General features: G+C 34.0%; 2 protein-coding genes and 1 long non-coding RNA gene across 3 annotated transcripts; all 3 read left to right on the top strand.

Moving 5' to 3' along the window:
* Positions 1 to 27,717: 27,717 nt before the first annotated feature.
* LOC118031730 (aromatic aminotransferase ISS1) lies at positions 27,718 to 33,655 on the top strand. The gene is made up of 9 exons (XM_035036228.2): positions 27,718 to 28,066; positions 28,436 to 28,483; positions 29,182 to 29,310; positions 29,690 to 29,749; positions 29,969 to 30,125; positions 31,091 to 31,197; positions 31,313 to 31,371; positions 32,721 to 32,829; positions 33,056 to 33,655. The coding sequence occupies exons 1-9, from the start codon at positions 28,004 to 28,006 to the stop codon at positions 33,506 to 33,508; spliced, it is 1,185 nt and encodes a 394-aa protein (XP_034892119.1). The 5' UTR covers positions 27,718 to 28,003; the 3' UTR covers positions 33,509 to 33,655.
* Positions 33,656 to 38,104: 4,449 nt separating this feature from the next.
* On the top strand, positions 38,105 to 43,851 carry LOC118031740 (katanin p60 ATPase-containing subunit A1). The gene is made up of 7 exons (XM_035036234.2): positions 38,105 to 38,607; positions 38,738 to 39,224; positions 40,606 to 40,800; positions 41,019 to 41,263; positions 41,574 to 41,732; positions 41,880 to 41,967; positions 43,310 to 43,851. The coding sequence occupies exons 1-7, from the start codon at positions 38,447 to 38,449 to the stop codon at positions 43,589 to 43,591; spliced, it is 1,617 nt and encodes a 538-aa protein (XP_034892125.1). The 5' UTR covers positions 38,105 to 38,446; the 3' UTR covers positions 43,592 to 43,851.
* A 769-nt stretch (positions 43,852 to 44,620) lies between these two features.
* Positions 44,621 to 53,086, top strand: LOC140955208 (uncharacterized). Its single transcript, XR_012168990.1, has 6 exons — positions 44,621 to 45,148; positions 45,558 to 45,704; positions 45,998 to 46,081; positions 46,164 to 46,286; positions 51,712 to 51,848; positions 52,166 to 53,086. It is a non-coding gene; the product is annotated as an uncharacterized lncRNA (long non-coding RNA).
* Positions 53,087 to 72,089: the final 19,003 nt, after the last annotated feature.

The raw sequence follows: 72,089 nt of genomic DNA, 5'->3' as shown, positions 1-72,089 counted from the left end.
ATCTTGAATTATTCAACCTTTTATTTTTTAGTTCTCTTCTTGGATTTGTTTTCTTTGTTTTTCATGGTTGTGTTTAGTTTAGCCATGAACAACTTTTTATTTCATGAGTATTTTAAAGAACTCAACATTTTGAAATTTTTAAAGAAATGATCACATTACTCGCTCAAATAGGTAATATTTTATTAGAAGTATTATGTTATACTCTACTTAGTAAACGAAGATATGAAAATCATTAAAAGCGTAATTCACCCTTTTAATCATAGGAATGAGCAAAAAAGTATTATTTATGGGTGCTCTTGATAATGATGTATGACTTAGTTTTTTTCTTTGAACCTAGATTTAAGGGTCTCTAGTCAAGTAGGTAGAGTTACCATCATTATAATCTTTCATCTTTAAAGGTAGACATCCTAGAATTTTTTGTTCAATGTTTGATATTTGAAACACCTAAATCTTTCATATCGAACTTAATAAGTAACATTTTCTTTATAGATTTGATTGTGTATTCAGTTCTACCTAAAATTAACATGTTGTCTATATAGAGAAATACAATGATATAATCATTATTTGTGTGTTATTTTATATAAAACACATTTATCAATCTTGATGATTTTAAACATATTTGACAATATTACCTTGTTAAACTTTTTATGCCAATATTTAGGTGATTGTTTCAAACCATATATAACTCAACAAGATTAAAAATTATCTTTTCTTTCCCTTTAACAATAAACCTCTTGGGTTATTTCATATAGACCTCTTAATCTAGGTTTCCATTTAAGAAAGTTATTTTTGTATTTTGATATAGATAAAGCATGTTAATAGCTATAATGACTATTTATATTTATATGAAATTTATCTTTATACAAGTGAGTGTATGTTAAAATAGTCCATAATTTGTTGTTTTTCAAATTATTTGATAACGAGTCTCCCTTTTTATTTATCAATAGTTTCATTGTAACGCCATACACTTTTATATGTGTTTATAGTTACTTTCTTACAATTTGATTCATAATAATATGAGTAATTTTTTTTCAGTTCTCATATAAAAGTCTACCGAAATTTCCATCAAAATTTCAGCAGAGTCTCCCCTATACAGAAAGGTTCTAAGTTATCGAAATATACCCTGTTAACACTTCTACTATCTTACATCCCATAACTCAATCACGACCCAATCATCCCGGGTCTCAATCCCGCTAACATCGTCATCATCACAGCCACAACATATATAGCATCCATTGAACAACAAATATCATTATAAGGGAATAAATGAGATAAACACGCATACATGAAACCTGATTATATGAATTTTAGAATTAAGTTCATCTATTCAAGTTTAAACATCAATTATACAAATTAAGTTATATAAAAGTTGTAATATTACAAAATACAAGGGTATACTACTTGTAACCTAGACTATAAAAAGTGAACATAAGTTAGGATCTACTCCAGTTGTACATGCGATGGTCCTGAAACAAAATACATATTATTGAAACATGAAAATCATAATAATATAGCAACACAAATATCCAACAATTTAAAAGATAATCATGCATTAATATTTTATTCACTTCTCCCTTCTGGTTTCATTAGAAACTATTTCTCTTCGATTACTAAAAATTGTTTCCTCTTCCATTATCAAACTCCATTCACTATTTCATAAGATCAACCATGATCATTTCCCTTTAAAACATTACTGATACCAATTTCACTCGTATCATCATCACCCCGTAGGAGTAGAATGCATGTTAGCCAATACATGGTTATCCCCTTATCCGAGATCCTAACACACACCAAATGGATGCTAGCCAATACATGCCGATCCCTTTACTCAGGATCTTAATACACACTAATTGGATGCTAGCCTATACATGTTGATCTCCTTATCCGGGATCCTAACATCCACTAAATGTATTATAGTCAATATATGTTAATCCCCTTATCCAAGATCCTAACATATACTAGTTGTATGCTAGTCAATACATGCTAATCCCTTTACCCGGGATCCTAACATACACTAAATGTATGTGATTAATACTTAAAAGTGCAATTTTATCAAGGTTTTGTATCATCATTTTGCACTTGAGGTATAAATAACTCCTTAACTAAAGCATGTTTTATAATAACATATCTAATAATATAAGATACCTTTAATTTATGGTAAATGTTCATCTTAAATACAGACCTATCATATAAATAAAAGGATTGATTAATGAGTTTAAGTACTGAAATTGAAAGGACAAAGAGAGGGCCAAACTTAGAAAAGAGATATTGGTTCAGTCCAAACTAGAACACTATTCGGTAATTGGGTCATATCTGGAGCTGGCCTAAACTTTCATGTGGAGTCCAAGATTTAAAAAGGTTATTTTCAAGTCCAAATTATAGCAACAACATAGAAGTTCGAATATGTTCTGCAGCCCAAACACTATTCAGTGCTCAGCCCATATCTCGAGTTCTAGAAGTTCAGATGACCTTAATTTTTTTTCCTGGAAATCTGAGACAATTTTCTAAAACTTTCATGAGTATAGGTGGTTCAAATTCAGACATTATCATTGATGTTTTGTTCAGACAAGAAGATAAGGATTGTCACCAAGTCAAGATATGACCACCCACTCAACAATTAGTCATCAAATCAATAGTTCTAAATTTTGGCCTATAAAAAAAGGCATTTGTCATGCATTTAGACATCTTGATTGTTCAGATCAAGATCATGCTCTTTATTTCTCTCTTTATATTTTTGTAATGCTTAAGTTTTGCTTTCATTAATATCTTGTTTATGCTTTTCATTTCATTTCATTTACTTAGTTAACTTGTATCTTATTTATATTCTTATCTTGTTTATTTATGTTTCTCTTCTTTATTATGTTTCGCTAAGTTTATTATGTCAACGTGAAAAGGTTACACTAATGGTGTAAGAATAAGTATAATATAAACTCAATATGGACTTCAATGCTTATATCCCAAACAACTTGCTATTAACATGTCTTATTATTTTTATTTTATTAATTCTTAATACCTTGTTTATTAAATGATTAATCTAGATTTGTATTGTATAACACTTGGTACAACAAATGCTTGGCACTTTCATAGCTTAACCGTATTGTATAACCTACACATGTGTTATAAAAGGAACTTAATTTGTTGTTAATATAAGTTAGCATCATGAATTCCTGACAATATTTAAAAGTTTGGTGTTACTTTAATAAGATAATTAATATGATTATGTTAACAATTTATAATGAGCTATTAATGACAAATCATCCTATTGGAACCTCCTTTGTGTGTGGTTTTCAGTTGAATAATAAAAAGAGTTTATACTATACTTGTTTGAAATACCATTAGTGGATCTTCTAACCTTGATATTTGTTTTTATCATTGCTTAATCCTCACATTAATCAAACATCTCAAAGTCCTCTTTAACTTATTATTATTATTATTAATTTATATAGTTAACCTCCATGTGGTTCGACCCTAGCCTTGCCGGGTTATTTATTACTTCGACATTCTTATACTTGGAAGAAGACATCAATCTTTTAGTCGTGTCAGTATGCTAGTCGAAACACATATTACACGTCTTATATTTTCTTTGTTAGTGGTACTCCCATCACTTGGCAATGCACATAAGGGTAGTTCACCTTGAGCACACACATACATTCAAAATACTATCATTACACCAACTTCCATCCTTTCACATAATATCCAACGTTGCAAATTGACATCTCACATTATTAACATAATAAATTATTGAATTTAACTAAAAAGCTTAGGTGAGGATCACCTACCTACAATAAAAGATCTACTTGTGCTCCCTTATTGCTGTTGTTACACCACACTTGTGGTCCCTCCTGCAATCGCATGTTTATCTCATAAGTTTTCCTCACTCAAGGATATGTTTTATAATAATAACCTTATTAACAGCTAATAAGTCTTTCTTTTAGTCATTTCTTCATATTTGAACTGTTACTGTTTAAACCTCAAACTGTTATTGTCCAACTGTTACTATCCAACCTCTTCTCAAATTTTTAACTATATCTAGAGTTATATAACTTCATTTCAAGCGAGATTGATCTCGTTTGAAAGCTAAGACATGAGGCTACAAGTTCTCTGAAGAAAAGAGAACTCAGTTCTACCTCTATAACGATCAAAATTACTCATTAACAAATATTGAATTGTTATTGCCCAACTATTATTGTCTTGATATTGAATTGTTACTGTCCGGCCTCTCCTCAGATTTTTAACTGTATCTAGAGTTATAGAACTCCATTTCAAGTGAGATTGGTCTTATTGGAAAGCTAAAATACGAGGCTACAAGTTCTCTAAAGGAAAGAGAACCCAGTTCTACCTTTAAGACAGTCAAAATTGTTAATCAACAAACATTGGATTGTTACTGTCCGACTATTGCTGTCTTGATATTAAATTGTTATTGTACGATCTCTCCTTAGAATTTTAACTAGATCTAGAGTTATAGAACTCCATTTCAAGCAAGATTAGTCTCTTTGGAAAGCTAAGACAAGGAAATAGAACCCAGTTTTGCCTCTAAGATAGTCAAAATTGCTCATCAACAAACATTGGATTGTTATTGTCCAATTGTTACTATCTTGATATTGAATTGTTATTGTCCGACCTCTTCTCAGATTTTTAAATATATCTAGAGTTATAGAACTCCATTTCAAGCGAGATTGGTCTCATTAGAAGGCTAAGATACAAAGCTACAAGCTCTTTGAAGGAAGAAGAGCCCATTTCTTTTTTTAAGACGGTTAAAATTGCTCATCAACAAATATTGGATTGTTACTGTCCAACTATTACTGTCTTGATATTGAACTGTTACTATCCGACCTTTCCTTAAATTTCTAACTATATCTAGAGTTACAGAACTCTATTTCAAGCGAGATTGATCTCGTTGGAAAGCTAAGACACGAGGCTACAAATTATTTGAAGTAAGGAGAACCCAGTTCTGCCTCTAAGATAATCAAAATTGCTTATTAACAAACCAACCTACTACCCTACAAGGTCTATCATAACCCAATCTCGGTTGGTGACCCATTGCTAGAGTTCTAAAGCTCCAAATTGAGTAAGACTAATTTCCTTAGTTAGTTAACATCCAAAACTACAATTACTATGAAGCAATATGATCATAGTTCCCTCATCCTCCTACTCTAAGTCTCTCTAAAAGTAAGGAGATGAATCTATCCAGATTCATCAACCTTTTCATTTGCACACAACATCCACAATTTAACTTTCTTTCTTTTATCTCAACCTTTAGCCATATCACATACCATAAATAACAAATGAATAATATTCCAAACAAGCCATACGATCAAGTTATAATGCATTATTATAAGTATAACATATCCAAATATCAACTTCATTAAATGGTGAAATTTCCAGAAACATGGGTTTAACCGAATTGACCTCAAACTTGCAGACCTACTGTGCGAGAAGAACAAACTATATACCGAGTGTTTGTTTCTAATCTCCACCGTTCAGAATATAGAAAGTATCAGGAAGAACAACATATCCAAATTATAACCCAATCAAACGATGGCCGGAGGAGAAAACAGTCAGTGACGAAGATTGTCTAAAAGTGTATTTTCCCAGAAATCTTCCTCCCACGATATCTCTCAAACGGGGACTGATATAGAAGATCCCACAAGTGAAAATATACACCACATGAAGGAGAACAACATATATGAATATTGCTCTAATCCAACGGTTGAAGGTGGAGTTATAGCTATTGAATTTTATGCCATCAATATATCTTCTCTCCAGCCTCTCTTTAAACCCTCTCTTGCTCTTGCAAGTCACTCTAAGAGAGAAAATAGAATGATATTTATAATGTTATCATCTTGTTAATTGCACATTTATCCTGTCCTTTTTTATCATTTGTACATCACTCTAACCTTTTGTTATTTGAATATTGACCTCTCTTGGTCTTATGTATTCATTTTGTTCCCACAAATGTTTTTCTTTTCAAAAATTCAGTACTATATTTGCTTTTTATTTCATTAATTTCACTATTTTTATCTTGATTTAGGTTTCTTTAATTTAATTTAACACATTTTACTATTGGTTAAATTTTTCATATTTTAATAACCTAGAAAAATTATAACCAAGTGTTTACATCCATCAACTTCCATATTCTTTTAAAGATCCATTTATGGCCTAATGATTTAGTTCTAGGTGGAAGATCTACTAGTTCCAATGCATTATTTTACATATTAGATTTAATTTTACTATTGAATACCTCATTCTAATAGAAAGCTTCAAGATAAGACATTGTCTATGAATAACTTCAAGGCTTATTTTCTAACAAGTAAATTAGAAAATCATGCCAATTTTGTTTTTGTTATTTTATACCCTCTTGCTATTTCTCGGCTCAATTTCATCATCTTATATTTTATGAGACTACTTAAGCTTTCCTTCCTTTATCTTCTTAAGTGGAAGAATTTCTTATGCTTTTTTAAAACGAAACACATCTTTAAAGAGTAAAACATCATATACTATCTATAATTTTAGGTTTTATTTTGACCTTTTGTTATAAGGCATTGCTACTTTTATAAGAAACCCTCACATTCTAAGTATTTATGAGAATTTTTTTTACTTTTTATCAACTTACATGATGTATGTTCTAACTTTTTGTGAGGTTACTAAGTATATAATTGGTAGTCAGGATTATCTTTAGTTTCGAGGTGCTCTTAAAATTATTATCATAAGCATTCATAGTTTCTTTTAGAATTTGATTCTTATGTTCAATAATACCTTTTTTCAGGTGAATAAAGAGTAGTAGTTTAGTGAAGATTGTCGCACCCGACATCGCGGCGGCCCTAAAAAATAATTCTCTTGAATTAAGGAAAAAAAACAGATTCTGGCATCCGGTTCTTTTAGAAAAAGGTCTTGTTTGAGGAGTCGCCACCTAGTATTATGGTCACTGTCGCACGTGTGCGGCGGCGCGGCGATCGTCCACCCTCAAGGAATAATCGGAATATGTATTCCTGGAAAATAAGGAGAGACAAGGAATTCTTGTCTCTATATGTGAAAATATGGACTGGGAGTCGCCACCTAGTATTCTGGTTACTAGGAACCTTAACTGGTCTTTAGAGATCGGGTACGGAGACTGGTTGCGTAAAGGGAAGGTATTAGCACCCCAACTACGCCCTACCTAGGTAGGCTGCATTGTTTTAATGTCTGATAAAATCTAAAATCGTGTTGTGGTTTTTGAATTGTTGGTTCGTTTACGGTTTAAGAAAAGTCCTCCTCTGTAAGGAGATCCTTATCTTTATCGAGTAAAAAACTAACTATTCAAAGTCGTCAAAAGAAAATATCTTTTTAATATCAAGAATACGATTTACGTATAAATTCATAATCCTTGATACTAAAATCAAACAAAATAAAATATTTTGTTGTTTTTGAAATTTTGGCCAATGTTCTCTTGACTTTAATAAACTGGTTATTAAAGCCAAAATGCATGCTAAAATATTGTTTTTTGACATATGAAAAATACGATATGATATTTTAGATTTGAGATACTTGGCCGTATGCACAAAAACAATTTTTTTTTTAATTGTCATTTTTTTTGTATTTTTGGAAGTTTTTGCCGAAAACCTGGTCTTTTAATACCGGATTTGTATTTTACGACATAAAAATACTGGTCGATATTAATCAAAATGACATAAAAACGACGCGGAAAAATTATGAAACAAATATTTTTGATTTTTTTATGTTGTGTGAACAGTACCGCAGGACGAAAACTAGGTATTTTAATACCGGATTTATATTTTTACGATGTAAAATACAGATCGATATTAAGCAAAATTGATAAAACATGTGCAGAAAACAAAAATGTAAAAATTCTAAAAAAAAAAAAAAAAAAAAAAAGAAATGGGCCGGACCCGGCCCATATCAGTGGGCTGGGCCAACCCGGCCCATTACCAAATGGGCTGGTTACTGTGCCTAAGCACAGTAACCAGCCTCCTTCAACTGCTGCAGAACGTGAATTAATTCACGTTCTGCATGAAAAAAAAAGAAAGGAGCTGCTAAAGGAGAAGGAGACGGGGCAGCGGGAGGTTACCTGCGGTGGCGTCGAGGCGGTGCTGCTGCTGGCGGCGTAGGCACGGTGGCGATGGTGGCGGAGGCACTGTGGCCGGCGGTTTTCCTTCTCTCTCTCTCCTCTGTGTTTTTTTTTCGTTTTCTTCTCTGCTTCTTCTTTTCTCTTCTCTGCCTTCTCTCCTCTCTTCTCTCGGTCTTCTCCCTTCTGTCCCTCTTTTTTTTCTTCTCTTCCTCCCTGTTTTTATAGCCAAAAACAGGGGGGGCCGAATGGTGGGGCGGCCACTGTTGGCCGCCCCTCCACTATCCGTTCAATGGATAAAAAGGAGGCAAGTGGGCGTCGAATAGTAGGCGTCTTATTGCGCCAAACCCGGGAAAGAAGTTCGGCGAAAAGTGGAGAAGAAAAAATTCTTCTCCCCTGTTCTCTGCGTGCGCAGGGAAGAAGATGATGGTGCCGTTTCAAAACGGCACCGTTTTGGGTTTTCCTTTTTTTTTTTTTTTTTTTTTTTTTTAAACAGTGCATGAAACGGCGCCGTTTTGGTCAAAACGCGCCGTTTCATTTAAAAGGAAAAGGCGCCAAAACGCGTGATTCAAAGCAGGCCCTTAAGTTGTGCGCGTATTTCAATTTAGTCCTTGGTCTCGGATTTCTTCAATTAAGTCCCTAATTGGCCATCAAACTTCAATATTTATGCAATTAAGCCCCTGATTTGACCAAATTAACTTCCAAAAATTATAATTTGACCCCAGAATTTCAATTTCTTCCAATTAAAGCCCAAATTAACTCCAAAATCAATTTTTTCTTGCAATTAAAAACTCCATAAATTCAATTAAACCTTCAATAAAATTAAATTGAGTTTATAAACTTCTAATTTTGCATTGTTCTTCCTCAAATTGAATTTTCTTTATCATCGGGGCTCTCATCAGTCAATGATATACTGTCAAAAATTAATTTTTGATTTTTGAACATCCTCAATCAATTTTTGAGCATTTTTAGGGCGCTCTGGCATTTTTTCACTGTTCTATTTTTTGATAATATATTTTTTTGAATTTTTTTTTGTATTTTATTATTTGTTATGTGGGGACCCAGAAATGGGTTACAACAGTTGCCCCCCTCTTTACAATGCTTACGGAGCAAAGATTTGTGCATAGTAAGTGTTGTAAAGATAAAAAAAAATTGGTCTTCCGAAACTGATCGTCTCAAAAAATGATTGACCTAAAACTTCAACCGGACCCAAAGCCCTGTGTGTGGTTGGGCTAAACTGAGATTTCTTTCGCCAATTCCCTTTAACCCGAAACTTAAATATTATGTGTGTGTGGTTAAGATAGACTGAGATTCCTTTCGGCAATCCCCTCTAACCAGAACCAAAATCCTGTGTGTGGTTGGGATAGACTGAGATTCCTTTCGGCAATCCCCTCTAACCAGAACCAAAATCCTGTTTGGTTGGGATAGACTGAGATTCCTTTCGGCAATCCCCTCTAACCAGAACCAAAATCCTCTGTGTGGTTGGGATAGACTGAGATTTCTTTCGGCAATCCCCTCTAACCAGAACCAAAATCCTGTGTGTGGTTGGGATAGACTGAGATTCCTTTCGGCAATCCCCTCTAACCAGAACCAAAATCCTCTTTGCGGTTGGGATAGACTGAGATTGCTTTCGGCAATCCCCTCTAACTAGAACCAAAATCTTGTGTGTGGTTGGGATAGACTGAGATTCCTTTCGGCAATCCCCTCTAACCAGAACCAAAAACCTGTGTGTTCAAACCCTTTGTTTTTGAAGAAAGATGGTATATTTTCACGGGCGAGCTGCCCAACACATACTTAAGGTGGTCTATTTTCAGGGGCGACCAGCCCACACACTTACGCTGACATTGGTCTATTTTCATGGGCGACCTGCCCAAACATAAAAGTAAAGAGTGGTCTCATTGTAATGGGTGACCTACCCAGATGGAAAAAATATGAAGAATTGGATGGCGAGGGCTTAAAGGCACACTCGAAAAGAGGTAGGGTTAGAAAAACGCACTACCAAAGGAGTTGAGGGCTCAAAGGCGCACTCAAAGGGAGGTAGGGTTAGAAAACGCACTACCCAAGGGATAACGGCTCAAAGGCGCACTCAAAATGGAGGTGAGGGCTCAAAGGCACACTCAAACGGAGGTGAGGGCTTAATGGCGCACTCAAACGGAGGTAGGGTTAGAAAACGCACTACCAAAGGGATGAGGGCTCAAAGGCGCGCTCAAAATGAAGGCGAGGGCTCAAAGGCGCACTCAAACGGAGGTAGGGTTAGAAAACGCACTACCAAAGGGATGAGGGCTCAAAGGCGCACTCAAAATGGAGGTGAGGGCTCAAAGGCGCACTCAAACGGAGGTGAGGGCTCAAAGGCACACTCAAACGGAGGTAGGGTTAGAAAACGCACTACCAAAGGGATGAGGGCTCAAAGGCGCACTCAAAATGGAGGTGAGGGCTCAAAGGCGCACTCAAAAGGCGGTGAGGGCTCAAAGGCGCACTCAAAGGGAGGTAAGGTTAGAAAACGCACTACCAAAGGGATGAGGGCTCAAAGGCGCGCTCAAAATGAAGGCGAGGGCTCAAAGGCGCACTCCAAAGGAGGTGAGGGCTCAAAGGCGCACTCAAAAGGAAGTGAGGGCTCAAAGGCGCACTCCAAAGGAGGTGAGGGCTCAAAGGCGCACTCAAAAGGAGGTAGGGTTATAAAACGCACTACCCAAAAGTTGATGTTGAAACACAGATCTGTGAATGTTGTAAGAAAATGCATTATGATTGATATGCATGTATTCTTACCTGAGAAACATAGGCCCCCATTTCTTCATGGTGTCTTTTTTCTCTCAAAAGTTGTAATGTTGGTAGTAAACTTCGATGGCTTTTCCACGTTTGCTTACTCGGGTTACACATTGTGATCTTGACCTCTGGGAAGGGTTTGATGTCATCATACATCTTTGTCCTTCACCCTCTATCTCAAGAGTTACCAATTTTGCCCGACATTTTTCTTAGAACAGGAATCATGGAGTTAGCCCTACCATGTGTTTTTGATTGCCCCCCAGCTTGATCATGCCCCCCAAGTGTTCACTTGGGTTTAGTTTGAGGTGAGGATATGTGAAAGTAAGTTTGGGTTTTTTGTACAATGAAATGTTTTCATGCAAAATTTTTGGAACTTCCAAGTTATTCCAATCATAAAAATGTTTTTTGATATTGGTTCAAAATAAACTTGTTCTCAAAAATTCAAGTGATTCCTATAGACAGGTTTCTTGAAGTGATGAAAGCTTTTTGCTTTTGTTTAAAGATAAAGGTGACATCTGGTTGGTCACAAAAGGTTTAAATGTCAATTTGAGGGTTATTGAGAACCGAATTGAGTCAAAGCATTTATTTTATTTGCATGAATAATGATTTGACTTGCACGAGAAAGCACTGCCTACCTATCCAGATTGCTTGCCTTTGATCGGAAAGGGCTTTATCAGGTATGTAATGTAGGTTTTGGCTATTGGTTACGAAGAAAAGGATATGTTGCAGGCTCAAAAGGTGTTTAAGGGAATTCAAGACTAAGGATCACTTGTGCTTGTTTCCTGACCTTTTGTCTTTTGGATTTGCTGTTTTTTCAAACTGAGTTGTCCTGCCCCCTAGTGTCGGGTTTGGGCTTTTTCTCTTTGTTTTCTTCGTTTTTGTTTCGTTGAGCACAATCATATCAGTTGTTTTTATGAGAAGCTCAAATCTTTTAACCAATCACAGTATTTATCTTCACTGTTTCACAGTAAAAGATGAAACATTACATGATCAATTCCAGCACCCATCTTCACTGCTTTGTCTGGATGATAAAAACAACACTCTCTTATTTTGCCCCCCAGTGTGGGGTGTGATCCTAGTCAAGGTTATTTCCAAAAAAACATTACTAGGCTCAAAATGGGACTGCAAAGGATATATTTTAGCCTTGTGAAAGGTTTATCAAAGATGGCCTTTCTTCATCTCAAATGCACTGCAGTGAGGATCGATAGGTCTTGCTTTCATGTGCGTATGCCAAATGATTTATTCAGTCAAATAAAACTCAGCTTTTTGAGTCACCTCATAGTGTTGTTTATCTTTGTTGTCTTTTTTTTCTTTCAAGTTTTCTAGGTATATGTGTACCTATTTAAGGAATCACCTGAATTTTCAAAATGCATTTGTTTTGGACAAATATCAACATGATTTTTGTTTTTGTACTCACTGTGGATGTCCCAAAAAATATCCTTGAAAACATATGACATTATGTATGGGTTTGGAAGAAAGGAACACCAAAGGGTTCTTCATGTTGTAATGTTATGAGCAAAGTTGCGCTCAAAATGTTATTTACATGTAATAACAACAAAGAAGAGTGTGATGTGAACACAAGAAAACACATGATCTTATTTCACAAGAGATGCTCATTAACAAAAGCATTAACAAAAGGCAATAACAAGGCAGGCTTCATTCCTCTGTTTTGGCGAATTTGTTCATAGGCTACCTCCCTCTCAAAAACTCTACGTAGAGGACTCAAAGACAATGCGGAACAACACCACGGTTAAAAGTTGAGCTATCATGTTGGACCATTGATGCTTTCCAATTCCCCAAACTTTCCATCCTAATATGCTTCAAGCATGATTAGGTAACGGGTTCGTATTCACATTGGGGGCATCTTCCAATTCTATCCACCCAGCCTTGATTAATTGCAGAAGCTTTCTCTTGAAGGCGTTGCAGGTATAGATGCTATGCCCAGTAATACCGGCATGGTATTCACAATTGAGTTCTGGCTTGTACCAATTAGGATAAGGTGGCTGCAGAGGTGTCAGAGGTTCTGGAGCTATTTGCCCGATGCTCAATAGCTTTTGATACATCTCATTCAAGGGTAACGGTAGTGGAGGTAGTTGTTCTTGAACCCTTTGGAAATTTCCAATTTGGCTTTTGGCTTGAAAGTTTTGGGGTTCAGGTTTTTTTATGTTGGCAATTTGGGATGGAGTATGGTAATTTTGGGATGTATTTGTTTTGCCCATGTAGCCATCTTCAACATGGTGAACCTCTTTTCTTTCAATGCCTCTTTTCTTGGTTGGTGCAGCAATTCTACCACTCTTGACACCTTGCTCTATGCGTTCACACACTATCACAGCATCAGTGAATTGTTGGGCTGAACTACCCATCATATGTTCGTAATATGGTGCTTTGAGTGTATTGGCAAATAAAGAGACCATCTCTTTGTCCAGAAGTGGGGGATGTACTTGAGCAGCTAATTCTCGCCATCTTTGAGCATATTCCCTTATGCTTTCTTTATCCTTTTTCTCTATATTGGACAAACTGGTTCTGTCGGGCGCAATGTCCATGTTGTATTTGTATTGCTTGACGAAAGCATCCACAAGATTTTTCCAGTTGCGAATTTTTGTGTTATCCAATCTCATGTACCAACTCAAAGTTGCCCCACTTAAACTGTCTTGGAAAAAGTGCATTAGTAGTTTTTCATCATGTACTACCTCAGCCATTTTATTGCAGTAGGACCTGAGATGAGTCATGGGGCATTGTGTTCCACTGTATTTGATGAATTCAGGAACACGAAATTTCTTTGGGACAACCACATTTGGGACCAAACACATCTCTGCTGCCCGGACCGGGTCATATAAGTCTATCCCTTCAATGGCTTTAAGTCTGGCTTCCAGCGCCTCTATCTTAGCTTGATCAATGCTATCAGATAACTTAACCTTGTGGGACTCATTAGCAGATGCCTTCACGACTGTTGGGGATGGTGCAGGTGTCGTTGACTGCACAAATGTTGGATTTTGCTGAGGTTCTTGACCATGTTCGCTCATTCTTTCCTCAGGCTGAACTGTAGTAGGAGCTGGATCAAAGGTGATCGGTTGATTAGAAGGACCTTCATCAGAGGTATTTCTTAATGTTTGCTTGAGTAAGCTAGTGAGGTGAGCCACACTTATTTTCAGAGACTCCAACTCTTCGTGCAAATAGGCCTCACGTTGAGCACGCTCTTCATCTTCCATGTTTCTTGCTCGAAGTCGGGTGTTGTAGACTTTTTGGGGACCTATATTTCAATCTGTCATGTATGCATGTTAAATGTATGAACATGTAATTTATATGATGCACTTGCCCTTCAAGGGTGACATGGTTTTTTTGTTTTTTTTTTTTTTTTGTATGACATATTATGTAAAGAAAGATAACGCATACAAACTAAAGACAGCGTCTATTCATGCATAGGTTTTCTACCTGGTCTCAAAAGGGTCTCATATCTGCCCAGTGACGTCCTTCGTAAAGGCAGTATGGGGGCGTTGCAAAGAACAGTTAAGACATGTATGCCTACCATTACCAAGCAGGCACTCAGATATGAGTTGGGTGTTTCACGCATCTGAACCCGACCAATAGTCATAAGGCAGATCGTTAATTCCCCACTTAACTTAGAAGCTTGTGTGTGCTTGACAAATATAAAGCATGTGATACATGAGGCAGTTCTATACAATGCATGAACAAATATGTACAAAATTAAAGCGCGTGAGAAATAAATAAAGGAAATGCATATTTAAAAATAAACACGCAAACCACAACAAAAAACACAATAAATCAGACAAAAACAAAGCTTAGTCCACAAGATCCCCACTGGAGTCGCCATTCTGTCGCACGTGTGCGGCGGCGCGGCGATCGTCCACCCTCAAGGAATAATCGGAATATGTATTCCTGGAAAATAAGGAGAGACAAGGAATTCTTGTCTCTATATGTGAAAATATGGACTGGGAGTCGCCACCTAGTATTCTGGTTACTAGGAACCTTAACTGGTCTTTAGAGATCGGGTACGGAGACTGGTTGCGTAAAGGGAAGGTATTAGCACCCCAACTACGCCCTACCTAGGTAGGCTGCATTGTTTTAATGTCTGATAAAATCTAAAATCGTGTTGTGGTTTTTGAATTGTTGGTTCGTTTACGGTTTAAGAAAAGTCCTCCTCTGTAAGGAGATCCTTATCTTTATCGAGTAAAAAACTAACTATTCAAAGTCGTCAAAAGAAAATATCTTTTTAATATCAAGAATACGATTTACGTATAAATTCATAATCCTTGATACTAAAATCAAACAAAATAAAATATTTTGTTGTTTTTGAAATTTTGGCCAATGTTCTCTTGACTTTAATAAACTGGTTATTAAAGCCAAAATGCATGCTAAAATATTGTTTTTTGACATATGAAAAATACGATATGATATTTTAGATTTGAGATACTTGGCCGTATGCACAAAAACAATTTTTTTTTTAATTGTCATTTTTTTGTTATTTTTGGAAGTTTTTGCCGAAAACCTGGTCTTTTAATACCGGATTTGTATTTTACGACATAAAAATACTGGTCGATATTAATCAAAATGACATAAAAACGACGCGGAAAAATTATGAAACAAATATTTTTGATTTTTTTATGTTGTGTGAACAGTACCGCAGGACGAAAACTAGGTATTTTAATACCGGATTTATATTTTTACGATGTAAAATACAGATCGATATTAAGCAAAATTGATAAAACATGTGCAGAAAACAAAAATGTAAAAATTCTAAAAATAAAAAAAAAAAAAAAAAAAAAAAAAGAAATGGGCCGGACCCGGCCCATATCAGTGGGCTGGGCCAACCCGGCCCATTACCAAATGGGCTGGTTACTGTGCCTAAGCACAGTAACCAGCCTCCTTCAACTGCTGCAGAACGTGAATTAATTCACGTTCTGCATGAAAAAAAAAAGAAAGGAGCTGCTAAAGGAGAAGGAGACGGGGCAGCGGGAGGTTACCTGCGGTGGCGTCGAGGCGGTGCTGCTGGCGGCGTAGGCACGGTGGCGATGGTGGCGGAGGCACTGTGGCCGGCGGTTTTCCTTCTCTCTCTCTCCTCTGTGTTTTTTTTTCGTTTTCTTCTCTGCTTCTTCTTTTCTCTTCTCTGCCTTCTCTCCTCTCTTCTCTCGGTCTTCTCCCTTCTGTCCCTCTTTTTTTTCTTCTCTTCCTCCCTGTTTTTATAGCCAAAAACAGGGGGGGGCCGAATGGTGGGGCGGCCACTGTTGGCCGCCCCTCCACTATCCGTTCAATGGATAAAAAGGAGGCAAGTGGGCGTCGAATAGTAGGCGTCTTATTGCGCCAAACCCGGGAAAGAAGTTCGGCGAAAAGTGGAGAAGAAAAAATTCTTCTCCCCTGTTCTCTGCGTGCGCAGGGAAGAAGATGATGGTGCCGTTTCAAAACGGCACCGTTTTGGGTTTTCCTTTTTTTTTTTTTTTTTTTTTTTTAAACAGTGCATGAAACGGCGCCGTTTTGGTCAAAACGCGCCGTTTCATTTAAAAGGAAAAGGCGCCAAAACGCGTGATTCAAAGCAGGCCCTTAAGTTGTGCGCGTATTTCAATTTAGTCCTTGGTCTCGGATTTCTTCAATTAAGTCCCTAATTGGCCATCAAACTTCAATATTTATGCAATTAAGCCCCTGATTTGACCAAATTAACTTCCAAAAATTATAATTTGACCCCAGAATTTCAATTTCTTCCAATTAAAGCCCAAATTAACTCCAAAATCAATTTTTCTTGCAATTAAAAACTCCATAAATTCAATTAAACCTTCAATAAAATTAAATTGAGTTTATAAACTTCTAATTTTGCATTGTTCTTCCTCAAATTGAATTTTCTTTATCATCGGGGCTCTCATCAGTCAATGATATACTGTCAAAAATTAATTTTTGATTTTTGAACATCCTCAATCAATTTTTGAGCATTTTTAGGGCGCTCTGGCATTTTTTCACTGTTCTATTTTTTGATAATATATTTTTTTGAATTTTTTTTTGTATTTTATTATTTGTTATGTGGGGACCCAGAAATGGGTTACAACAGTTGCCCCCCTCTTTACAATGCTTACGGAGCAAAGATTTGTGCATAGTAAGTGTTGTAAAGATAAAAAAAAATTGGTCTTCCGAAACTGATCGTCTCAAAAAAATGATTGACCTAAAACTTCAACCGGACCCAAAGCCCTGTGTGTGGTTGGGCTAAACTGAGATTTCTTTCGCCAATTCCCTTTAACCCGAAACTTAAATATTATGTGTGTGTGGTTAAGATAGACTGAGATTCCTTTCGGCAATCCCCTCTAACCAGAACCAAAATCCTGTGTGTGGTTGGGATAGACTGAGATTCCTTTCGGCAATCCCCTCTAACCAGAACCAAAATCCTGTTTGGTTGGGATAGACTGAGATTCCTTTCGGCAATCCCCTCTAACCAGAACCAAAATCCTCTGTGTGGTTGGGATAGACTGAGATTTCTTTCGGCAATCCCCTCTAACCAGAACCAAAATCCTGTGTGTGGTTGGGATAGACTGAGATTCCTTTCGGCAATCCCCTCTAACCAGAACCAAAATCCTCTTTGCGGTTGGGATAGACTGAGATTGCTTTCGGCAATCCCCTCTAACTAGAAGCAAAATCTTGTGTGTGGTTGGGATAGACTGAGATTCCTTTCGGCAATCCCCTCTAACCAGAACCAAAAACCTGTGTGTTCAAACCCTTTGTTTTTGAAGAAAGATGGTATATTTTCACGGGCGAGCTGCCCAACACATACTTAAGGTGGTCTATTTTCAGGGGCGACCAGCCCACACACTTACGCTGACATTGGTCTATTTTCATGGGCGACCTGCCCAAACATAAAAGTAAAGAGTGGTCTCATTGTAATGGGTGACCTACCCAGATGGAAAAAATATGAAGAATTGGATGGCGAGGGCTTAAAGGCACACTCGAAAAGAGGTAGGGTTAGAAAAACGCACTACCAAAGGAGTTGAGGGCTCAAAGGCGCACTCAAAGGGAGGTAGGGTTAGAAAACGCACTACCCAAGGGATAACGGCTCAAAGGCGCACTCAAAATGGAGGTGAGGGCTCAAAGGCACACTCAAACGGAGGTGAGGGCTCAATGGCGCACTCAAACGGAGGTAGGGTTAGAAAACGCACTACCAAAGGGATGAGGGCTCAAAGGCGCGCTCAAAATGAAGGCGAGGGCTCAAAGGCGCACTCAAACGGAGGTAGGGTTAGAAAACGCACTACCAAAGGGATGAGGGCTCAAAGGCGCACTCAAAATGGAGGTGAGGGCTCAAAGGCGCACTCAAACGGAGGTGAGGGCTCAAAGGCACACTCAAACGGAGGTAGGGTTAGAAAACGCACTACCAAAGGGATGAGGGCTCAAAGGCGCACTCAAAATGGAGGTGAGGGCTCAAAGGCGCACTCAAAAGGCGGTGAGGGCTCAAAGGCGCACTCAAAGGGAGGTAAGGTTAGAAAACGCACTACCAAAGGGATGAGGGCTCAAAGGCGCGCTCAAAATGAAGGCGGGGGCTCAAAGGCGCACTCCAAAGGAGGTGAGGGCTCAAAGGCGCACTCCAAAGGAGGTGAGGGCTCAAAGGCGCACTCAAAAGGAAGTGAGGGCTCAAAGGCGCACTCCAAAGGAGGTGAGGGCTCAAAGGCGCACTCAAAAGGAGGTAGGGTTATAAAACGCACTACCCAAAAGTTGATGTTGAAACACAGATCTGTGAATGTTGTAAGAAAATGCATTATGATTGATATGCATGTATTCTTACCTGAGAAACATAGGCCCCCATTTCTTCATGGTGTCTTTTTTCTCTCAAAAGTTGTAATGTTGGTAGTAAACTTCGATGGCTTTTCCACGTTTGCTTACTCGGGTTACACATTGTGATCTTGACCTCTGGGAAGGGTTTGATGTCATCATACATCTTTGTCCTTCACCCTCTATCTCAAGAGTTACCAATTTTGCCCGACATTTTTCTTAGAACAGGAATCATGGAGTTAGCCCTACCATGTGTTGTTGATTGCCCCCCAGCTTGATCATGCCCCCCAAGTGTTCACTTGGGTTTAGTTTGAGGTGAGGATATGTGAAAGTAAGTTTGGGTTTTTTGTACAATGAAATGTTTTCATGTAAAATTTTTGGAACTTCCAAGTTATTCCAATCATAAAAAATCAGAAATGGGTTACAACAGTCACTAGGAACCCTAACTGGTCAACAGAGATTCTATGGCTTGGGATTGGTTACATAAAAGAGAAGATATTATCACCCCTTAAACGTTCTGCCTAAGGCAGACTGTATTGCTGTTTTTTATCTTAAATTGCTAAATTTTTATTGGTTTACGTTCTGACAATTTATTCACAATATTCCTGACTCTAGCGTCAGTGAATATTTAACTACGGATAATTCCAACTCTGGCGTTGGTAATTATTACGTAGTTAATAAAATAAATTTAGATTAATCTTTTTTATTTATGACTCTAACACTAGTGAATAAACTAGTAAATAAAAAATAAATTTATTTTTTATTACATGCACATATATATTTTTTTGCTAAATAAAAAAGAATAAAATATAACAAATAAAAATAATATAAACTCAAACCAATATTTTATTCCCGACTCTGGCGTTGGTGAATAAACCAGTAAATTCATATTATTTTTATTCATGCATACACATACTTTTCTATTTTTCTATTTCTCCTATTTTTATATATATTTTTATTATTTTTTTCTATTTTTTTATTATTTTTGGGGCTGGGTCCAGCTCAGCCCACATGGGCTAGGCTAGACCCAGCCAGCCCGGCCCAAGCCAGTGGCCCGGCTGGGCTGCAGGCACGCGTGGTTCAGACCACGCGTGCGCTGCATAGGGCGAAGGTAATTAAATTACCTTCGCCCCTGTTCTTTCTCTTTTAATCTAATGTGCATAAACGAAGATAAAAGGAAAGTCTTACCTGGCGATTCGAAGACGCAGGCGACAGCAACAATTCGAGCACTCCCGGAGAATTCTCTCTTCCTCCTCCTCTCAGTCTCTTCCCCTCTGTTCGTCTGCTGTTCCTTTTCTTTTTGTTTTTTCTCGGTTTTCTCAGTCCTCGTGATGAAGAACAAAGGACGTTGTTGGCTTCTCTTTTTGAATTTGGGTCCGGGTTTTTGCTCTGTACGTGGCTTGCGTTTTTTGCTCTGGTTTTCGGTCTGTGTTTCTCTGGTTTTTTTTTGCCGTCTGTGGTTGCTGAGAGATAGACAAAGACGATGATATATGTAGGTGTGGTGGCTGAAAAAAAAACTTCCCCCACCTCTGTTTCGTTCGTTCTACTTGATCTCTCTGTTTTTCCCCTGTGTTTTTTTGTGTGTCCCCTGTTTCTGGGCTCCTCCTCTGGTTTATTTGTATCAGTATCGTTTTTGGTTTTGGTTTCCTCTCTCTCTCTACAACTCTGCAACCAGCCCCTGCTCTTTGGTGCAGCTCGGTTTATATAGAAGTTGGTGGGTTGGTAACAGGTGGTAGGCTGAGGAACGGCTACCATTAAACGCTCATAACTGAGGCCAACGGACGACCATTACTGCTGCAACGTTCGGCCTCCTTTACTGTGGAAAACGGTTGCTGGTTTAAAGAAGAAGATGAACAGCGTAACGACGCCGTTTTGGAGACAACAGTGGCCATTTTTACTTTGACCCTCGAAGTTTCAAAAATTTTGTAATTAAGCCCCTGGTTTAAACGGTAATTAGCCCCCTGCATTTGCGCGCGTTTCAATGTAATCCTTGGATTTTAATTTCGCAATTTGGACCCCAATCGTTAATATTTTTTCAATTAAGTCCCTGATTTCATTAATTTATTTAAATCCAAGTCCAATTAAGTATCAAAACTTATCAATTCTCCAATTAAACCCTTAATTGGATTAATTAAATTAATTCCAAGCTTAATTAAGTCTCAAAACTTATCAATTCTCCAATTAAATCCTTGATTGGATGAATTAAATTAATTTCAAGCTTAATTAAGTCTCAAAACTTATTAATTTTCCAATTAAACCCTTGATTAGATGAATTAAATTAATTCCAAGCTTAATTAAGTCTAAAAATTTATCAATTCTTCAATTAAACCCTTAATTGGATTAAACAAATTAATTCCAAACTTAATTAAATTAATTCCAAAGTTTAATTAAACCCTAAAACTTCCAATCATGTTGCCCTTAACCCAAATTTTAATTCATTCTTTATTTATTTCATTTTACTTGTTTTTTTCATCATCATTATTATTATTTTTTATCATCATTTTTATTGTTTTTTAGTAAATAAAATAATAATAATAATAATTAAAATAAAAATGGTCAAAATTGGGTTATGACAAAGATTACCATTATAGGAACAAAATCCACCTAAAGATGCCTTATATTCTCCACCTTTATTACTTTTTACTACCTTTATCTTTTTATTTTAAGTTGATTTTAAAAGTAATTCTTGTAATGTTTAAACATTTCAAGAATGTCATCTTTTCTTTTTAGCAAATAAGTATAACAATACTTTATGCAATCATCTATAAAACTATTATAATATTTTTCTCACCTCTAGTTCGTATCAATGTTTAATCTCCAATATTATTGTGAATTAAATCTAGATGTTCATTACTTCTTTTAATTGTTCGAAAACAAGTCTTTGTAAATTTCACATCTACACAAACTTCACACTTGTGATTTTTCTCAAAAACCATAATAGATAATAATTCAATATTAAATATTTTTTGTATAAAATTATAATTCACATGTCCCAACCTATCATGCCAAGTATCGCAAGACTCAAGAGAGTTAAAAAAGAAGAAGAAGACATTATTGTTGTTGTTGTTGATAATCTCATTCTTGGTTACAATGATTATTACATTTATTTTGAAGAAGTTATCACATAAATACCTCTTTTGAGTAAACATCACTTTTAGTAAGTATAAATTTATCACTTTCAAATACTAATTTGAAATTATTTTTGTTTAACAATGAGTGAGACACTGATTTTTTTTTCTACTGTTAACAATATAAAGCATATTGTTGAAGGTGAGAAACTTTCAAAAACTCATCTCTTATAGGGATATGCATTGTATGACCTTTCTAATGCACCTTTAAGATAGAAAAATTCTTCATATACAATTATTCACCATATACTTCTTTATAAATGGAGAACATTCTTTTCTTATCACATACATATCTTATAACACCAATATGAACCCATCACTATTTACAATTATTAATCAAGTTGACTTTGAAGATGATTATAGATAAGCTCATTTTTTACACTTCATTTGAGAGGTTATCAACCTAAGTGATATTGGCTTTAACATATATTTCTCTCTTAAGGTTATCTTAAGGCTATTTATTCTTGTTGGCAATTTACCATTAAATGTTTTGGCAGTGTCTTTTTCCTTCACATCAAGCTTATTTATTTTAATTGTTCTTTGCCATTTGTTTAACAATGTTTGCTTTAAGGGCTACAAATAAAGAGTTAGGCTCTCATTTTGAATAACTTACTATCCTCTTCTAACCTTAACTCGAGAATGAGATCTTCAATTCCTATCTTATTTTGCTTAAGTTTAAGATAGTTCTTGAAGTCTTTTCAAAATAATGGTAATTTATCAATAATAATAACCACTGGAAAAGATTCATTCAGAACCATTCCTTCATCATAAATGTCGTGCAATGTGAATTGAAACTTCACTAACTATGAATCGACCATTATAGTTCTTGAGCTTGAATCATTATAGTTCTTGACTCGACCATCTTAAAGTTAAGAACTTCACTAACTATGAACTTTTTCATATCAGCTTTTAAGTTCCAATAGAGCCTTTTACTTTTAATCTAAAGCTTTCCATAGAGCATTTGCATTATTGATTGAATTGTACACATTATATAGTGTGTTATCCAAACCATTCAAAATATAATTCTTGCACACATAATAATTGTACATTTATGCATCTATAACTACAATAATAATGGGATTATATTTATCATATGACTGCTTTGATGCATCTCTAGTAAAAAAACTTTTATTAGAAAGAACAATATTTTATTGTTGGCATTTTCAGTTTAAATCATTGAACATTTTGGGTTTTTCATCATGCACTATAGATGGTGATGATGAAACCTTTTCTATCAAAGTAGTACGTGTAGTAATAATATTTTTTGAAGCAATATTGGTTATAATCATTATTTATTTGGTAAAAGACATTATGATTTTTTTTTCTATAATAATAGCCAAATATAAATTTTGACTTAAAACATGCAAATAAAACAAGTACCAAGATTATACTATAAAATTTATAAATTAAATAAATAATTTATTTTAGTCTTAAGATTGCTAAGAAAATTTACAATAAAACTATGTGGTTCAATTTTTATATGAGCATAATATATTGCATACAAGTTATGATCAAAATCATATTAAAAATATAATAAAATTAATTATTCTAGCATGCTCATACACTAAATATAAAAGAACTAAAATAGGTTGCATAAAATATAATAAAAAAGTAAATATGTTTTTACTTATTTATTGAGACAAAGAAATATAAGTATTGTTGTTAAGAATTCAACCATTTTTCTTTAAAATTAAATTGTGGTGCAAACAATCTTTATATAATTAGTCTCTTAGAATTTCAATCACTTTACTTTAAAAAGTTCCGCTCCTTTCCAAAGTCTACAAGATAACAAAACTAACTTGATTTTCTCTCTACAAAACAAGATCTTATAGCTATAGATATTGAAAGTAAAAAAAGTATATATATATATATATAAAAGAACTAAAAAACACACAACTATAATACAAGAATACACAATTAGAAAGAAAAAAAAACTTGAAAAAATACAAAAAAATACTTATTTGATTCTTATTATCCTAGACAATCTTTATTTATATATGAACTATGGCAACTATGGTTGGTTTTGAATTTAAAGAATCAATTATAGAATTTTAATCAATTAAAAAAATATTTGAGACTTTAATACAAACATTTAGAATTTTACATTGTCAATGAATTAAATAAAAGAAATTGATTGAACATATTCAATGAATCTAAACATGTATTATTTATGGATCCAAAAAACACAATTCTTTTAGACCAAAATATTAAGTTACAATAAACTTCAACACATAATCAAAATAAGCTTATGTCATGTTGAGCGAATGTATATGACTTAAGCTCAAAGTCTACTTAGCCTAAAACTTCTTTCTTCTAAAAGATTTAGTGTATTAGAAGTTTAATTTTAACTTTTCAACTTCTAATTATATAAACCAATGGATGTTAATGTTTTTACTTGAAAGATAATTTTTAACAAACTCTTGACCAAAATCAGGGTACTTTGTTTGGAGAATAATTTTTAATAAAATTATGAGTGTATTTAATCTAGTATAAAAATGCATATTAACAATGTATTAAAACTATTTTTTTAACGATTTTATTATAATATGAAAAACAAATTTAAATAAAAAAAAAATATGCCTTTATAATTTTTATGTGACTATATATATATATATATATATATAAAAGAATAATTAATTTGAAAAAAAAACTATATAAATCATTTTTAATAAAACAAATAGAAAAGGAGATATTTTATTTTTGTTGAATATTCATGATGAATTTTTTAAAACAATTATATATAAGTTATTTTATAATTATTCATAAATTAAATATTCATACTACCATTTATTTGAAAATCCTGGCAGATGATTTTTAAAATGTAATTTTAAAAATTTTGTTTAAAGAGAATTTTATTATAAAATATAAAAAATTAATCAATGAATAAATATATGTAAAGTGCTAAAAGAATCCAGCATAGACACTCTTATTTTTTTTTTTAATTAAACAGATAACATGCCATCTGTTTAATTATGTTAAATGAACGGATGACATGTTATCTACTTTAACATATGATGTGTCTTTTCTTGCAACAAACATCCTACAATAAACTAGTTAAATTAAATTAACCTGCAATTTAGGTCATGGTTCTAGTTAGTTTTATTAACCTAGCTTTTTTAAATTAATTTTCATTTAATTAAATGTTTATAAAAATAAGCACTTGCATGGAAGACAACAAATAAAATTATTGAGGAGAAATGCATTTTTTTTCAATCTAAACTTAATTTTCTTATTAATGCATCTCTTTATTGTTTCAATGAAAGCATGTTTTTTTTTTTAAAAAAAAAAAACTATAAGCATTAGTTAATAAATTAAAACCTATCAGGATCACAAAAGCAAGGTTTTTTTTTTTTAATCAAAATAATATTTTCATATTTTGTATTTTAATAAAGGGGAAAAATTAATAAATATAATAAAATCATGTCAAAAATCTATTAAAATTTAAAGAACATAAATCTTACTTTTATTGAATATCAACAATCAATTTGTTTTTGGCATATTAGGCACATAATAAATGGAAAGAAAATTCTTTACATTCTTATAAAACCTATAATATTATTTTAGAACCATAATAAAATTAAATAATAATGTAAATATCATGTCAAGTTGTTCAATCAAAATCTAAAAACAAATTCTTGGAAAAAAAAACTATAGAAAAGAGCCGGGTGTCAGGGTCAAACAGATAAGGTTTATGTGTTTTGTCCAATAAAAAAAAGGCCTTGCACTTTTAGGCTTGTAAAGTTAGGCCAGTGCACTTGACTTTTTTTTTTGTTTTTTTCTCAAGGTTGAATGACATGTCATCCATTATTTTGTTTTATTTTATAAATAATAAAGTAGACATTGTGTCATGTGTCTACCCATAATAAGAGGTGGCTTGAAAATCGAGCGGAGGTGTTTTGGAATAAAAAAATATTTTTAATCTATTTTCATCTATGAATAATTTTAGAATCTTAATAAACTAATTTCTCAACTTAAAACATCTCTAAATCGGTTCAGAAATACAAAATTAAATAAAAAACTTAATCTTGATTTAATTTTTTCAATAATATAAAAGCTCAAAAACACTTTAAAGACACTCCTCTCGTTAAGAGCAATATATTGACACCAAATTTGCCTTTTTTGCTCACAAAATCTTCCCAACCAATCGCATTTTTTCTCCTCTTTTGTTTTTTAATGACTTTCTCTTTTTCTTCAAACTCAGAGATTGAAATATGAATAAAATGAGATTTTGAACCTAAAGATGAAATTTTCAAACTAAAAGGATAAAAAATAAAAAAAAAAAACTAAAATTTTTGAAGGCCAAGATTTCACCTCCTGAATAGTTTGAAAAAATACCCATCCATTTTTGTCTAGTAGTCAAATTTGGTCCCCTTATTTTAATTTCTTGTAAGAAATAAAACCAAATTCTTTTTTTACAAAATTGAGCACTAACACAACATCAGGATTTGTTTTGACACCACGATAAACCCTTGGTAAGCCAATTGAAACAAATTATCATGCCTAATCTCTAATCAATATAATACTAAATGATGAAATTGAAAGAAAAAAATAACTGAAACATAAAATACTTTGAATACCAAAAAAATCAAATAAAAATTATTACAATTCAGGGTGTTTCCCCTCACAATCTACAATGAAAGACTGATTTTTTAGGGTTTTTTTTTCACAATTTTAATTATGATCAAATGTTTGGTGAAGGAGTTCCTTGTTTTTGTAGCAGTATCCCAAACAATTTTTTTTTGTTTAAAAGAAGTATCAACCATGTATTGGAGTTTTTTTCTCAATATCGTGAGAATCTCATTAAAATCTAGATTAAGCAAATCATGTTGATGAGCTTGTTTGGTAGTGTAATGTGGTTGCTTTTTAAATAACTTTTCATGTCAAAATACATGTCAATGATTTTTTTATTTTTAAAAAATTATTTTTGACATCAGTACATCAAAATAATTTAAAAACACTAAAAATATATTAATTTGAAGTTAATAAAAAAATAAAAAAAATTTAAATTTTTTCAAAAATATTTTTGAAACGCTAAAACAAATAGCCCAATCATAAGCCAAGTGACATGAAAATGATAAAATTAAACTAAAAACAGTATTGTGGATACACAGTAGTTTTTGTTACAGGAATTGTACTATTTTTGTAGTTTCTTTTATATTTAACTAATAAATAAATAAAATAATTAACCATTCATCCAAGCCGAGAGAGAATCTGCTGCTTTTCTTCCCTTCATACAACACAAAATCCAAGAAGTTTCCTTGTCTTTTTGGCAAGGCATAACCATTCACCCAAGCCGAGAAAGAATCTGCTCCTCTTCTTCCCTTCAGACAATACAAAATCCAAGAAAGTTTCCTTGTCTTTTTCGCAAGGCTCTGATTTCATTGCACCCAAAATCTTTCACTCCACTCCACACATTTTTTTATACTTTTTTGTTTCCCTTTTATTCGTAACTCTCCTTCACTTTCTCATTTTTACTCTCTCAAATCAAATACCTGAAATTCAATTCCCAACAAAAAAGAAGAAGAATAGAACATCATCCAAATCCTTCTCTCGTCTCTATTTTTTATTTATCATTAATTCCCTTAATTGTATCCTTTAAATTTGAATTTCTTAAAAAATAAATCTCAGGGAATTATTTTACAGGCACGTTTATAGATCCTCTGTTCTTGTTAATTGTAACCTGGGAAAAAAAATAATTTTTAATGAATTGACAGTTCAGGCGTAGTTGTCCCAGATTCCTGGCTCCACACACACACACACACACACACTAAAATACGAATAACATAGAGATTGTGATAAGTCCAAATCTGGGTATTTTATACTTAAAAGTAGAAAACTTGTTTTTAACGGACCGTAAATGCTGGGTTTTGGCTGGCTGTGGAGTATACTGATTTTTGTCAACGTTTAAAGTGGTAAGAGGAAAAAAAAATTACTTGGCCCAAAAAGCGTTAATGCTTTTTGGCAGTTAGTCGTGGAGTATTATTCTACAAGAGTACAAACTACGAAGACTCGTGTAGTAGAGGTGATGGCGTCTTTTGTGTTAGATAATAGTTGGGGTTGTTGGAGCGTGCCTAACTCATCTTCATAACCCAATCTTTTCTTTTTCTACCTCTTAAAAGCAAAACCCATCTTTCTCCCTTGGCCATTTTATAAGAAAAACGTTGACAAATTTGGGAGTGTTAGAGGGATTTTGGGTTGGTGGTTGTAGGAGAATTGCGCTGAATCAGAGTTCATTTGTGGGATTTTTGTAAGATATTCTTGACTGGTTCTGGTCTGAAAGGGAAAAGGAGAGATGGGTTCCTATGTAAAGCTTGCTAAGAGAGCTGTTGAGACTGAAATGCCTATCATGGTTCAGGTATTGATTTACTACAATCTCTTTTGGATTTCTGGGTTCCTTTGGTTCTTGTCAAAACACAAAGATAATTACCTATGTGATTCTGTCTGGTTATAAGTATGCACACCAGCACATACATGTTGATTTTGCATATGAGTATGTGTTGTTTGTTGGGATTTTATAGCGTGTGCGAGAGAGAGAGCTTCATGGAGAGAGTGGGGATTTATTTATGCTATGGACACAAACGTCGGTTATGTATATATGCGTGCTAATGGTGGTTTGGGTAAATTATTTTGTTGGTGTTATATAGAAAGAAAGAGTGAAAACCTTGATGGTGCAAGTGGGGAGATTATACCTTATGCATAGATTTTCACGTTATATGTTTTGCAGATACAGGAATTGGTCCGAGGAGCGAAAAATGCTGTGTCCTTGGCCCAGGTCTGAGTTTCCCTTTCCTCATGTTTCTCTATGCTGCTTTTTTTACACTGTGTAAAGGTATTGAAATAGGAGAAATGGTCAAATTTTGGTTTTTGATGCTAGATTGCCACATTGTTTTTGTTTCTGTCTCTTAAGTGTTGTATAAATGTAGGTATCGAGAATCGGGTTTCTTCTTCAAGGAAGAGCTTGTTTAGTGCAGATTTTAAGGACTTTTCTGTATTTTAAACAGTAGAGCGAAGATTATGCATAAATTTGTTTGACAATGCATCTAGGAAGACTTTTCTCCTACAAAATATAGGACTAAAAAATCCGATCTCATACTATGAAGTGAAATCATGACTCTTGGAATACCACTTTGTAAAAGTTCTCAATCACATGCAGCATTATTGGATAGTCAAACTCAAAGCCTTTTGATATGCTATGTGCTCTGTATTCTTCATGTGCTCGGCATAGATTGCATAGTCAAATTCTTTTTGCCAAATTGCTTGGAAGGCAGTTTCACATTTAGAAATGTGTATCAATGATGTATATTTAACTTTAATTTAAATCTATATGTTCATCAACTAAATTGTGCTACTTTTACTTGTTTGTGCCTTCATCATTAATAAGGACTAAATATAAATGTTTTTTCTTCCCATCATTGCATTAGATACAGAAAAAGTTTTTGGTGATCAATTCATTTGTTTCATGTGGTACAGGGAGTAGTTTATTGGCAACCACCCAAACAAGCATTGAATAAGGTGAAAGAACTTGTATGGGAGCCTTCAATTAGCCGTTATGGAGCTGATGAAGGTATTCCTGAACTTAGGGAGGCATTGACACAGAAGGTATATAATTCAGAACATTCAGCTTGTTTCCAACTGGATGATTTATGTTATGGTTCTGGTCATTGGCATCTGAAAGGCAGGCAGAGTTCATTTGATTCTCCCAGTGCTGCATTTCAACTGTTTATACTTTCTCTATCACTTTCTCTATTTGATTCATTGTAATTATTAGATATGTAATTGTTTTTGTTATATGGTCATTTTTATCTGTTATCCCTTCTCTATCACTTTTGCAACTTTACTTAATTGACTTTGCAGTGGAATCGTTTTCTTAGTTGGACACTTGTATTTCTGTAGTCATAATAATCTTACCAAAACTTACACGCCCTTCTATTGGAAATTTGTTAACACATTATCCATTCTTTTGCTCTTTGCTTTGCAGTTGCAAAAGGAAAATAAGTTGGTGAAATCTTCAGTCATGGTTACTGCAGGTGCAAATCAGGTGTTTCCAACTATGACATTCTTAAATATACGTTACTCATTCCCAAAAACATTTAGGTTTAGGAGAAGAGGACAAAGTTAAAGATGTCAATAAAACTTTATTTTCTAGTCTACTATTTAATTGACTTGTAGAAAATAGTTGTTCTTTCTGTTCCATGGCAAGCTGTCTCAGTTCACAAATGTTCAAGAATATGAATTATTTTTACCTTCTCAATTGCAGGCATTTGTTAATCTTGTTCTTGCATTATGTGACGCTGGGGATTCTGTGGTTATGTTTGCTCCATACTATTTCAATGCATACATGTCTTTCCAGATGACTGGTGTCACTAATATACTGGTGGGTCCTGGCAACCCAGAGACGCTTCATCCCGATGCAGGTGAAGTTCTGTAAACTCTCATTGCATAGAGCCTGACTTTTTGGGATAGTAACATAGAGCTCTTGTTTTAATGGTGAACTTGGGTATTTTATGTTAGAAATATTTGTCACTCATTGGAAAGGTGCTTCATAGTATCCTGTTACACTTCTGTAATTAAGAAGTAATGTTTATCACTTTTGGAGTTGAGCTTCAAGGAGGTGTGATTTGTTGTGACCGTAGGTACTGATTGATGTCTGCTCTTGAAGTCTATAGCAGTTCCCATCAAGTTTTACAAATGATTTTCCTTGCTTGCGTTTTCATTATGAAAAATTTGAGTTGTGATTATGAAAATTTAAAACCAGCTATTACATTTGTGAAACTTCAGTGTGATGCATGTTTCCTTATCTTTCTAATCCGCGTGAATCATTTCAAGATTCTGGCTATATTACCGTGCCAATACTCAACATTATGACATGAAACCACAAAATTCCACATGGGAGTTATTGAACATTAGTTTGGGTGTAGAAATCTCTCTATCTATACATAGTTTTTTGAGGGTGTGCTTACCCTGTTTTAAAGGGCGTTTTAGAATTTTGAAGTGCGTTAAAGTCCTGTCATTCAGTATTAATGTTTTAGACATATTTCAGTCAGAATGCTAAAGATACATGGATTGTGCACCTCACCTGTTATATATTTCAAACAAAATTTAAGCATGCCTAAGTTTTAAGCTGTGGTAATGTTCAGTTTTTACTCCATTTCATATGTTTCTTGATTGTCATTGTCAAGTAATACATGTCCTAGAGGAAAAGTATGTCAATGGCAGCTGACAATATTAGAGTATTTGAGAAAGAAATATATGAAATTGATGTGCATTTACAGAAAAGTCGTGAGTAAGCACCTCTCTCTCTCTCTCTCTCTCTCTCTCTCACACACACACACACACAGCATGTTGGGTGGTCATTCATCGGCATTTCTTTGAATTTCAGACTGGTTAGAGAAAACATTATCAGAAGCAAAACCTGTTCCAAAGGTTGTCACAGTTGTCAACCCCGGTAACCCAAGTGGGACCTACATTCCAGATCCCCTTCTTAAGGTTCTCTCTCTCTGGAAGATGATCTTGATCATGCGTTGAGAATACTTTTTCTTAATCCTGTTGCTTTTAAATTGTTCAAATTATCGCTAAGTAGGGCCTTTTTTGTTTTGAGTAGAGAATTTCAGATCTATGCAGAGAAGCTGGATCCTGGCTTATTGTAGATAATACATATGAGTAAGTCTTTTCTGTTTTCATCAATGCTTTTTGATTTGATTTAAAGGTGATTTTTGTCAATGTTTTTGTTGTGCTTGAATATATCTGAATGAAAGTTAGTCAGAGGAAGTTTCTGAATTCCTAATTAGTATTGAATTTCTTAGAAACATGATTATTATATTTTCTTTGAGAAATGGTGCGTAATACAGCTTATCGGCACACTTTGTTTGTATGTTTGTTGGTTTCCAACTAGAAGAAAAGTGTAGGAAATAGGAATAGCAATAACCTGGTAATTGACTGATGAAGTTTTCAACATTTCATACTTACTGACTGGAGAATATTGATCTTCTCTGAAATGTTCTTCAGAAGTCCATATTTTCTACTTATTATGCCAGGAAAAAAGCACCGGTGTGCTTTTTAGTCCCTCTCTCATCAATTTAACCTGGCCTGTGTTTAGCATTTGGAAGGATGGACTGGTGTAGAAGAGTGTGTTCCCTTCAACTAGTAAGGAGACTTGTGGAAACTGTATGTTTCGATACTTCCAATTGTAGGAAAAAAAGAAAAAACAAGAGGATGAAAACTTGGTGAGAGGAGGAATACCCAAATGACACTTTAAGTTAAAATGGGGAAGGATGGAAAATCTTGAAAGCAATTAAGACTTTGAATTTTGGGTGACCTCATCAGTGGAAAGAACTAGACATCAAAGATTGCAACTGTAAATTTCATGTCATGCTGCATGCTCTTGCCCAAGGAAATCCATTTTAAATTTCTTCTTTACAGTTGCAATTGGTTCAGTTTTTATTTCCTTATTGATACATTAATTTTTTTGGGAAAATCTATTTTTTCTATTCTTTTTATAGTTTTTTCTTCTGATTTGAAAGGACAATATTACCAGGGTTTTCTAGTTTTTCTTTTTATATATATTTATACAAAGGGTCATAATAGTTTTATGACAAGTGAGACAAAAATGAATAAAATAAAGTATTGTGAAAGTCTACCCATGGTTATGATGTTTGACTCCTAACAAATCCCGTTACCCTCTCCTCTGTCACTATATATAGTTGTCTGCAATGATATATGGTATCCTACTTTTACCTTGCAACCTGCTCAGCTAATGGATCGTGGTGTGGTTTTATAATCTAATGTAGATGTGAAGCATGTAAGCTTGAATTCCTCGTGTATAGGCCTCCACAAAACACTGTCAACTATATTTGTTGGTATCATGTAATCATATAATGTTATACACTGTTTAGAAGCAGTCCAAAATTGATGTGAGATTCTGCACTTCCGAATCGAAGTTATCGTCTTTGTTTACCTGTGCTAAGAAGTTTACGGTACCATTTATGAATGTCGACGGCTTTTCCTTGTAGGTATTTTATGTATGATGGTCTAAAACACTCGTGTATAGAAGGAGATCACGTCGTCAACATCTTTTCCTTCTCGAAAGCATATGGAATGATGGGATGGCGAGTTGGATATGTAAGTAACGCCCAGTATCTCTCGCTGTTATCAATTAGGAATTGTTGTACAATAGTATTATCATTGTATAAAAACTCTGAAAATCTTGTGTTCTTATAAATGAAGTTTTGTTTTTCCTTTCCATGACTCTAGTTTTTGTGAAAATTGGAGTATTACCAGATGCTTTTTTTTTTTTGTCACGAAAAAGACAACGGTGCCAGCTAAATCATGTAATGGCTGCATGCAGATAGCATATCCATCAGGAGTGGAAGGCTTTCAAACTCAACTTCTTAAAATTCAGGACAACATACCAATCTGTGCTTCAATACTGTCACAGCACCTTGCTCTCTATTCCTTAGAAATGGGACCTGAATGGGTGACCGAGCAAGTGAAAGATCTCGTCAAGAACAGGGATGTAATTCTGGAAGCTCTCTCCCCTCTGGGCGAAGGTGCTGTGAAAGGTGGAGAAGGAGCAATTTACCTATGGGCAAAGCTTCCAGAGCAATACGTGGATGATGATAAAGTTGTTCGCTGGCTAGCTACAAGGCATGGTGTCGTTGTGATTCCAGGAGGCGCGTGTGGCTGTCCCGGGCATCTTAGGATCTCATTTGGAGGCTTGACGGAGAATGACTGTAAAGCTGCAGCCGAGAGACTAAGGAGAGGACTGGAAGATTTGGTAAGCAATGGGATTGTGGAGTGACACTCCGCCCCTTTCTTCTCTAAATACATTAAAAAATGATAATTCAATATGAGAATTTTTAATCAAGAATTGAAAAGGTTATGTTATGTTGAATTGAAAACTATATGATAATAAAAAGAGTTCACTACAAAGAGCTGTTTATCTTTATTGCAAGGAGCAAAAATACAACATATGTAAGTATTTTTATCTAATGTCTCGGTCAAAAGGTGCTCTTATGAACTTTTTTTATTTAGTTATATCTCAATAAAAATAGATTTTAAAAGGAAAATAATGCTTTAAATCCCATAAAAAAAATAGTTTAAATTCTCTACTCTTATTAATGCAATTTGTTTTTTGGAAAAAAACATGTGTGTGTGTGTTTTATTGCACAAAAAATGAAGGCAATTAATGTTTTAAAATTAAAAAAAAAAAATGTATCTTTTAATGAAAACTCCTTTCTGTATTTACTCAAAAAACAATTTTTTTTTTTATCTTTTAAACAAAGTCTTACATAAAAAAAACAATTAAATAAGAAACTTTTTGAAAAGTATGGTACTATTGCATCGTGTTCTCAAAAAAATTTAAATTATTTTTTATTAAAAAATTAATTTTTTTTTATTTTCAATTTTTTTAATATATTGATTTTTAAAAATAATTTTTAAAAATTAAAATAAATATTATTTTAATACATTTCAATATAAAAAATATTTTAAAATCAACACAACTACATTCCAAACAGTTTATAAAAAAAAGTTATATATGTGCGGGCTAGAAGAATGGATGTGCATTCTTGACCCATAATTATAAATTCAAGAGCACTTGTAACTTTTTTCAGTCACCAAAAGTTGATGGTAACCAATTTTCAACCCTGAAAACCAAGATTTCAACCATTTTCACCCAAAAACATAAATAGAATCTATGAACCTCTAAAACCCATTTATAATAACAAAACACATTATTAATCAATTTAAAATGTAAAAATCACAGCTTTTTTTTCTTAAAAAAAAAATAAATTAAAAATTTGATCTTTTTTTCCAGTATCATCAAGGAATAAAAAACACCTCCATTAAATTATACTCTAAAAGTTAGATTTTTAGACATCAAAATCAAATTTATTAGTGTCTAAAATTTGACTCCCCATGAGCTTTATCTCTCCTTGAACTTTTCAACAATTTTTTTCTTTTTTTTTTTTCAACTGTTAAAAACTTAAACGTGATAAAAATAAAGTTAATGATCAAAATATGATAACTTCAAAGAATATTGATAAAAAATATAAACTCAAGAGATCAAATATAACTTTTGTGTAAAAAAAGTCATATTTTTTATGTCAATTTTGATTCTTAATTTCTTAATTTTTTTTAAGCTAAAATTTTATTTTCTGAAATTTATCATTAATTTAATACTGAAACATTATACAACACTTTAGGCAAGTGAGAGAAATTAGTTCAAAACAAATTTTTGCACATAAAACCATAAAAATTTAACTTCAAATGATAAAATTAAATAAAAAAAAAGTCTAGTGATTGAATTTTAAATTGTGAAAACTATTCATACCAAAATATAGAAAATTAGCAAAAATAGACACTAAACGAACAATGAATATGAGACTGTGAAAAATGGTTCACACTAAAACCCCAATTTAATTTAGTTAATGACTAGATTATTCACCCGTGCTACATTTTTTGAATTAATATTTTTTAGCAAAATTAAAAGTGTAGCCATTATCAATGTATTTTTTGTATTAGGAATTTTTTTTTATTGTCAGTCAAAATTATTTTTATCTTGATATACAAAACTATTGTGGAGGACTGGAAAAAAAAAAAAAAAGAACAAAATAACATTGACAATGGCTACACTTTATAAAATAAAATTACAAAATTCATGGAAAAAACAAAAGATCAAATAGTTTTTAATCAAACATCAAGAAAAAATGCAGCAATTGAAAAAAATCTTAAGAACAAAATACTCATGAAGAGTTGTACAAAAGAGAGCTCATAATTAAAGGTTATGATTTCATAAAAAAAAAATATTGAAACTTCTATGGTATTAAAAAACAATCAAATTATTTTTTACGTCAATTTATTTGAATTAATCAAAGTGTAAAATGCAAGAAAAAAAAAAGGCATACCAGTATGCTTGCACATTTGACCTATTAAAAAGAGATTTGCCTACCAAATAGGCTTCTTAATTTATTTATTTTTATAATAAAAAAAAGATAAAATGTCACTCACTCTTTATTTATTTTTCAAAATAAATAACTTAGACGATGTGTTATTTACTTGCCAAGTTTTCAGTGAATGGAGAGTTGTCAAGAAATCAAGGCAATGATATTTTATGCATAAAAAATTAATTTTCAACCTATTAATGACCCAAAACATCTAAAAAGTGTTGATAAATCTATTTATGGACTTCAAATAAACCTAAAAATAGTGGTAAAATAATCCAAAATAACAAATAACTTCCTTAGTGAAACTTTTCTTATTGAATGGAACCAGTTGACACAGATGTTTTAATTGGAATCTGATTCTCTCTCTCATTTTTCTTTTAAGTTAAAGAATGAAAAAAAAAAAAAAAAATTTGAACCGAATGTTTTAAAAAAAGGTTTTGGTGATAAAGATCGAAGGTGGAGAAGGAAAGATAAACTGGTGGAATCGTGGCAAAAACTTGGAAGTGATGTTCCAATCCAATAGAAATATTGAAGAAGTAAAGGAAGCATCATGAGGACCGATGATAAGAGATATTTCATGTTCTTCAACTCATTCCTTCGCGTCAAGAAATTGCTTAGTGATTGAATTCAAAGTTGAATTTGAAACATTTGAATGGCTAAAATAACCTTCTTTTTTTTTTTTTTTTTTTTTTAGTAATTTTTAAGGAAGAAAATGCAAAGCAAAAGAGAAGAAAAGCTAGGGGAGGGGAGGGGAAGGTTGCTCATATGATGACCACTAGAGACTTACATGATCGTTAACTTCAGGGCCCGTGAGATTAGTCGAGGTGCGAGCAAGCTGACTTGGACACCTACGTTAAACTTAAAAAAAAAAAAAACCAAACAAATTATTGAAAAATAATGTTAATGACAAACCAACACATCATCCACCTCTATTATTATTTTTTTAATAACGCTGAAGATGTGTCATATTCCCGCAATCATTTTTCATCACCATAGTTTGCTCCAATGATAAAAAAAATATAGAGTTTAAGTTTTTGGACCTCAAAACTCCATTTCTAACCACAAAGCAGATTTCAAGTGAACAAAAAATTCAAAATCAAATAAAATTGAAAATGTTTTTGAGTCTTGATCTACCTTATCTTGAATAATTGTTGGCAAAGATAACCTTTACTAAATTTTCCTTTAAAAGAAGAACTCAACACCAAAATCATGCTATTTTGTGGCCATAATTTGATTACCCGAGAGCTTTCTCTCACCTCTTTTATTTTCATTAACTTTCTTTTTTATTTTTTTTTCATGCCAAAACCCTACTCTCTTTCCCGTCTCTTCTTTTAGCCATAACTTTTTCGACCAAAAGCTTTGGCCAAAAAATAGCTGAAGTGGAAAAGAGTACTGGCAAGAGGAGTTCAAGTTATGTATACAAGTTAAAACTAATATTTATGCAATTGTCAAGAATTTATTTCAAAGTTGAAACTTCTTATTGGATGATTTGTTTAATGATATCCTTAGAGTTATTAGAACTAAGGATTATAATATCTTTATGAATTAATTAACATTGTCAAAATTATATTAGACACTAACATGTCAATTTAATAATATGATTTGTGTTCATTTAGTATTTATTTTATTAAATTATTAGATTTTTTATTGGAATATTTTTTGAATTTTGTTTCTCAACTTCCAATGAAAAGACTAATTTGATTGAGATTGCTTTAACAAGTATTTTTTTTAATTTATTTTTTCTCAACAAATATTTAACAAATAATTAATATGAGACACATTTATTTATATCTTCTTTAAAATTTTTATATTTTATATAATTTTAAATAAATATAAGAGTCCTTATAATATAAAAAAAGTTTCTTGTAATAAAAAGAAATGAATTTTAAATTAAGAGCAAAATAATCAAGATTGCTAATTCAATTTATTTTTTATATGTGCTTTAAATTTTAAATAATATAATTTAATTCAATTATACTTGTTTATTATTTTATCTCAAATATAAAATAATTACAATAAATTATTAATTGAACTTAAATTTATTTATGAATTGAATTAAATTCCACAAGTTGAATTACAAACAAATACGGACTAAATACGAAAAAAAGTGAAAATTGAGAAATTAAAGTTGAATTTGTCCGTGCCCTTTCGGAAAAGCAATAGAGAGAGGTGGAAGGAGGAATGGTTCTAATTTTTCATAAAATATCAATTCTGGTCCATGAGATTTGAATTAATCTTTTAAGGACAAATCTTAAACCCATCTGTTTTCAATCTAACGTCAGAATATCTAAGGAGAAATCGAGTATTCGAGAGCATACAAATAAAAAAATCCCAATAAATTGTAGGGATGAAATCGAGAGAAAATAAAATTCAATGATGGAAGTGCAGCAATAGATAAATAACATTTTCTTCGTATCTCCGAGTTAATTTGATTTCTCGTTGATCCCACCCCATCGTCTCCGATATCTCCACAACACAACGAGCGAGAAACGACCCCGTTTATTATGCTATCTATACCGGTAAAGATTTGTTTTAGCTCACCTCACCTCACCTCACCTCAACTCACAGCCAGTCTCCTCCTCCTCAACGGTAAACTATACAGTATCACTACTCCAGGACTAGAAGAGTCAACTAACCAGCTAACCGAGCAGAAACAAACAAGAAGGAGAAGCAAAAGCAATTGAGTGTTTCTCTGAGATCGATCGCCCAAACTAGCTGGAGGCTTGAGTCAAGAGGTAATATGAAAGGCTAGCAATTAGGGATTCTATTGAATAAAAAAAAAAGGAGGAAAAATGGTGGGAAGTGCGGGTGGGAGCTCAACAGCAACAGCAACAGCAACGGTGGCGTTAAGTGGGTTGCAAGATCACTTGAAATTGGCAAGAGAATACGCTCTTGAAGGCCTCTATGACACTTCCATTATCTTCTTCGATGGCGCCATTGCTCAGATCATCAAGTATCTAAAGCCCCACCCCCCTTTCTGTTCTTTATATATAAATGGAAAATTTATGGATCTAAAATAGTAAATTATTATTATTATTATTATTAAATTGAATGCTACAACGATTTTTTTTTTTTTTATTTAGGCACCTTACCACGCTTGACGATCCATTAATTCGTACCAAATGGATGAATCTCAAGAAATCCCTTTCCGAGGAGACTCAAGCTGTCAAAGAATTGGATGCTGAGAGGAGAGCTCTTAAGGAAGCTCCTGCTTCCAGGCGCGTTGCTTCTCCCCCCATTCATCCTAAATCTTCCTTTCTTTTCCAGCCTTTGGATGAGTACCCTTCGCCTTCTGCTGCTCCCATCGATGATCCTGATGTTTGGAGGCCCGCCCCCAGTCGGGACACTGCCAGCAGGAGGCCTGCCAGGTCTGCTCAAGTGGGTATCAGGAAATCTCCCCAAGATGGGGTCTGGGCTCGTGGTGCTTCCACAAGAACTTCTACTACCGGACGCGGTGCGAAAACGGGTGGTTCGGGTAGGGTAAACTCGGGAGTCAAAGCATCGACAACCGGAAAGAGAGGTACTTCCACTTCCACTGTCACTGGAAAACCAGGAAAAGGAGATTCAGCTGTAAGTTCTCCTATCCATGGTAGTGGAAGTATTTGCAACATTCTTCACTATTTATTGCACAGAAAAAAAGAAAGATTATTTACTGGCAGTTCCTGCATTTAGAGTTTGCAGATTCTTTTCCATATGATGTTGTGTTATAGACTTTTGTTGGATGCAAATAGGCGAAGGCTGTAGAGGGGGCTATTGTAAAGGGCTGGAAATGTATTTTTGTACTTGCTGCATGTGTAGACACTGGATCAGACAGTAAAAAATGACCTTTATATTGTGCTGTGATTTTAATTTGATGTTTAAATTTATGGCTCTATCATCTCGAAATGCCTTTCATCCCAGCTTAATGTGGTAGAAACTCTATATAACTATTAAGCTTTTGGATGGTCCTGGGGATATGTTGTGTTAGATTTGGAACTTCTGTGGTGATAATATATTTGAATATAAATAACAAATATAGGCAAGTAGGAAATAATACTTGTGGTAGAAGAGAATTTGCTTAATTTGTTGTCTTTTTGTTTTTTACTTATTTTTTGATAGTCTTTATATCCCTCTCTTTTTCTTAAGTAAGGTCTTGAATTTAGTGAATCTTAGGTGATCTGGAGCGGAGTAGAAGAGTTTTTATTGGTCTCTTTTGTGGGGTTTGGAAGGGAGAAAGATCATAATATTGTATGGAGATGTGCTGTTTGTACAATCATCAATCATTTGGTGCATTTGGATGGAGAGGAATTAGAGGATTTTAACTACCATTTCTCATTAGAGCATCTGGTGTGGGATACAATAGTCTTCTTGGGTTCTTTGTAGTGTCATGCTTTTGATGGCACTTCTTTAGCAGATATACATAGGGATTGGAGTGCTATTATTTTGAACTAGGTTAACGTTTCTTTTTGCTATTCGGGAGGTTGTCTTATTTTCTTTTTGTGTATTATTCTTTTCCATCATTGTAATAATAAATTTTGTTTTTAATCTAAGAAAATGAAAAAGAAAAAGAAAATTTATGTGGTTGTATTCTGTTTAGTTTTATCCTAAGAGGAGTTGGTCTTCAAATGTTTCTCAGGCATCCATGTTGCAGTTCTCCACAAATGCAATACTCTTTTACTTTATACCTTTTCAAACAAATTTAGTTTTGATTTCAGATGTTGATAATGCCTTTTTTATTATAATCAGATGGATTGCACTAATACCTTTTCATGGGGTCTTTTCTCTTTTCACTTAAATTTTTTTATAGGATTTGTGGAATGTTTAGTCTATATAATTTTTTTCACTTGGTGTCACACGGTGATTTATTGTAAGATTCCAAGTAATAAGAATGATGTGAATTATACTTTATCATTGTTATTTCATGTCTAGATTGTTTTCATCATGTGAACTAATCTGCAAGTGCAATTGTTAGAATGGTGATGCTGAAGATGGAAAGAAGAGGCCGCAATATGAGGGACCCGATCCTGACTTGGCTGAGATGCTTGAAAGGGATGTCTTGGAAACTAGTCCTGGAGTAAGATGGGATGATGTTGCTGGACTAAGCGAAGCGAAACGTCTTCTGGAGGAAGCTGTTGTACTTCCTTTGTGGATGCCTGAATATTTCCAGGTATTCTTACATGGTTGAAGCTGTATTTCAATTGTAGTTTGCATTCTCATCATGTGTGGATTCTAGGTTCTTTATGTTATTCCACTCATCATGTTTTCTTGAATTAAGATTATATCTTACCATATGCTGGAAGATGTTCTTATCGACATAGATCGTTTGTCTAAATAATGTTGCTGGTCTTTTCGTTTCTAGTTTTAATTATATTTTTTTGTGGGCAGGGAATTAGGAGACCTTGGAAAGGTGTGCTTATGTTTGGCCCTCCTGGTACTGGGAAGACATTACTTGCTAAAGCTGTTGCTACTGAGTGTGGTACAACATTTTTCAATGTTTCATCTGCGACATTAGCTTCAAAATGGCGTGGGGAGAGTGAACGAATGGTTCGATGCTTATTTGATCTAGCACGAGCTTACGCACCAAGTACAATTTTCATTGATGAGATTGATTCTCTATGCAATGCCAGGGGGTGAGTTTTTCATCCATTCTCATGAAGGTTGAAGTTTCAGTAGACTGTATGATTGTATGTTATATACCTACGTCTTTCATCATGCTAGTGTTTGTGTCTTCATTAAATTCTTATATGCCTTCTATGTGCATTAACCTCTCCCTCTCCCTCTCTCTCTCACACACACGCGCACGCGCGCACTGATTTCTTCCTTCTCACGAATTCAAATTCTTGAAGCTGTTTGCTCTACTTTGAAAGAATTGATTGTTAAATTCATATATTTTTTCCATTACTAGATTGAATGTGGTTTTGTATGATTTCAATTGTTCAGGGCTTCAGGGGAGCATGAATCATCTCGAAGGGTCAAGTCTGAACTTCTGGTCCAGGTAGATGGTGTAAACAATAGTTCCACTGGTGAAGATGGGAGTCGGAAAATAGTGATGGTTTTGGCAGCTACTAACTTTCCTTGGGACATAGATGAAGCACTAAGGTTTGTCGATCGTCTTCTCGTAAATATATTTGAGATTTTTTGCCTTCTCATATTCTTAAGATTTATGCTAAATGGTAATCTGCCCAAGATGTTATACAGCATTGTCATTACTCTGGCTTTATCTAATGTGATGTAAATGCAATGCAGGAGGAGGTTGGAAAAGCGTATTTACATTCCGCTTCCAAAATTTGAGAGTCGTAAGGAGCTTATTAGGATCAATTTGAAAACCGTTGAGGTAATTGACTGTGCCAACTGATATTATATTTTTCCATATTGTTAGATTAAGTTCTTTCTCCATTTCGATTCTTGGTATATATTACAGATCCTGGATGAAGGTAATTCATTCTTTATGTTATGGTTAGGCCAGACTTTACTTTTTCACTTGGTGGTATTGATCTATGATATTTTTTGCCTGTTCCTTTGTTCTGTTCCCCTTTTCTGTCAAGAAAATGAAAATTGTGAATATAATACAACATTACCTTTTGTGATATCAGAATGAGAGTAGGTGAAATTCACTCAAACATCATGAATAAACTGTAACATGGAATTCACTTATTTCATTTTATGTAGTAAAAATCTGTATTATGGGTTTGAAGGAAATTCCTTCACTTGGTAATAAACCATGTAATTGAGCGAACACTGGGGTTAAAGTGCCATGCTAAGCACCATAAAGTGGCAAATGGAAACTAAAGGTGGACAATAGCTGAGTGGGTTTTTGCATAATTCCAATTTGAATTATTAATAAGTGAAAGTTTTGGTTTCTAGTTTGATTTTATTGAGAAAAAGTAGGATATGAGTAAAATCCGAGGCATACAAATAGTTTGCCTGATTTACTTGGCTGGTGCCAATTTCACTCAATTGTTGTGAATAATGAAGAGTTGAATGAAAGGGCTGTAATTTTAATGATCTAAATAAAGGCCTCATAATAATTTTATTTTTACTTTTTGAACTTGTCTTTTATGAGAATCTCAAGATAGCATTCTCTGGCATTTGTAAATGTTCTGTGAGGATATTTGTTACTAAAGAGAGTGCCGTGCCAGAAGGTGCAAATTGATTCCATTTTAGATTTATTGCAAGAATTTCTGTTCAATGTCTTTAGGCTACTCATTTAGATGCTCTTGACTTGGGGTCATAATCATGTATCGTATCCAAACATTCACAAGAACATATTTGATCTATCTTCATAATTTCATGCGACAGCATTGATGCTACGGCAACCATTATGATGATTTTTGATTATGCCTTGATTATAGAATGCCTTCATATTTTCATTTCTTGATCATATGATCTGCACTTCAAGACTTATCTGGCTGAATCACAAACTCATCCTGTCTGCGTGACCTGTTGTCATTTTGTTCAAAATACATTAAGTTTGATTTCCAGGAATAAGATCCTTGATTTATGTAGAGCTCCAGTCGGTGCTTGGGTTTGTTTCCTTTCCCTTGTTGTGCTTTGTCTGGTGGTGTTGTTGCAAAGTTTCCTTGCAAATGACAGTCTCAACCATGCTAGTCTATATGATGCCTTCACTCTGGAGTGTGGAGCAAAGTGCTAAATTGATTAACAATGTTATCATGCAGGTGGCAACCGATGTAAATGTTGATGAAGTTGCTCGCCGGACAGAGGGATACAGTGGAGATGATTTAACGAATGTTTGCAGAGATGCTTCTTTAAATGGCATGAGACGCAAGATAGCAGGAAAGACACGAGATGAAATTAAGAACATGCCTAAGGATGAGATTTCAAAGGATCCTGTTGCGATGTGTGATTTTGAAGAGGCCTTGCGGAAGGTTCAGCGCAGTGTTTCCCAAGCAGATATTGAGAAGCATGAGAAGTGGTTCACGGAATTTGGATCAGCGTAAGGGCGGTGAAACCGATCTTGAGACTCCTTCTGGTTGGTATTTTCATCAAATGTTTTTCACTGGAGGTGATGTTTGTATTTTGGCATTGATTTCATTGATTGTAACCCATTTGTTGGAAAGGGCTGATATCATTTTGCTATTTTGCAACTGTAACCTCCCTTCTGTAATGTAATCGAAATTCCTTGCCAAATATTTTTGTCCATTTGGCAAGGATTGATTGCTGATATAACCAATAACACTAAAATCATGCTTAACTGCTAGACAGATGCTCCTTCCTTGCTGCAGGTTGTGCAGCCTTCCTCCTCGTCGCTAATTAAACAGAAAAAACTGTTGTGCATGCATTTAAATTAGATGAATTTGATAACTGTGAAAATTTATATGATGACCTAAAACATGATCATGTTAGAGAAATTATTCTTACATTTTTTAGCAATCCGCAGAAATGTCAGAAGATGGATCTCCCAAGAAGGGATTTGATTAGTTAAATTCCACTTTATGCTCCATCTTATCGCGGCACATAATTTGGATTATTTGTTTATATCATAAGATCACTGTTTGTTTATATCACAAGAGCATTATAAAGGGAAAATGTGCTTAATAATTATCTACATGCCTGTGGAACTATATAATATTTCCATCCAAAACAATTTTTTAAAAGACTATTCGCTTCCCTGCATTGCTTGTCTCGCCTGTAGGGCACCCTACATTGGTCTCCCATGACACCATGTTGCCACACTTGTCCCAAGTGCAACACATCAAGGAAAAGTACAGCTGCTACAATAATAAACTTGGGCAGCTCAACATAAATCATCAAAATTGGGAGTTTAATTTCATTTTTAAAAGTATTGCAGGGAGTTATCTCATCGAATCATTCGAAGGTCCAACCATCTTTAGCTATGAAGGGACATCAACAAAATTATGTCTTAGATAATTTTCAGTTTTTTATTAAGTAAATATAATTTTTATTTCATAAAATTTATTTATTTTTAAAGATTTTTATTAAGTGAGGGGTTTTATACCATTGTTCAAATAGCCTTTAGACCGTGACCGGTTCAAAATTGAAGTATTATTTTTTTATTTTTAAATTCTATAATTTTTTATATTTGAATTTTAGAGTTTTTCAAGTGAAAATAAAGAGAAGAAAGTACTTAAATGATTTACATTTTCATAAATGATAAACTATATTTATCTGAATCCTTATCAAAAACAAATACTTATGGTAGAAGTACTATCTTTTGGCGTGAGGGATGTAAAATTCTTAAAGAATACAAAAATGGTAAAAAGCATGCCTGAACCCATATAATTCTGAAAAACAGAAGCTAATATAATAAAGAACATAAATAAAAATGGGTTCGCTGAAAAGGACTAAAATGCCCCAAGTTTAGTAGAAGAATAGGATTATAGTGAGTTTATCAATACTCTTATATTGGGAAAAGCTGCTTTAAATAGTCAGAGGGCACCACCAAGCTCTTTCCATATTCCAAAACATGGGGACATTCAAAATCCATCTTCTTCTCTTTTTCCTTATGGCTGCGACAGTAAGCAGTACATTACAAGGTAATTCATGCTCATCAACGATATGTGTGTGTGTATATATATATACCAGACCTTTTTTCCCCCAAAGAAATTCGGGTTATTTGTGCAGATTGTGTTGAAAGTTTTATTTGTTTTGGTTATGGAATTACTTGTGGTTTAAACGTTCTGATTGATTATATACTGATGGCGGTGATGATTTTCTCCTTATTTATTTATTTATTTATGTGGGTGTTCGGGTCAGCTTGCGCACACTACGACTAATCCCACCACCCACTAAACATCTTGCAAACCCAATAAGCATGTAAAGCACCACGGAGATGACAAGCATGCACAGTAAAATTTAAACCCAGGTGCAGAGAAAGGAAACAAGCCCCTTCCACTGCTAGGCCAAGACATCAAGTGCTTTTCTCCCTTCTTTTTATGTGTACAGGTGATGTGTGTGCATTGATAAATTGTGGGCAAGGAACATGCCAGGCTTCTAATGCTTCACTGCTTGGTTTTGAATGTGAATGTAGTTCTGGTTGGAAGAAGATAGAGATTGGCCCTTTGACCTTTCCCTCTCGTGTTATTCCCAACTGTGAGTTCCTCTCTCTCACTCCTATCTGTGTGTGTATCTTTGAATGAGAAGTGCTGATGATCGTTTGAATGATGATGGTAATGTCTGCGTCAGGAAGTAGAATTTGTGCTTGTATACCATGGATTTTCAAGTACTTACAGAGTTTATGAGCTGTTCTCACAGTGTCATGCTTGGTTTTTATTTCGTTTTGTTTTTCGATTCCATAGAGACTAAATCCCAATCCCATATCTGTTTTTGAATTTTTATATAGCAAGATAAGAGCAACAACCAGATGATTGTGTATATACATGCAGGCACAACTGATATTGGATGTGGCAATGGAGCTTCACCTTGATCACCTGCAGCTTCTCAACCTCCACCGTTCAATCTCTCAAACCGTAAATATCATTGAACGTTAGCATATTTGTCACTGATTTTGTGAAAACTACGGATCTTAAACCAAGACATTCTGTTTTGCAGCCTGTAACCTTGTTTGGTGTGGTGATGGAACTTGTGTGGCTAATGGAACTGGACATTTATGCCAGTGCAACGAAGGTTCTTCAAATCTCCTTAACGAGACAGACTTAGCTTGTTTTAAACAATGTAAGACACTTTCCTTTCCACCATAAATGGCTGAACCTATGCTCTGGCTTCTTTAAAATACTGTATGTGTCTGCTCATAACAATTTAGAAACCAAGTTCTAAATTCTGTATGCCAGGCTTCCCTTGGCAACCAAATTATGTTATCATCTTTCAACCATTGTTAAACACCATGGTGGTGTCCATGTGGTGATTAACTTGTCAGAGAGGGGAAAATAATTTCGAATCTCGCAATTATCATTATCATGTGATTCGGAGATTTAACGTTGACCTTTCTGTGGGGAAGTGATGTGATAACTTTGTTGTGAGGCTCCTTATAAGATAGGATTTAGAGGAAGAAGAGATAGTAAGAGAAAAGGTGATTGTTTATTGATTGCCCCTTTCCCCTCGAAACAGTGAGCCTAAATAGGCCATTCAATACAACTGTAAACTAAATAATAGGAACTCCAGTAGTGGAGAGCTGAAGACTAGGGATGCTCTTGCTAATCCCGTTACTTATTCTCTGACCCATTCAATTACTTAATTAAACAATGAAATAAATTAAACAATGAAACAAACAAAACATAAAGTAATTCCACGTAGACTCTCTCCATGCAGTAGTAGCAAGAGATCCACGTGTCCAATGCTCTTATCATTCCCTCTCCCTTGAATTCTCCTTGTCCGCAAGGTTGAATTAAGGATAAGTTTTTGCAAATCGCCACAAATTTTCCCACGAAGAATCTTCTGGCAATGCCCCCTTCCATTTCACCAAGATTTCCGTTCGTGGCCTGTATTTCCCCTTCTGGATAACCCTTCTATCAAGGACTGCTTCTGGTTCTGGTAACACCACAACATCTGACGTAATTGGAGGAAGGGTGATCACCGTGTCCTTGGCTATATCTCCCCACTGTTTCTTGAGTAAACTGACATGGAAAACATCATGTGTGCGTGACCCTGTGGGAAGGTCTAATTTGTATGCCATTGGTCCAATGCGAGCGAGAACCTTGAAGGGGCCAAAAAACCTGGGTGATCACTTTAAGGAACTCCTGAAAGCTACCGTTTTTTGGCGGTATGGTTGCAATTTTAAGAACACATAATCTCCAACTTGAAATGTGACCTCCCAACAATGCAAATCTGCCCGAGATTTCATGCGTCCCTGTGCAGCAATTAAATTCCGTCTGAGGTCCCGCAGGATGACCTCTCTTGTGCGCAACATTTGATCTACTGCTTGAAGCTTTGTAGTTCCTGGTATATAGAAGATCATAGATGGAGGAGGGACCCCGTACACAGCTTCAAATGGAGAAACCTTCGTTGTTGAATGAATGGCTGTGTTGTAACCATATTCAGCCCAAGCCAGCCATTCCATCCATGCCTTTGGGTGGTCGCAAGTGAAACAACGCAGGTACTGTTCCAAGGTCCGATTAACCACTTCGGTTTGGCCGTCCGTTTGTGGATGGTAACTGGAGCTGTAGTTAAGTGTCGTGCCATGTAGCGTGAATAAGGACTTCCAGAAGGAGCTGATGAAGATTTTATCCCGATCACTCACTATAGAACGCGGCATGCCATGTAATTTAACCACATTATTTAAGAAACACTTCGCAACCGTCACTGCAGTGTAGGGATGTTTAAGTGGCATAAAATGGCTGTATTTGGAGAGCCGATCCACCACAACCATGATAACACTGTAACCTTGCGAAGATGGTAAGCCCTCGATAAAATCCATAGATATGTCTGTCCAAATGCGTTGGGGGATTGGGAGAGGCTGAAGTAACCCCGCTGGCCTTAAAGTTTCATGTTTACAATGCTGGCACACCTCACATTCTCTAATGAAGTTCTTAACAGATGTTCGTATGCCAGGCCATAGAAAGCTGGAGGAGATGCGGGTCAAGGTCTTCAAATAGCCAAAATGTCCACCTGCAGGGGATGAATGCCCATCGGCCAAAACAGCAGGTAACAAAGAGGATTTAGGACTCAAGTGTATCCTCCCTTTCTGCATCCAAACCGCATCTCTTTGAACCAGTTTTAAAGTGGGACTGGTGGCCACAGTGCTGTAATAGGGCTACTGTTGGACTTCTTGTTGTAGAGTGTCCCACCAGTTTGTAATAGGAGCTGATATAGCGTGTAATTGTGCTACTGCCACGCGAGAGAGAGCATCAGCTCCCTGATTTTCCTTGCCTTTGCGATACTGAATGCTGTAATCGAACCCCATAATCTTCGGCAACCAACGGGCTTGAGAAGGCATGGTAAGTCGTTGCTCAAGAAGGTACTTCAAGCTTTGATGATCGGTCTTGATCACAAAGGTTCTGCCCAATAAATACGGCCGCCATTTCAGCACTGCCTTCACTACTGCGAGCATCTCCTTGTCATACGTTGACAGTAATCTAGCCTTGCCCTTCAAGGCCTCACTGTAATAAGCAATTGGCTGATTGTCTTGAGATAAAATTGCTCCCAAGCCATCACCACACGCATCACACTCCATTGCAAATTGCTGTGCAAAGTTTGGAAGTCGCAGCACAGGTGGGGACGTGAGGGTTTGCTTCAGTTTATTGAAAGCCATGAGCGAAACCCCTCCTTAGATAGGAGCTGATTTAATGGTGCAGCTATGACGCCAAATCCTCTCACAAATTTTCGGTAATATCCAGCCAAACCGAGAAACCCACGGACATCCTTGGGAGTTGCTGGAATGGGCCAATTTTGGATGGCTTGGATTTTGGCAGGGTCCACTGCTACTCCTTCGGCAGAAATGAGGTGCCCCAAATAACCCACGATAAGCACTCCAAATTGGCATTTTGAGAGCTTTACATACAGCTGGTTGTCCGAGAGAATACGCAGCACTTGACGGAGATGTTGTAAGTGATCCATCCAAGACCTGCTATACACCAAAATATCGTCAAAAAATACCAATATAAATCGCCGTAAATGAGGGCAAAAGAGGTCATTCATGAGACTCTGAAAAGTTGCTGGGGCGTTTGTCAATCCGAATGGCATGACCACAAACTCGTAGTGACCGTCATGAGTGCGGAATGCGGTTTTTGGAATGTCTTCCAGCTGGACTCTAATCTGGTGATACCCGGAGCGCAAGTCCAGCTTTGAAAAGAACTTCGCACCATGTAATTCATCAAGCAACTCATCAATGACCGGAATGGGAAACTTGTCTTTAATTGTGATTTCATTGAGCGCCCGATAATCAACACAAAATCGCCAAGACCCATCAGCCTTTTTAATCAACAAAACCGGAGAAGAAAAAGGGTTGCGACTGGGGCGAATAACTCCAGATTGTAGGAATTCCTTGACCAGTTTTTCAATCTCATTTTTTTGATAGTGTGGGTACCTGTAAGGTCGGCTGTTGACTGGAGATTTATTGGACATTAAGGGAATTTGGTGGTCATGGCTGCGCGTAGGTGGCAGCGTTGTAGGCTCCTGGAAAACATGTGAAAAATCTGAAAGGATGAGATTGAGGTCAGGTGACCACGCTGAGGCTGTCTTTGGCATTGTCTCCGTTTCTATATGCATAAAATACCCCACACCTGATAAGTGGATCAACTCCTTATCACTTAGGGGAGTGAGTTTAGTGTTTGATAGTCCTCTCAATGTGTACGTCTGGCCTTCTTGTTTAAATGACATGATGAGCTTTTTGTAATCGGTCTTGATGGGGCCTAAAGTCTCCAGCCATTGCACTCCTAATACGGCTTGGCAGGCTGCCACTGGAAGCACAAAGAAGTCTGCGCGGACAATGATTCCTTGAATCGATAAAGAAAGGCCTAAGCACCGCCCAATACACTCAATAATCCCCTTGTTCCCAACTGTGATATGGATGGTTTTGCCGCGAATAACATGTAGTCCCAATTTGGTTGCCGTGGACTGATCAATAAAATTGTGGGTGCTTCCCCCATCAATGAGCACTGTCACAGCCGTGTTTCCTGCTTTACCAATGACACGGAAAGTCTGTGGGTGGTTTGTTCCCACCAGAGCTTGAAATGATATCTCTGGAATGTCTTCCTCAGGCGTCACAATCTCCATGTCCACATCGTCTCCTTCCTCCTTCTACTGCACATCCACCATCATGAACAACTGAGGCCGTGAACAACGATGCCCGGAAACATATCGCTCATCACAATAGAAACACAACCCTTTTTCACGTCTCTCCCTTGCCTCCTGACCTGTTATCCGTCGAATAGGTGCAGTTGGGTGAGTTGTTCGTTGAGCCGGGGCAGGACCCAAGAGTCCCATGGTGTTTGTGTGTGGTGGTTTCGGCTGGAATGAAGGTGTTGTCGCTGGTCTGACTGGATTGTTGAATTTCCTTTGGACTTGATTTCGTTCTTCAATTAAATGAGCCACACTAATGGATTTGGAGAGAGTTTTTGGTTGCTTAACTCGAACATCCAAACGAATTTCATCTTTTAATCCCGCAATAAAACACCCCACCAGGAAATTTTCTGGGAGGTCATCAACCTTGTGAGACAGTTTCTCAAAGGCTTCTTGATATGCATTCACAGTCGTGGTTTGCTTAAGTCTGGACAATACTTCTGACGGATCATCATACTCAGTTGGTCCAAAATGGTGGAGAAGGGCTGAGACAAACTCCTTCCAGCGTAATTGTCCCTTGCTTTTCGTATACCAACGATACCACTGCAAAGCGACACTCGACAGATGAAATGACGCCAATTGTACTTGTCGTGGAGCGTTAATGTTCTGGAACTCAAAGTATTGTCCTGCCTTAAATATCCAGCCAGTGGGATCCTCCCCTTCTCCAGAATAGGTTGGAAAATTCAACTTGAGGGTAGTGTGGTTTCTGTCGGCATTGAAGGTTACAGACGACCTGTCGTGAGAAGTACTTCCCCCAGCAAAAGGATTTACTTCCCTCTCACTGGAACGATGGGAATGGGCGATCCTCATCGCTTGTAGCTCTACCATGACTCCCTGAAGGGCGTCGTTGACTCGATTGAAATTGTGATTCAATTCGTCAAAATTGGCGTCGTGTCGTCCGAGAGTTTCTGTGATCTCAGCACGAAACTCCGCATTAGTTTTACCACGCGTGTCCATGGATTGAACAGCTCTGATACCACTGATAAGATAGGATTTAGAGGAAGAAGAGATAGTAAGAGAAAAGGTGATTGTTTATTGATTGCCCCTTTCCCCTCGAAACAGTGAGCCTAAATAGGCCATTCAATACAACTGTAAACTAAATAATAGGAACTCCAGTAGTGGAGAGCTGAAGACTAGGGATGCTCTTGCTAATCCCGTTACTTATTCTCTGACCCATTCAATTACTTAATTAAACAATGAAATAAATTAAACAATGAAACAAACAAAACATAAAGTAATTCCACGTAGACTCTCTCCATGTAGTAGTAGCAAGAGATCCACGTGTCCAATGCTCTTATCAGCTCCATGACTATGATTTTGAACATTAGATTATATTGGCCTAACACTTTAATTTTTCTACCAGGCTCTCTCGGAGCAGATTGCATTGGTCTTCTGCTCGGCATGTCACCATCTCCACCTTCAGTGCAACTGCCACCGCCACCGCTGCCACTGCCGCCTAGAGTTCAGCCTCGCCAAATTTTATTTTTGGCTCTCAGACAGGTATCAAGAGTACTTAAGAAATCACCACTAGATTATCATACCGAAGCCATGAATATGAAAATGAAAACCAGCAACGTGCTCTTGATTTGTGCTTATCTTATTATGAGGTGGAAATGTAATAACTTTTTTAGCTGTTTTCAATTAAAACTGGGGCAAAGGACCTGAGATGCATCATGCATCTTAGACATGGGTAATTCAATTATTTTGGTGATATACCTGCTCTTTAAATTGTTTCTTTTTCTTGATGTGAACATCTCAAACACATTATCCATGCTATTCTTATTTTCTATGACTAAACTGGGCAATTAACGTGACAGGGCCAACAGGCTCGACCGGAGCAACGAGTTCCTTGAGGAATCTTCATGCATCATCAATGATATTGCTAGCAGCAACTTTGCTAACATGGCTATAGAGAAAATAACAGATGCTCAGCACGATCAAAACATTGTATACGGAAACAATGGCTGATCAATTAGGCAGCTTGTCAAGGCATCGTTACTATATCTAAACTGTTAGGAGGAAGCAGTGGCTGTTGTGTTCTTATTGCTAGTCGTGTTCGAAACATCATTTTTCAAACACAATGTTTTTACCATTTTATAGTTGCTCAGGATCTTTGAACTTTAAAAGCTAAAGTTCCATATTGCCAATCAATCAAAATCCCAAATATCAGCTTCCAGTGCTGCATCAATTTGATTGCTTTTATTGTGGCTGCTGGGGTCTGTTTGATGATCTGGAAACCTCCAAAATGCAAATGCAAATGTTGCACCTCATCTTTACAGTGGTGATCAGTAGGAATTATACAGCGTTTTCACGGGAGAGGTTCATGGCTATGTGGAACTCATAGTTCTAGCTTCTGAGGAAATTGACTAGTCTCATTGTAGACCTTGTTGGAGCTCTTTGATTCTTTCCATTGAGTGATTCTCCCTTCACCTTCTTGTTTAGAAATCTAGCATTCAGCAAGACAAAGACTGAGCTTGGACACGTCTCGAAGGAGAACAGAAGAAGGGATGCTTTTCATTCTTAAGTGGTAATCTCTCCCCCCCTTCCCTGCAAATTTCATCTCTTTTGAATTTTTTTTATTTATAAAATATATATCATGACTAGGAGTCTAGCAGAGACCACAAAACATCATATCCTCTTATCTCAACCCACTTGTATCAATATTTATTAAATAGATAAAAAAATAAGAGAAATAAAAATATTTTTGTTTTGATGATTTTAATAACTAAACTAGAAAATTATTTGCTCAAAACACTCAAATCTTCCCTCCCCATCTTCCCTCCAAGTCCCATCTTAAAAAAAAAAAAAAACATATTTATGACTTGGAGTTGCCTCTCTTACTATTTTTAGAGAGACCACAAAGCATCATATCCTGCTATCTCAACTCACCCTGTAACAATACTAATTCAATAGGAAAATATTAGAAATACAAGAGAAATAAAAAAATAATAAAAAATATTTTTGTTATGATATTTTTAATAACTAAACTAGAAAATCATTTGCTCAAAAAATAAAAATCATCTCTCCCGGCTTCCCTCCAAATATCACATCTCTTTTTTTCTAAAAAAAACATATACTATAACTAGGAGTCTTCCTCTCATCTCAACCCACTTTATACCAATACTCACTTTATAAATAAATTGAAGAAAAAAAATATAATTAAAAAAAATATTTTTATTCTGATGATTTTAATAAATAAACTAGAAAATCATTTGCGTAAAACACAAAAATCACCTCTCCCTACCTTCCTTTAAAAATCCCATCTCTCTTTCTTGTCTTTTAAAATATAATATATATATATATACTAGGACTAGGAGTCTAATTAAGAGTAATATATATTCTTGAAGTGAGTTCATTACCTCTCTTTTTATTCATTAACAAAAACCTAAAGGAGATCGATGTTTCCAAGATGCAAAACACTATATACTAAAATAATATATATTTTTTTTGTTTTTCTCAACAAAAACCAGTGATCTTGTTATTGAGGATAATATAGTCTTTTCCGCATGATTTCATCATCATCAGATTAATTGAAATAAATTGGTCTTTTCACATCTTCTTAGCATAATAAAATTATTTAATCACCCTTAAAAAAATCAAAATCAGCATTGAGGAGCTTTTTAGTCTTTTATTTTTTGAAGCACAATGAAATAACTTAATTACCCTTAAAATTAAAAGTTATTAAACTGATGTCTATGGACTTTTTTGTATTTTCAACATGTTTTTTTGGTTATAATAAAAGTTGATAGAGAGGAAAATTGATATTTTAATAAATATAAGTATTATTTAGAAAATAAAAGTGGTTGCACGTGCCAACAAGTGGAGTTATCTCGGTCTCATATCCCAAGTTGTGGATTAGTTGAGTCAACCTGGGTTGACTCAAGTTTTTTTTTTAATTGATTTTTTTTACTTTTGCCTTTCACCATTTAGTTTGCTTGAGAGTTGAACTCCATTATTTATTCATTTTTTTTTATGAGGTTATCCTGACCTCACAATCAAGCCGTGAATTTAACATGCTAACTCGAGTAAGGTTTTTTTATTTTTTTAAATTGATTTTTTCTAATTTATCTTTCAATGTTTGATTTAGTGATAATTGAACTTTGAGTTTTTTTTTTTCTCTTTATGAAGTTATCCCGTTTTCATTCAATTTTTGCTTTGTTATCAAATGATATAATTGAAACCTTTTAAGAAAATCTTTTGATAATATTGGCAAGCATTCATTTTTCTTTGTTAGTCATTGTTGTTTTTTTTTTTATTATTATTTTTATTGGATTTTTTTTTTTATAATCATATTATTAAATTAATTGAGCTTATTGAACCCATTCACATGAATGACCAAGTTCCCAGTTTTTTGTTACTCTTTTAAAAACGCTATCATCGCCTAAATATCCTTTTTTCATATTAAAGAAATTTGACCCAGACCATGGTGTATCATGAGACACCTATATAGTAGAGATTACAAAGCATCTTACCCTTTTATCTCAACCCACTCTATACAATACTTGGTAAACATAAAAAAAAGAGAAATTAAAAAATATTTTTATTTTGATAAATTTAATAACTAAACTATATCACTTAAACACAAAAATAATCTCCCTAGCTTAATTCCAAATACCATAACTCTCTCTCTCTCTCTCTCTCAAAAACATTATCTTGCTATAAATTATTTTCAAACACATTATCCATGTTATTCTTATTTTCTATGATTAAATTTGAGTAATTCATGCTTAATAGGCTTGATCGAAGCATCAAATTCCTAAAGGCATATTTATTACACCATTAATGTTATTGTTAGCAAGAACTTTGCTTAACATGGCTATAGAAAAAAAATGAACAATACTAGAAAATTAGATAAAAAAATAAAAACACCGACAAAAAATATTCTATAACTATTTACCAAAGAAAATAGCAACGATGAATCTTCATAAGTAATTCTGACGCAAAAACTGTGACAAAATAAAAAATGACAAAAAAAATATTTCATCGGTATTTTTATTGGTATTGCTAAGATGTCAAATGTTTGATGGAATTGTAATTGGAAAATCCTGTTTGATTGATTTTAAAAGAACTAAAACCTAACAGTTCTTATTCTCTCGCAACCATATCTTCTTTCTTCTTCTTCTTTCTTCTTCTTTCTTCTTCTTCTTCTTCTTCAGGTTTTTTTTCTTTTACAATTATAGCAGATCTCCTTCATACTAATTCCAACAGCCACCCTCCCCCATTCACAAATCCGGTGCTAAGAGTACCTTTCCTTAACCCATCTCAAGTTTGATTTCTTCTTCTTCTTCATTTAATAAATTTAAGGCTTGACATTGTTAAATTCAAAGTTAGGGTTAAAATCTTTTTTTTTTGGTTATAATGTTATTGTGGCAATCTATTTGTTTGAATAATTAAAGAATTTGAGGCAATTTAGTTAATTTTGCAGTGTGAATTGGTTGTTTTTGTTATATGAAATTTAGGTAGTTAATGAGTTAGGCTTATTAAAGAGGAGAAGGGGGGTTATATTAGATTAGAGAATTAAGGGTGATATGTCTAAGGCTAAAGAGAAAAAAATATAGAAGAGGGAAAGTTGTTTTTTGTTGTATTGGATTTTATTTTATTACTACCAAGAACAAGAGCATAACATGGTTAAAGTTTAGTTTAGAAGAGAGAGAGAATCACATCATGCAACTATGTTGTTGGCATTGAGGAGAGAAAAAGAGATGATTTGTGAAAGAAAAGAGTGTGAAGGGCATGATAAGAGGGAAAAAAGGATGAAGATACAATAGGATATGGAATATTGTGGATTGAATTAAAATGAAAACAAATAACAACATGTAAGAGGAAGAAAGAGTAAACTACTTTTGCTATTTGCTAAGTTAACTTTTAGGCAACATGTTTTGCTTTTATCATTTTTTGTATGTATGTTTGCTTGAATGAATGAATAGGATTTTTGTTACTTGTGTTTTTTTCTTTTTTCTTTTTATATGGTTGTTGTTAGGCTACAAAGTAGAGAGGGTTTTTTTATTAACTCTTTTTTTTTATTATTTTTTTTATTATTAAGAAAATACAAATACTTTCTATACTATACATTAAAATCTTTTGGTTAGCAATTTTAAACTCATTTTCTATTCGCTTTGATTTTCAAATGAAAAAACTAAATTCTGATGTTAATTATTTTTAGGACAATACTTTACCCTTATAGTTGGGAAAATTTTATTTTATCCACATAAATATCTTGATATTTATATTCCACATATCTTCAACATTACTAATTTGAATTTACTAGATTTCAAGTTTTTAATGGTCTTTAGAGTTATATTGCTTGTGAATTTACCAAGTTACTAATTTGAGGTTGAAAGTTGCAAATCCAGAGGAGGATACAAGGTTGTGAGTGTGGGAAGTTGTTGAAAATATTATGAGATTTATAAAATGTTTCCTCTTACACTTGATGAAAAGTCAATTGTTTAGGTCATTGTTGCATGCAATAAATTTATAGTCTAGTTATTGCTGCATATATAATAGAGTATTTTGTAAGTTTATATGCATGAGGTATAAATAATGTTTTCTCCAACTTTGTGTTTGATAGTATATTTTATTTTTTAAATTATGTTCATTGTGTCCTTTTAGATACCATATATTCAAGAAAAAACAAGTTAAAGTCTAACACATGCGTTATTGTTTCATCAAGTAATAGTCTCGGTGATTGTGCTATAAATCTAAGTGATGATTATGAAGAGGCACCTAATGTAAAAGTTACCAACCAAGGCTTAACCATTGAACAAAATAGGGCAGGCATCCCTTATTCAATAGAGTCCATTTCACACAAAGTTATAGCAGAATGGAGGGTGACCTATCTATGTAATTAATGTTTTGTTGCATGAATTTATGTATTTGTATTAAGTTATTTTAAGGTTTACATTACATAAAAATAACATTGATGAAATGATTTTCAGGTTTACCAATATTAAAGGTGCACATTCTTTCATCTCTATGATGAAGTGGTCGTTTGGAGAACCATTGTTTAATAGAATAAGCTTCATGAGCATCCTAAATGACATGAATATGGTAGTTGTTTGATGGAGAAAGTTTAAGGTTATATAATTAAATTAATCTCTTACTTTAAGTTGCTAGTTCTTTAAAATTTTTTGAAAACTAATTTAATGTATACAATCAATAAAGAAATTTTTTTGGTACAACGGAGAGCAACAGAGATAAAATCACAGATTCTCGCAACTAGGTAAATTTATATAAAATTATATATTATATTATTGTGATATCTTATATTCTTTTATTTCCTTGTTCTTATTTTTTTTTAATAAATTTCTATAACAAGTTATGTGATTTGTTTGGTATGATATCCATAAACAAGCAATTAGAAAAAGCTAACTCTAATGATGCTAAGAAGATATAACCGAGGCATGTCACAAAGAGTAATTGGATATTGTTTCAACAATTTATGGAATAGATATTTTTAGAAGGTGCTTCTAATCTGGTACATAAAATATAAACAAATAAAGTCATGGTTCCATGAGCAAGCATTAGAGAAACGATTATATCTTTCAATCATGCAAAGCGCCTAGTAAAAGCTTGTTGTTATATATTTTTTTTCTTGAAGTTTTAAATAAGTGTTTATTTATAAGACTTTTAACAAACTATTTAGTTTGTAGGAAAAAACATCTTAGGTGAACGTACCGACTCGAATAAAATTATATGAGGCAAACTTGTTGCGATGTTCGCGGTCGCACAAATTAATTACCCTAACTTCAAACACAACACACAAGATAGTATAGAGCAAGCAAGGGGTCGGATCCCACGAGGAAGATTCAGTTCAGATTTTTTATTGCATTTATACGTTATGCAATTTGGTGGGGGGGGTTGGATGTTATATAGACTAAAGAAAAATAAAACAGAAAACTATCAAACAAAATTTAATAAAATCAGAAAAATTATCAAGGGAACAAATCTTTGGTCGCAATCACACATCCACCTATAGAAAATCAGAACTGATCCTTGAAACGAAATTCCAGTTTATATTCTGAATTTTTATCTTTTCTTAACGTTTTGGTTAATTAACGGATCCGCCGTTATAACTAACCTGACTAACCAACAAATAATCACAGTGTGGCCGCACTAATGATTTAATCCAATGGCAGCCTTAAGATCTAGATAAATTCATTATCTTAACAACTAAGTTGTCTGCTTATGTTGCTTTGATCGAATGTTCTCCCTAAGATTAATAACATTAGATCCGCTTACAATTATTAAACTCAGTTGCTTCACAAGTTCATATACCACAACTCCGGTCTTGATATCAAACTTAGCAATAAATTGTCTATAATAATAACGTACAGTCCGCTCTAGCAATTAAAATAAACAATCATAGGAAAAATAAGCCCATAGTGAGAACAAACATATTCATCATATTAAACTAAAAAGAAAAGGTAAAATAGATCTCACAGTTCTTGAAATCCGAAGGTTTCGTGTCCTTGCAACCAAGAAAATGAGTTTAGCCTTGCATGTTTGTTGAACAACTAATCAAAAAAGATGGAAGAATGCATGATTTAGGGTTTCTTTAGAGTAGGGGCGTTTTTTCTCCTCTTGGGTGGCTGCCCCCCTTCTCTACTCTCATTCTTTTTATATGCTAGGAAACCCTAATCTCTATTTTACAAAATATTCCTCCCTTAAGTGGACAATTTACATTTAAGTAGTTCAATAACTATTTCCTAAAAAAGGAGAAATAGCTTTGCATGAAATCTTCAAGCTTTGACTTAGAGGAGCTACATTGCTGAAATAAAAACTTGGATGTTGATTTAGATGCTTCGGAACGTAATTTGGACTCATTTCTTCACGAAACCTGTTTGCTGGCAGAATTCAGTTGTCATCTTTGAAAACTCATATCTCCCTCATATGATATCTTTTTTGGTTGAAATTTGGAGTGTTTATAGGAATTTGAGTTAGGAATCCAAAACAATTGAGTTTGCATCAATTGGAAATTTGTAGCTCTAGATATGCAAGTCAGAATGACCGAAGGTCAACATTAGCAGATTGCAAGATTTGACTTTGAAAGCTGCGATTTCCATGCTCTTCCTTATTTTATTGTCTTGCCTTAGATGTCCAGAAAGGTATGAATGTTAGCTTTTTAATGCCACTGGAATCACTTCATTTCGACCTTTAGAGCTCACGTTCTGCACAAAACATCGACTGAACGTCAAATCTGCCAATTACCTTCAATTTACTCCTTTTTTGCATCTTTCATCCAAAGTGCCTTCAAAACATTTTAAAATAAAGAATACCAAGGCATTTTATATATAAAACATAGGCAAAACACTAGTTAAATGTGGGTGAAACTATTTTCGAATAATATGGTTGCATCAAATAACCCCCACACTTAGCTCTTGCTTGTCCTCGAGAAAGATAGGTAAAATCAAATCAAAGTTAAATTAAATCAAATCATTATGACCAATATCCTAATCTCCCATCAATATCCAAGAATATATGCATTATAACAAGAACACAATTTAAGAAGGACAAAGAGTATAAATTTTCGAATGAATTTATTTACATGCAAACTTTCAAAACTCAATTAATTGTCGGGATTTAAATGAAATCTATGCCATGCCAAAGTGATAGGTCCTCTCATTGATATACACTCCAACACTCACGTGTTTAGGGCTTATGTGTTTAAATCTCTCAAATTCAATCAATGAATATGTTCTACCATAAAGCCTTGCTCTTCAATCTCATCTCCATTACTAACATATTACAAGCAATGCATGAATCAAAAGGTCTTATTTCCGGTTGTAATGGGGCTAAGGTTTAAGGTGAGGTAAAAGAGAGTAAAAGAGAAGGTTCAAAACCAAAGAAAATAGAGCATTCTAAAAAATGATATTTCAAACAAGATATTCCATCAAAGCACATAAATTTTCCATCTTTAATCACCAATGCTTAACTTTTTTTGATTTCAAGCTCTTTCAACATAAAATCTTAAGAATATAAAGGAACACTTCTTTTCTTTCTTTTCTTTCTTTCTTTTTTTTTTGGTTTTTTTTTTTTGTTTTGTTTTTTTTTTCTTTTTTTTTGTTTTTCACCTTTGGCAACTTGCCATATTTTCATCAAGCATCACTTCTTCTTTCTTTTCACATAATTTCCAACCATAATTCCATAAGATATCACAACTATATGCTCTACTAATCCTTGGCCAGGGGAAAAGAAAAACATATAAAAAAGTTAAGGCTTATACATGGATAAAGCAAAGAAAAAGATAAACAAGCTCAAAAGGGGCTCACTAAGGATAATATGCTTTAGGTTGGCTTTTTGGCTTAAATGGTTAAAATTCCTAATGCCTTTATCATCTTCATGTATATATGTAATGCGAATGTAATCTCAACAAGATATGAAGCAAGTTCTAAAGATGCATATCATTGAAAGAATGCACACTCAAAGAATATAATGTTGAAGGCTCAAAAGCTTACATTGGTATAACACTATAAAGTCAACATAGCATATTCTCAAAGTCAATCCCTAAACAATTAAACCTTAAAATTTTCATGCATACTCCTTCATTTGATTTATATCTTCATCTATCTCAATTAATTCTCATATATAATACTAATATTCTCAAAACCAATGGGAGTTAAAAAGATCAAACACAATTTTTTTTTTAAGAATAACAAAGAAAATTAAAATAAGAAAACCAAAATTCTCCAATACCCCCACACTTAAAAACACAACATTGTCCTCAATGTTGAAATAAAAGCAAAGGAACATAAGAGAATGACAAAAAATAAATTAAAATGCAAAAAAAAAAAAAAAAAAAGATAAGGAAAAAGAAAGCAAATCTGATTTTTTTTTTTTTGTCCTGGGTTGCCTCCCAGTAAGCGCTTTTGTTTTATGTCATTGGCTTGACATGTGGCATGCTCACTCTTCATAGATTGGTTCAGCTAACTCTTCAAAAGTGGTGAGTTCTGCCGTCCAACCTTCATAGAAAGGTTTCAAACGATGCTCATTGACCTTGAGTACTTTGTTGGTTTCTAAAACTTGTAATTTCAACTGCACCATATAAGGAAAAACATTTAGAAACAACAAAGGGTCCAATCCAACGGGAGCGCAACTTTCCTGGAAAAAGTTTCAAACGCGAATGATTAAAGAAAAGACTTTTGTCCCCAACATTAAATTCTTTTCTTATAATCATTCGGTCATGGAGACTCTTAGTCCTTTCTTTGTAAATCCTTGCATTCTCATAAGCATCATTTTGTATTTCTTCTAATATAATTCCAATCTTTTTGGGCACCAAAAGGATAGGCGCCACCCAATCACTGTCCGTGATGGGGTGAATGACTTTTGCATCATTGAGAATAATTTGCAAAGCTTGCAAATCCAATGCAGATTCATGCATGGTTTGGGGTACACATTTATGCCTCTCCATCTCTTCTATCTCGGTAACATTATAGCCATAACTCAAAGCTACTCTTAATCCATCCTCACAATCAAAATCAAAAACTTGCTGCACACACTTATCAACTTGGTTATAACATGTGATAGAATAAACATTGCTATAAGGATATTTCATTGCATCATGAAAATTAAATTCAATCTTTTCATCTCCTACTCTCATAGACAAAGTATCCTTACCACAATCAATTTTTGTATTGGCAGTTTTCAAGAATGGTCTCCCAAACAATATAGGAGTGCTGTTTAATGAATCACAAGAATCATGTTCCATATCAAGAATATAAAAGTCGCATGGAATGACCAAACTATCAATCTTGACTAGAACATCTTCTATCACACCAAGTGGGTAAACAAAACTATGATCCGCAAGTTGTATTACAATGCTAGTTTTTATTCAAAGGCTCAAGACTAAGAGAATCATAAACATGTTTAGGCATAACACTAATGGATGCACCTAAATCACACAAGGCTCTTTTGAAACTAGCATTACCAATAACACATGGGATAGTAAACGCACCTGGGTCTTTTTGCTTTGAAGGCATATTCTTTTGAACAACAGCAAATACAACTTCACCCATACTTACCATTTCATGACCTTTCAGTTTGAAAGCTCTCTTGGTAGTACACAACTCCTTTGGAGTGTTTATCGATGTTTCAGTTTTTGAAGGAGGAAGATGTTCCTTCTTTGTACTCAATTCAGTTTCTATCTCTTCTTCTTCTTTTTCCATCTCAATTTGTTTCGACCTTTTCTCTTCAAGTTCTTTCCCACTTCGCAGCATGATCGCACTAACATTCTCTATTGGATTCCATGCTTGAGATGACAATTTTCCATTCATTTGTGCTTCCAATTCCCCCACACTTGAAGCTACTTGCCCTATTTGCTTCTCCAAGTTGTGAATACTTGACCTTGTTTCCTGTTGAAAAGACATGACATTTTGTTGCAAAGTCACAGTGTTAGAAGCCAAAGTTTTCATCATCTTACGAAGATCATCATTGGATGACGACCCCATAACATTGGAGTTTGTGAATGGAGGGGGCTGTCTCGCTTGATAATTCTGTTGGGGTTGAAATCCATTGGGATGGAATTGTCGGCCTTGATTGCCTTGTTGAGGTTGGTTCCCATACCGTAGGTTAGGATGATCTCTCCATCCAGGATTGTATGTGTGGGAAAAAGGATCATACTTACGCTGAGGCTGTCCATTAAATGCTCCATCAACTGCATTAACTTGTTCAATGTAATCTTCTTGCATTGCTGGGCACATATCTGAAGTATGTCTTTGTAAGGAGCATATGCTACAAGCTTTCACCTATTGTACATTGCTACAAGCCAAAGAACGCACAAGAGAAGTAAGATCATTAACTTTATTCTCAAGGTTAGAAATACTTACCTCATTTACTCGTTTGTTTACGAAGTCTCCTTGCGTGCCAAATTGTTTCGAGTTGGCTGCCATATTTGAGATCAATTGGCATGCAGCCTCGGGTGTTTTATCTACTAATGCCCCTCCACTTGCAGCATCAATGATACTACGGTAGTAGGCATCAATCCTTCATAGAAATATTGAATGAGTAATTGATCAGGTATTTGATGATGAGGACATTGAATACAAAGTTGCTCAAATCTTTCCCAATACTCGGAAAGTGTCTCTTCATGAGATTGTCGAATCCCACATATTTCTTTTCTTATGTTGGCAACTCGAGATGCTGGGAAATACTTCTCAAGGAAGATCTTTTTCATGCCATTCCAAGTTCTAATTGAACCTGGGAGAATGGAGAAAAGCCATACCTTTGCTGCCCCTTTTAAAAAGAAAGGGAAAGCTTTCAACTTAACTTGTTCTTCGTCAACTCCATTCGGTTTCATGCCAACACAAACCATATGGAACTCCTTGAGATGAGTTTGAGGATCTTCTCCTGCAAGACCATTAAATGTTGGTAGCAAATGTATAAAACCAGATTTGAGCTCAAAGTTTACACTATTGTCGATGTTTATGCACAATGGCTGATTTTCCACGTTAGGAGCAGCAAGCTCCTTGAGTGTTTGTTGTCGTGCATTAGCCATGGTATTGAGGCGAGCTTCCTTTCGTAACCTGCGTAATGTTTTTTCTATTTCGAGATCTAACTGCACTTGACTTTGATTAGTAGAACGGGTTACTGGCATAAAGCATCAAGAAAACTCAAAAGAAACCAACCACGCAAGAGATCGAAAACAAAGCAAATTGTATGAAATCTGTTTAGAATGTCGTTTACCTTCAAGAAACAAAAGGCCGAAACCTAATTCCACCAAAAAATCTGTTTTGAACAGTACCGTTGCCGTAAGTGAACAATACCGTCGCAAGCAAAAATTCTGTTTCTTTTTTTTTTCAGAAATATAAATAACAATCACAGCAACTAAAAATAACAGTAAAAGCACAAGAATCAACTAAAATACTTCCCTGGCAACGACGCCAAAATTTGTTGCGATGTCGCGGTCGCATAAATTAATTACCCTAGCTTCAAACACAACACACAAGATAATATAGAGCAAGCAAGGGGTCGATCCCACGAGGAAGATTCAGTTCAGATTTTTATGCTATACGTTATGCAATTTGGGGGGTTGGATGTTATATAGACTAAAGAAAAATAAAACAGAAAACTATCAAACAAAATTTAATAAAATCAGAAATTATCAAGGGAACAAATCTTGGTCGCAATCACACATCCACCTATAGAAATCAGAACTGATCCTTGAAACGAAATTCCAGTTTATATTCTGAATTTTTATCTTTTCTTAACGTTGGTTAATTAACGGATTCGCCGTATAACTAACCCTAACCAACAAATAATCACAGTGTCCGCACTAATGATTTAATCCAATGGCAGCCTTAAGATCTAGATAAATTCATTATCTTAACAACTAAGTTGTCTGCTTATGTTGCTTTGATCGAATGTTCTCCCTAAGATTAATAACGTAGATCCGCTACAATTATTAAACTCAGTTGCTTCACAAGTTCATATACCACAACTCCGGTCTTGATATCAAACTTAGCAATAAATTGTCTATAATAATAACGTACAGTCCGCTCTAGCAATTAAAATAAACAATCATAGGAAAAATAAGCATAGGAGAACAAACATATTCATCATATAAACTGAAAAGAAAAGGTAAAATAGATCTCACAGTTCTTGAAATCCGAAGGTTTCCGTGTCCTTGCAACCAAGAAAATGAGTTTAGCCTTGCATGTTTGTTGAACAACTAATCAAAAAGATGGAAGAATGCATGATTTAGGGTTTCTTAGAGTAGGGGGCATTTTTCTCCTCTTGGGTGGCTGCCCCCCTTCTCTACTCTCATTCTTTTTATATGCTAGGAAACCCTAATCTCTATTTTACAAAATAGTCCTCCCTTAAGTGGACAATTTACATTTAAGTAGTTCAATAACTATTTTCCTAAAAAAGGAGAAATAGCTTTGCATGAAATCTTCAAGCTTTGACTTGGAGGAGCTACATTGCTGAAATAAAAACTTGGATGTTGATTTAGATGCTTCGGAACGTAATTTGGACTCATTTCTTCACGAAACCTGTTTGCTGGCAGAATTCAGTTGTCATCTTTGAAAAATCATATCTCCCTCATATGATATCGTTTTTGGTTGAAATTTGGAGTGTTTATAGGCCTTTTGAGTTAGGAATCCAAAACAATTGAGTTTTGAAATCAATTGGAATTTTGTAGCTCTAGATATGCAAGTCGGAATGACCGAAGGTCAACATTGGCAGATTGCGAGATTTGACTTTGAAAGCTGTGATTTCCATGCTCTTCCTTATTTTATTATCTTGCCTTAGATGTCTAGAAAGTTATGGATGTTAGCTTTTTAATGCCACTAGAATCACTTCATTTCGACCTTTAGAGCTCACGTTCTGCACAAAACATCGGCTGAACGTGAAATCTGCCAATTACCTTCAATTTACTCCTTTTTGCATCTTTCATCCAAAAGTGCCTTCAAAACATAAAACAACGAATATCAAGGCATTTTATATATAAAACATAGGCAAAAAAAATAGTTAAATGTGGGTGAAACTATCGAATAATATGTTTGCATCAAAACTTATATAAAGTAAAAGGATATGAGAAAAAAGAGAAAAAAAAGTTTATCGATACAAGAGAGGAAGTGTTCATTGTAAGTTTTTTGATATTTATCATTGTCTTAATAATGTTCATTTGCATCAAAAATATGAAATGCAATTAAATTTAAGAATTTGAACTTTTTATTTTGTTTCGAAGGAGATATATAATGCCAAAATAGTTGTGAAATTTAGCGAAAAAACTTTCACCCATCCTCCTTACGATCCTTAACTGTGGTTCAAGTTTGCTATAACTAACAATGTCGATAAGAGTTAAGTTTATGGTATGGTTATGTTATCGGTCCGAGAAATGAGAGTGGGCTGAACTTTTTCAATTGTAAACACCCTATATTTCAATTCAAATAAAGCATCACAAAAATTTGATGAATTAGTCTAGAAAATGGTTTAGGAGGAACTATTAGTTGAGATGCAGAATATGAGAACAAAAATGAGAGAAGATTTGCTAGCAGAAATAAGAGCAGAGCTCTACCAAAAACTAGGAATTCTTTGGATTAGATGAGTGTGTTATAAGTATACATTTTCATCCCCGACCTAGACTTTTTGGTTTAAGATCTTAGAAATTTTAAAGTAATGTGAGCTTTGTATAAGTAAATTTTGTTTTGGACATTCAATTTTGTTATGGTTTATTGTGAATTATGGTTATGGTTTATTAATTGTTGTTGTTGTTGTTGTTGAGTATTTATGTGATAATTGCAAGCTTTGAGGACCATAACAACTAACAAAAAAAAAAAAGTGAAAACATCGATGGACTCATTAATGAATAGGTAATTTCATTAGAGTCTTTGCACCTATTCTAGAACTTTTGAAAAACATACATGAAGTTTAGGGATTTTTGACATAATAGACAACAAAAACTTTTGTAGGCAAATTAGTTAGCAACAAGGTTTTCTGCAAAAAATAGTTGGTAAAATCTGATTTTTTAGCGGGACTATTCCATTGCCTATTTCGTTGGCTTTCTCAATTGCCAATAGAACTAAAATCTCTAATGAGATATTTTCTGATGATAGTTTCCCATTGGCTATGAAAATACCGATGAACATTTTGCCTAAACAAAAATGAAATATTCCATTAATGTTTTTTAATTTTTAGGTAGTTGACAGTTTCTCATCATGATAATATTATTGATATAATTTTCGTGTCCAAAATACTGTAAGAGAAAATAACAGTTGATCAATTAGGTAGCTTGTCAAGGCATCATTATTGATATCTAAATTGCTAAGAGAAAGCAATGACTATTCTATTTTTATTGTCAGATGTGTTTGAAACTTCATTTTTAAACATTAAATCTTCAGTTTTTTTTTAGTTGCTCTAGCTCTTTAAACTTTAAAAGCTAAAGGTCCATGTTGCCAATCAATCATCTTTGAATTCTCAATCCCAAATATCAACTTTTAGTGCCACATAAGTTTGATGGCTTTTATTGTGGTTGTTTGAGTTTGTTTGATGACATGGAAAACCTATAAAATACAGATGCAAATGTTGTACCTCATATTTATAGTGATGATCAGTTGGAATTACATAAGTGGTGATGAAATATATGCTGCGACTAGGTTTTGAAGTTAATTTTTAACATATTAGAAGAATACACAAATGTTACGATGCATTTTATTATATCATGTTTTTTATAATTGAAAAATGTGAAAATTCTATTCATGTTTAATAAAATAAAAATTTAAAAATAGATGAATTGATTAACTGTGAAAGAGTTGTTAATGCTAATTAAATATTAAAATATCAAGCCAATTAATTAATATAAAATAAAACTCAAAGCTAAAATCTATAGTAAATTCATTATGCATACACACACAAAACAATATGTATTGCAAGATTTTTTTTTTCTTGTTATTGCTAAAATCTTAAGATAAGGAAGGAAAAAAGAGGGATGGAAAGAAAAGGTCACCAAAGCTAAATTGGGAGTCCAAAAATGACACATGCTGCCTTGAAAGAAAGATCTCGACAAGATAATGCCAATAACGCTAAATAAGACCACTATTTGGTCCACATAGGTGACTGCACTATGGACTGCAAGGGTGTTTTTTTCCCCTGTTGTTGCACAAATCTCAAGATAAGGAAGGTAAAAGGAGGGAGGGAAAGAAAAGGTCACTAGAGTCACATTAGGAATCCAACAATGACAAGCATTGCCATGGAAGAAAGAGCTTGACAAGATAATGTCAACGATGTCAAATAAGACCACTATTGAGTCATAGAGGTGGTTGCACACACCACCTTAACCTTAACGGTTTCCTCAGATGCTGGCTTGTGCAACGCACGCCCAAACATTTCTTCTTAATTATTTTCCTTTTTATCTTGTTGCCCCAGTTCTTTTATGCCATTTCAATATGGTTATGGATTTAAGACTTTTTTCTTTTTATTTGATTCTCAAAGTTTTGATAGCTTTATAATTTAATCCTTACTTTCATCCTTTTTAAATTTTTAAATTTTTTATTTTCCCTTAATTCTTTTATTCCATTATTCTTTAACCATAAATTTAAGCTTTTTTTCTTTTTATTTGGTCCATAATTTTTTGATAACTCTGCAATTTAATTTCGAATTTCATCTAACCTATAACTAATTAAGGGCCAGTTAAGGCCTAACCAAGAAGAAAATAAGGGATGAGAAAAGAAAGAGACATGTTTCCAAAATAGGTTACCTTATTGGGATTATTTCCATGACTTGAATTGTAAAATTTACGGGTTAACTCAGGTTGACTAGGATCAATACAATATAACATTTAAAAAAAAAACATTTCATTCCTAATTTATTTATAACTCTTCAATTTAGTCCCATATTTAATACACCCCAAGAGAAATTAAGACCCAATTAAAAAAAAATAAAGGGTGAGAAAAGAAAGAGACATTTGCCTAATATGGTTACCTTATTTTGGTTGTGTCAATGACTCAAGTCAATTAAGACCCATTCAAGGCCTAACTAGGGAGAGAATAAAGGAAAGAAAAAGAAAGAGACAAATTATTCAATTGGGTTAACTCATTATGTTCGTGTTAATACTCAGGTAGTAAATCTTAAGGGTTAACATGAGTGAATACAATATGTTATTGTCTTTTCATTTCACTCTCAAAATATTTTTTACGATTTAATACTTAAACAATCCTTTATTTAAAGTTTAAGCTTGATAGGGTTAGGTAGAAGTTGCGTGAAATTTTGTTTTTTTAACTAGATCACCATTTGAATGAAGCTACCAATTTGTTTTTGACCCACTAGGTCAAATAAGCCATATTATCTTTTTCGTTTCAAGACTTTTTAACGCTTGTGGTGATCGATTAATTTGTTCTAATATATTGGTCAAGTTTGTAATCCTCATTTTAAATATTTCATTGCCTGTAGAAAAAATAACGACACTTAGTTTTTTATATAATAATTGACTTTTGATCTGGCTCGCAACAAAGCGAGGGCCTCGAGCCGGTGCACGAACCTACTATTTGTTTTGAAAGAAAAAGATGTATGAGTATGCAAATACTTAACACCCACTTTTCTTTGAATTTATGTGTTTTTAGCCTTTTCTTTATTTATCTTAGAAGTTATTTTTTCTCATCATGAACAAAAAGAAATTGTTTATATATATATATATATATTATATATATATATATATATATATATATCATACAAATACATTTTACCTATATCAAATATAAAAAAATATAAATATAAATTGCAACAATCTCTTTGAAAACACTATAAAAATATAAAATATTTTTTAAAATAACTACTATTTGAAAAAAAAAAGTGAACAAAATAAATTGAAAAAATTGGAGAAAGAAAGAGGGTATTAATTTAAATTGAAATAAAAAATTAATAGAAATTAAAAAAAATACATATAAAAGAAAAGGCATTAATTACAAATTTTGAAAAAAGAAGAAGAGAGATGCTAGGTATTGTTGGGCCTAGTAAGCCAAGCTTGCGTGCATGACCAACTACTTGATCCTAGGTGTGCTTGGGCTTAGAAACCTAAGCCCCTGTGCTAGGGTTTTTTTTTTTCTATAGTAAAGGGTAGATAACATATCATTTGCTCTTTTTATTTTAAAAAATAAAAGTAAACGATGCATTGTTTGTTGCAATGGAGAAAGTGTTGTCTGCTACCCAGGTTTAAGCTATCAAATGATTTAAAATGAGTTTTTAGGTGAAAAGTTGAAAACGCCTAAAAACTCATTTTAAATCATTTTTTCATATGAAAACACCTAAAAACACTATAAAAAGCTAAAAGCAAAACTCATTTATAACCTTAAGATAGCAAAAAAGGTTTAAAGTCTAAAAAACAATTCAAAACCATAAAACTTTCCAAGCTCTGATCAACTTCTTCCAATAAGTTGAAGGCCGAAAAAAACCACTCGTTGAATGGAAACTTTGATACCAATGTTAGCTATTTTGGTTGCCAAAATCATAATCACCAATAATTTTCTTTTTTTTTTAAGTTTTTTTTTATAACTTCCTCTTTCCTCTCTCAAACTTAAAACTAAAAAATAAATAAAATAAACTTTTAATCAAAATAAAAATTGAAATTTTTTTGGGATTACCATGCATTTTCTTTGTGTTTTACATTTTAGTTCTTTATCTTTTAATTGATCTTTTTATCACAATGTCAAGCTTAATCTCATCTAATTAAATCCTAAAAGGATTCAATAGAAAAATACAAAAAAAAAAAAATTCAATGATAGAAAAAAAGATAAAAAAAAAAGAGTTCATTATTCAAATAAATAATGAAGTGCCTGGTATTTTGCCCAAATCTTTTAGTATATTAGTAGATAGTAAATAAGCACTCCTTACATCACTTTACTTTCCAACATTTTTTCTTTCTTGATAAAAAAAAAAAAGAAAGTAAACCCTAAATTTGTAGATGATCGAATCATGTCATGGAATTTTTTCGTGAGATTTTTATTTTTTATTTTATCAAGCCATCCTTTTCATGTAAATTATGCATACATGGATGTATGTGTACCCTCTTCAAGATAAAGCAAAGATGCTGCCCACATTCAACATTGCCAAGATGGTGGCCCATGGGCCTATCCGTAGATAAGGAATCAAATCGTCCTTTCTTAGCTCTAAAGGCTATCTTATCTTTAAATAAACTACTTTTCAAATTTCAAATTTTTTCTCTTCGTCCAACACTACTTATGTGTCATTTATTCTATTATTAAACCCTATTTATTTTTGTATTTTAAAAGTAAATTTTTTAAAATATATATTTTTTTTATTTTTTTATTTCAAATTAATATTTTTTTAATAATTTTATATTATTTTAATGTGCTAATATTAAAAATAATTTTTGTTTTTTTTTAAAAATTATTTAAATATATTTATAAATAAAAAAATATTTTAAAAAACAATTGTATATCTATAAAATATTATTTCACATTGGCTGATTAAATAAATAAAAAGTAAAATTAATTGAAATTGAATTGATGATCATTTATCCCCCCCCCTCTCTCTCTCTCTCTCTCTCTATGATTTGATGTCACAAGCAAACCTGTTAAAATTGAAGGCTTTTACCGAGCTATGGTCATGGGTACTGGGTAGTGCAGGTGACAAGGAGCCTGCAATAGAGCAGGAATTTGACAGGATTGGAACTCAAACCAAACACACACATCTACTGATGGAAAAAACAGGCGATGGCGGTTATAGGTCAACAATTTATCATCATGGACGCTGATGGAGGAATCTGTGGCTCTTGGATTGCGAAGGAGTATATACAGTGTCTTTGAAGCGCTTGACCGACAAGGTTAGGCCGTTTAGAAACGCAGATTTTTAAATTATGATTTTCTTGTTTAAAATATATTTTTTTAACAAAATAAAAATAGTAATGAAAATCATACCAACTTTAAAATTATTTTTAATATCAAAATAACTTGAAAATATTAATTTAAAATAAAAATAAAAAAATTTTAAATTTTTTTAAAAATATTTTTAAAATACAAAAATAAACATTTACATGCTGTCGGTAAGCGGCAGTTCACTTCAGCACCACTCTTTTTTTTTTTTCTTTTTTTTTTCTTTTTTTTTAAATTTTCAAGCAAGTAAAATAGTATGCAGTTTGACCATTGAACACGGTGGTGGCCCGTGGCCTTATTAGCATTGTTTCAGACATGAATTCAAATTGGCCCATGAAAATATTTATGTTCTTAGCCGAAAGGCTATCTGATCATTATGGTAATAAAAATATCCGTCCAACCAAAGCAATTAGTTTTTTAA

This window comes from Populus alba, chromosome 1, assembly GCF_005239225.2.
Source record: "Populus alba chromosome 1, ASM523922v2, whole genome shotgun sequence".
Classification (NCBI taxonomy): Eukaryota; Viridiplantae; Streptophyta; class Magnoliopsida; order Malpighiales; family Salicaceae; genus Populus; species Populus alba.
This window is presented reverse-complemented; position numbering and strand designations above follow the sequence as displayed.

Excerpts from the sequence above, each read along its gene's own strand:
- LOC118031730 (XM_035036228.2), top strand. The coding sequence starts at position 28,004 with ATGGGTTCCTATGTAAAGCTTGCTAAGAGAGCTGTTGAGACTGAAATG. Across the intron at positions 28,067-28,435 it reads AAATGCCTATCATGGTTCAG|ATACAGGAATTGGTCCGAGG; the intron begins GTATTGATTTAC and ends TATGTTTTGCAG. Across the intron at positions 32,830-33,055 it reads TGGGATGGCGAGTTGGATAT|ATAGCATATCCATCAGGAGT; the intron begins GTAAGTAACGCC and ends GGCTGCATGCAG.
- LOC118031740 (XM_035036234.2), top strand. The coding sequence starts at position 38,447 with ATGGTGGGAAGTGCGGGTGGGAGCTCAACAGCAACAGCAACAGCAACG. Across the intron at positions 39,225-40,605 it reads CAGGAAAAGGAGATTCAGCT|AATGGTGATGCTGAAGATGG; the intron begins GTAAGTTCTCCT and ends TGCAATTGTTAG. Across the intron at positions 41,264-41,573 it reads TCTCTATGCAATGCCAGGGG|GGCTTCAGGGGAGCATGAAT; the intron begins GTGAGTTTTTCA and ends TCAATTGTTCAG.